This window comes from Arvicola amphibius, chromosome 6 (assembly GCF_903992535.2).
Source record: "Arvicola amphibius chromosome 6, mArvAmp1.2, whole genome shotgun sequence".
Classification (NCBI taxonomy): Eukaryota; Metazoa; Chordata; class Mammalia; order Rodentia; family Cricetidae; genus Arvicola; species Arvicola amphibius.
The window spans coordinates 140,361,028-140,433,116 of NC_052052.2; the positions used below are offsets into that span (position 1 = coordinate 140,361,028).

General features: G+C 41.8%; 1 protein-coding gene across 1 annotated transcript; it reads left to right on the top strand.

Annotated features, from left to right (window-relative positions):
* Nucleotides 1-21,949: 21,949 nt before the first annotated feature.
* LOC121677236 (phosphatase and actin regulator 1-like) lies at nt 21,950-48,083 on the top strand. The gene is made up of 3 exons (XM_042055332.1): nt 21,950-22,052; nt 47,567-47,713; nt 47,980-48,083. The coding sequence occupies exons 1-3, from the start codon at nt 21,950-21,952 to the stop codon at nt 48,081-48,083; spliced, it is 354 nt and encodes a 117-aa protein (XP_041911266.1).
* The last annotated feature ends 24,006 nt before the right edge of the window (nt 48,084-72,089 follow it).

Genomic DNA, 72,089 nt, shown 5'->3' on the forward strand with positions numbered 1-72,089 from the left:
TTTTGTCTTTGGTAAAAATAATTCCTAGAGAAATAGAGTATAGATTTCTCAGCATCCAATAGATTAAACTGGTGTCTACCTTTAAAAAAAGAAAAAAAAAGAAACTGAGTAGGAACTGAAGAAAAACACTCACGTAATAAAGTACTTGCTATTCAAGCATGAGAACGCAGGCATTCGTGTCAATGTCTGAGCATGGCAGATGTGCCTATAATTCCAGCACTGGGAAGGCAGGACAAGAAGATCTTTTGACTTCCTAGCCAGTCAATCTATCTGAAATGAGAGCTCCGGGTTCAATGAGAGACCCTGCCTCAAAGAATAAGGTAGAGAACAATTGAAAAAGACACCCAAGGGCTGGAGAGATGGCTCAGAGGTTAAGAGCATTGCCTGCTCTTCCAAAGGTCCTGAGTTCAATTCCCAGCAACCACATGGTGGCTCACAACCATCTCTAATGCGGTCTGGTGCTCTCTTCTGGCCTGCAGGCATACACATAGACAGAATATTGTATACATAATAAAGAAAGAAAGAAAGAAAAAGAAAGAAAGAAAGAAAGAAAGAAAGAAAGAAAGAAAGAAAGAAAGAAAGAAAGGAATGAATGAGAAAGACACCCAATACAGGACCTCTGACCTCCACAAGTACATGTACACACTTGCATGCATACCCACACACATACACTCACAGCATGCACACACGTGTAATAAACATTTTTATAGTAATAATTCTGTAAAACTTCCTATCTTTGGTGAATTCTGTACAGTCATGATTAGCAGGTCTTTTATGTACTTGGAATATACAAAATATGACCAAATAGATACTATTTCTCTCAACTTTTCAATGAAAACATTCCTCACGAAGTAATCCATTCAAGATCTAAGCAACAACATAACCATTAACTTATCCCTCAAGAATAAGAATGTACAGAAAATGCCAGAACACAATTATGGGGATACTGTCTGTTACATGTGAGGGGTGAGACCTCTCAGCATGCAGTCTTGTTTACCATGGAAAAAAACTTGAGAAGCAGATCCCACATTAATGACTGAGGGTGAAAGATTCAGGCAAATTAATGATGAATTCAACTTGATTGGTGTGATTCTGTCCTAGTATCACTGAGAAGGCCAGCGTTCAGGAGGGTCAACATGGGGTTCTAGTGACCACCACAGGTCTATTAAAATAAAGAGAGCAAAAATGGTCCAGTTGTGGGGACAGAAGGAATACAAGACATGCATGAGGAAGAAAAGTTGACTGGATTTAGCAATTTGCCGGATGACTCTGGGTAGAGATGATGCAGAGAATTCAAGATGACGCCTCTCTGAGTTAGGTCTCCTGGATGATGCGTCTTCCTAACACCAGAGAAAGAACAGCCTTAAACGACATGACAACAACAAAACCAGTCCTCGCTCATCACTCACTGCAGTAAACTGTCACCGTGTCCTAAGTGAGCCCAGTTCTGAACATGAAATGAGTTGGGGAGGTCCAAGACCATGCAGGTCAGCCTCCTCCCCATTGCCAGACATTAAGGAATATATGCGTCTGTCGTACAAAAGAGGCCAGCGGTTTTGTCTCAAACTTAAGGGTCATGAAGATAAAAGCTAATAGTAGGTGACTGTCACATGGTGTTAGGTACTGCTACCAAGGACTTCGTCCATTTAATTACCATACCAGCCATATGAGGTAGGAACTGCCATTAATTGTTTTTAATAAAAAAGAATTGACTTATGAAAGTCATGTAGCTTCTTAGTAGCTGTGCACGAATACAAAGACAATTGTTTTAATTCCTAAGCCTTTAGGTCAAAGACACAAAGGAAACCCAGGCCATACTCAAGTCCCATTGGGAGGCTCTGAAAGGACATTCAGTTACATCTCCACTAGTGCAGTGATGTTAGACCACCAAACAGCATGTCCTGCAGGGAACTGAGTCTAAAATTTAGTTTAAAAGTCCCTTTGCATGATTTTAAATATGAAATTTCAGCTTCGTGACTCTCAGGGTTTTTTTTCTTCCCATTGTCCATCCTTGTGTATAATACCACCTGAGAGGATTTCCTAAGAACGAAATAAAATGAGTTTTACTGGAGAGAATCACACACAGGGAGAACTTCCTGAAGTCTGTTGTGTGCCTTACTCCCACCAGCTGAAAATAACCTGTTCACTTCTAAAGTAGCCACAACCACAAGCCATCAAGAAACAGATGAGGCAAGGGTGGAAGTTGGACCTCTGTGTCTTTGTGAAAAAATGTGTTTGCACAAGAAAGTCAAGGAGACAGTGATTCGGATCCACCCCTTTGTAGGAGTGAGCATTTTATTTTGCCTGTATTCTACAGGGATTGGTGACATGTTCTCTCTCAGGCCAGTACGGTGTGATATTGTTGACATAATGTCTTTCAAAGGCTCTACCAGGAAGTAAACATCTGCAGCTATTTTGCATCCCCTTGACACTGGGCAAGTTATTGCTATCATTCACATTTTAAGACCTTGAGCTTTATAGTTTGCAGATTTTCTCCATTTTAAGTGCAATTGTATACAACTGAAAGGAAAACATCTCATCCCAAGAAACGCAGCTCTAGCTGCTTTTATTGAAGAGATGGTTTTATCCCTCAAGGACAGAGAGAGTGCTTTCCAGTTCTTCATGCCATCCAAGGGTAGCCAAGGCACTGAGGAGCGTTTTACAAGTAGCTGCTGAGTATAAACAAGGAGCTACTGAGTACCAGACGTCTATAAAATGTTTCACAAGAATCAGTCAGCTCGTGGAACAATCTGGATATCAGCACAATAGTCTGGCCTGGGCATTTATGGAAGGGGGGGTGGCTCTTATTGAGATTGATATGCTACAGCTTCAGAGATAATAAAGAAATCTCCAACTTTTGAGCTCTTGTTTTACATGGCGAGAGGAGCCTGAGAGCAAACCAGCCTGAGAAGATCTTCAGAATTATATAAATACGTGGCTCAACTCTTCTTGGTTAGAGAAATTGGACATGTGCCTGATTAAATTATAACTCAGTAGACGTCGTGCCGTAGGACCAGTCAATACTTTGTCTTCTTGACTTGATCTTCAAGACGAGGCATAAAATTCCCACTGCCTGCCCTGTAATTTAGGCATTAATCTTTGACTTGGCATTCCGGCTACACCTACACAGAGCCTTTCAGACTCACAAAATGCCACTGGTCCAGAGCTTAGCAAATTTAGGCACACAGATCTGTATGGCCAGAGTTAAAAACTGCGCCCGCTCTCGTCCCACTTCTTTCTATAGGGTGAGTCTTCACCCTGGTGCTCTCTGCTCTCTTTAAAATGACACTGTTGTGTGTATTCTAAGTTAATTGAGAGTCTTGCAGAAGTTTAATAGGAACCCCTTCTTTCCTGAAGGCTGCAGCAGCCTTTATGTCGACGATGCCTTCACACCAGCCTGCTGCACATCAACCGAGCCTTCTGTTATGAATACATTTCTCAGCATTATGTGCTCATTATATTAACAAAATCCCGATTATATCAGAATTCAGTTGAGACTTCTGCTTCCCCTTAGGATTTCTCAGCGCAATGAATCTTTCCGCAGCTATGCATTAGACTCACCTGGGGGATTTTTATATTACTAACGCTTAAGCTTCACCCCAGAACAAATGAGTCACAGTCTTCAGGGGTCGTGTCTGAGTTTAGCATAGTCTCAAAATTAAAGCGCTGTCAAGGTGCGGCTGGGGTTTAAGCCACTATTTAGTTATGCAGAATGTACTTACGTTTGCCAGGGTCTGCCTCGTTCTCTCCGGAGGGTGCCACATGACCAACACAACGGCAAGATTGCGGTCAGCTGCAGCCTACAAGTCAGGCTTTTCTGTTTTAACAGTTGTGAATCATTAAGATAGAGACGCTAATCTGCCATGGGTCTGGGAGTCTGCACTTCTAATATGCCTCCAGCTAATACCAGCACTGTTCTGTGGACCACTTGGAGCTGGAAGGATATCAAATATTATTGATTATTCTACGTGATCTTAACTCTATCTATAATCCGGAATCCTGAGAAATGTTGATACCTGGGCCTAACTCATGAGAAAATGAAGCTGGACTCTTTGGAAGGAATCAGATACTCAGGTAGATCCTCTCCACCTAGATTTTGAAAGAGCTCCTTAGGAAAGTCCCCTATGCTATAAGGAGGGGAGCAACACAGCGTCCTTGCCTGCCTTATGGCCAAAGCAATGGTGAGAACATGCTCAGCTACAGCACACAACGCAAGCCTTGAATGTTCACACCACCTTAAACTGGGCACTCTGGATCTGAATGTCTGGGGGTGACGTTCTTCACTTGTAACCCTCTTCCAGGTGAAACCTTGACGCTCCGTGGACCACCTGAAGACAAATCCTTCTTGTTTTCACTGATTTCATAGCAAAAAATATATTAGCTTTTAGTAATGTGAGTGCAGATGCCTAAGAAATCAAGAACAAATTGTCTGCTCTTCTGGAGATATGGGCAATTGGGAGATACATACATGGATGCTAGGGCCTGAACTTCAGTCCTCTACAAGAGCAGTAAACCACTGAACTACTGAGCCATTTCACCAACTCTCTCCATTTGCCTTTATAAGATTACAACTCGAGGCGTGGTGATGCAGCCTGTGGGAGGCAGGTCATCCTGGGCTACATGGCAACTTTGAGCCAGCTTGGGCTACAGGAGCCCACATCTCAAGAAAACAAAACCAAATTAAATAGAAGTTAAATGACAATTTATGGAGATGGGACACTGGCATTGTGGCTAGCTGGGGTAACACCCCTGGTATATTATTTCAGAGCAAATGATGGGAAAGATTTGAGGAAGAAAACATGGAAGAATGTTTCATTTCCTGCTGAAGACACATGAGGCATGTAAACCAAAATTATCAAACTAATATCTAACCAGGCAAGAAATTTTTATTTTCATGGAGAGAAGGCTGGTGGTTTTGTCTCTGGCTGTACTGATCATCTCTGAACTCTTGATCACTTCATCCAGGAGAGAATTCTTAATAGCAACATAGCTTCCTGCCTTCTTCCTTGATACCTTCCTTCCGTGGCTTCTATTTCATCTGAAGGCCTCCTCCATGGCTCTGAATCCATCCTCTCTTCTAAAGCTGTGCTTCCTCCCAAGGACTGTCTGCTCATTCTAATCCCTCTCCACACACTGAGTATATGGTGGACCAGTCTGACTCCATCTTAAGATTTGAAGCTGTCTTGCTACAAGGTCAAAATAAGTCCATTCCTGTTTTCTGTAAAACTTAACTTTGAGCATGTGTTGGTCCATTTTCTGGAATCTGACACCCTATGAAATTTGTCTCACTCCCTGCTCATATCCCAACATCCTCCCTGATAAGATGTCCTGCTCAATCATTTTAAGATGTTCAGCCAAGCTCCTATGGAACTGAAATTCCTCTGAAAATTCCCCCAAATCCTTGAAAATCCCCAAATTTTGCAGTTTGGAAGGCTATAAAAACCCTACTTCTCCTATGTTTGAGAGGACTGGCCTCTCAAATTCTGCATTTATAGAGAGGCAGTCACCAAACCAGCTATATTGTATACATGTAGTAAAGTTTGCTATAAATTCGGCCATTTGGGTAGTGGTCCCTAATCTCATTCAGTGGGATTAGCATATAGTCATTGCTTCAAGTTCCAGATAGGATGTTGGGGATCCACACCTATAAGTGTGGCCTCTCACTTGAAAAACACAAATCCTACTCACTGTTAAACATCTATGCTTGATATTTCCAAGACACTGGAATTCAAAATTATTCAAACTGAACCAATTGTCCTGTTTCCGTCTTGTATTTTGTCTGGACTTTTCCATTGCTTGTGAAGGTGATGTAAGCTCAGTGAAGAAAGCCAGCACGTGACCACCATTAGTGTGTCTATGTTCATCTGTTCTTTCAGCACCAACCTGTCCTTTACAGGAGCCCCTCCAAACTCCTGACCCTGCCTGAGGTCAGCTGGCCTCTTCCTCATTCTCACACCTCTTTCTGCTGCCTCCTCTGTCTGACTCTCATTCATTACCTTTGAGAAACTTCCCGCCAGCTCCTTCAAAACCCCACCTGCTGTTAAGACTTCTTAAATTCCAGCATGAATTGACCAAAACCCCTGCCTGGACCCATTGCCAAAGCACTTTAACTTTTACATTGGAATTCTGTGTGCTCTAATTGTCTATTTCAACAAACCTAGAACTGCTGTGCCTCTCTGTGCCTCCCCCTACTTCCTCCTACCTCCCGCTGCCTCCCTTTTCCCTAGAAGAACTCAGGGTTTTCAGCTGATACCTTATTTTAGCACAGTTCAATGAGATTTCAAATGGCCTGTACCGAATGGTCACTCACACGGCCTTCTTTGACTTGCCAAACAAATCCGGCCTTTATTTGCTTCATTCTCTTGTTCAATAAACATTTATTTGTTTAAGCTCAAATGCCTTGCTTCGCTTCCCTAGAGACTGACAGAGTTAAAAGATGTTGATTTAGCAAATAGAAAAAAAAAATAAGAAAGAAACCAAATACTTGTGTATTAGGTAGGATTCAAATGTACAAATGGATTTTTTTTGTAGCATGACACTGTAGCTTGTCCTACCGTATCCACAATTCAATCCCCAAACAAAAACCATAAGTGCATTTCATTATAAAATGCAAGATCGGTCTAAACAGGTGGGGTGGTTTCAAGGGTAACATTATTGACTCATGCTTCACAGGGCTCTGCAACCATTGATGTTTGAACAAAGCCAAAATTTCAAGCTAGGATGTTGAAGTGAAACCAGAAGCTATGGTTAAGAGAACACAAATAGAATTGACAATCCAAATGTGTCAACAGCCATGAAGACTGGCATCAACAGAGTTCGGGCGCTATTACTTTTTATTCCAAAGGCGAGTAGGTGTTTTAAATTTTTAAATGTTTAAATGCTTGGTTTTCACACACACACACACACACACACACACACACACACACACACACACACACACACACTTATTTTAACATGGAAAGAAATTCTTTACCAAGACTAATAACATTGTTGTTCTGGTAAATTTTAAATGGTGCTGATAGCTAAAAGACAGAAGTCTCCAGAAAGGCAGACTTATCTGCAAGAAAGATTGTGATTTGAGGATTATCACTATGTCTGTGGATCTGGTGGTGACAGTCTACAGAGCTGACTGGCATGGAGCTTGCCACAGCCATGCTATATAAGAACCATCTGGCAACTGTCTACTTGCTGATGTTGGAAGGACATCCAAGAGGATTGTGAAGAACATGGAAGAACAGATAAGTTTAGTCTCTGAGCAAAAAGTGCAGCTATTCCCAGACATGTTCATCCTCATCCATCACCCCATGTAAGGTTGTAGATGTTATTATCTTTGCGATGGATTTGTGAGCCCAGGACAGAATAGGCAGATTGATTTGTGGAATAGTTCACTTCTGCCAATGAAGAAAGAACAGGCCACAAAATTCCTGTTGGAGCAGTTTCTCCTTCCATTCTGGTGGCTGCTGCTGTAGAACACACATGATTTTCAGATTATTAGTCTGTGGGCATTTGAAGCTCATGAGTTCTTTCATTGCAGGAATTTTATTTTTAATCATTTTACAATGTTTAGAGCCTTGCCAGCGCCTGATGCTTTTTATAACCCAAGTCGTTCAATACTTAGACTTTTATATTATTTACCCTAGTAATGGTTCAGTATTTAGCAAATAAATTCTTTACCAAATACTTCATCCTTTTTCCCCCTTTGCCAGGGATGAACTGTCCAAGAGGAAAGTTAATGTTTATTTCATGACTTTCATGTTTTGTATCAATGAATTGTTGAGGCAGTTGATTGGTTAGTTACTGCCTTGATACTATAGGGATTTTCCCAGTATGTATCAACCACTCAATCCTTATACAGGCCAAATAATAATAACTCTATGCCTTCCAACAAGTCAATTGAAGTTTTTGAGATATTTTGAATATGAGAATGTTAGCTCTTAAGTTCAGACTAAAAGTCTAGACGACAATAGTCTTGGAGGACCCTGGTTAGTCTTTCTGAGGTTATTGCAAAAGAACAGGCCTGGCCCCTCCACTATGCTGTGACTTCCTGTTGAATGTATGCCACCAAGATGTCATCTGCTTTGTAATGCAACTAGGTAGTGCTTACATCTTAAATTAACCCGTTTCTCTTAATCTATGAATCACCACGAGACTGTGGCCTACCATCCAGCATCCTTCTCCTTCATCAGCTACATGGCGTTTCCCTGACTCCACCTACTCTATTTCCTGCCTAACTTTGCTCTGCTAAGCCATTGGCCAAAACAGCTTTATTCATTAATTAATAAAAGCAACACGCACACAGAAGGACATCCCATATCAACACTTTGTAGAAAAAGCATGGGGATCTTATATTACTTTCTGATCTGGAATTTTCTACACCAGTGCATCTCAACCTTCCTAATTCTGTGACCCTGTAATATAGTTCCTCATGTGGTAACCCCCAACCATAAAGTCATTTTTGTTGCTGCTTCCTAACTGTAACTTTGCTACTGTTGTGAATCATGATGCAAACATCTGTTTTCCCATGGTCTTAGGCAACTCCTGTGAAAGGGTCATTTGGCCTCCCAAACGGATCATGATCCACAGGTTGAGAACCACTGTTTTTCACCTTTGCAAGGAACCAGAGGCAAGTGACTAGTCCATATTTTCTCACTGTCTTAGAGTCTGAGAAAACATTTTCTACAAAGAAACTCGAGCTATCATTACCCTCTAAATGATTTTCTTACTTAGAATTTTAGATAACACTTGATCAGGATGTAAATAGTCAATCCCTCTGCTTTCTACCTCTGAATCTCGGACTTCATTTTCTCACTCCTTAAAATTAAAAAAAAAAAAAATGGAATGCTCCAAGAGATGCCAAAGCCACCACATCCTCTCTGAAGAGCAAGTAGTGCTGGTGACAGCCACAGGCACAGCTATGAGCCCGTCAGCTTGAGAGGGTGTCTCTCCTGCCATGACTACCCATTGCAGCTTCCCAGGAGTGTGTCAGAAGCACTCATGTGTCTCTGTTGAGGCCCAGTGGGTGCTTCTTGGCTGTGTCTTCCCACATATGTTATCTTCATGGTGGCTGCTCCCAGAAAGGATTGTAACTCAAGGGAATCTCTTTGCAGATTTGTGTCTGGCTTTAAAACAAGGAGCTCTCAAACGTGTCAAATCAGAAAAGCAGACGGTGGCTCTATTTTGGAGGTACATTTTCCCTCTGGGCTTGTGAAGGTGTCCCCTGAGAGGACTCCTCCTCCCGCATCCATCAGTTTGATGGCTTGCATATTGAAAAGCAACCTGGTATCCTTTGGAAAACAGAGACATAGTTTACTGAGGTTCAGGTTGAATCCAGAGGGAGGGAGTCAGCAGAAGGCAGGGGAGGTACTGTTAATGTACACAGCATGTAGCATTAGTTGAATACTTCTGTTGGTTGCCATAGGAATGAGAAGACTTTTGATTTGAAATCACAGTTCCTCTGAAGCTATGTTTAAATTGCTATGCTGAATTTTTGCTGTTTACCTCGACCAGCTTTGAAATCAAGGGCTCTTTAAAAAATACAGTTCAAATGTTTTCCCTATCAAAGGAGGTTGCACCAACCTCAAAAATGTCATTCCCAAGGCCTTAGCAGCTAAAGAACAGGGATGTCTCTCAAGTACTTTGCACCACCCGCTTCCCAAGCTAGTGAAGTACAATTCAGTTATGTTATTTGTCCTTCCAAGAAGAGTCTGTGAGAGACACAAAAAAAGTGTAGAAGGGACAGTTACCCAGGCAAGGCAATTGTCATTATTGTGATGTGGACACACATTTGAAAATCAAACAATTGGTTTGTAACAAATAACCTTTGACATCATTTTCAAGATCACTTGTTTAAAATATGGTGGCCTAAATGTGTATTTATCCAACAACCTTCTAATACTTTCTGTTTCAAATTCAAATTTCTGGTACAAGAGTGCCAGCCTGTAACATTAAACACACTACCATATTTCATAGTGTCTCTTCTTCCCTTCACCCATTGCCAAGTAGATGTATTTTAGACCTAACTTAAGAAGTATTAGAGATATTAAACACACCAAGGATCAGAAACTGTGCACAAAGCCTTCCAAACGACATCTGAACTGCCACCCCCTGTGTTGACTTGGATATGAAGTGCCCACAGAAAGCACCATTCGTGGAAGGCATAATCCCCAGTCAGTGAATCCGGTCACTGAAAGGAGACTGATTCATCCTGGACCTAATCCAGTGATGAAGTGATAATTTAATTCGATTAATGAGCAGTGGTGGAAAGTGGGTGGGACCTGGTTGAGGGAAGTTAGTCACCAGGGCCATGCCTTTGAATAGTACATCTTCTCCCTGGGTACCGCTTTCTCCCCCTTCCCATCCTTTCTTTCTCTTCTTTTCCTCCTCCTTTCTCTTCCTTTCATGTACCCCTTACACCTTCTCTTCTTCCACCATAAGCCCCTGCCACCATGAGGATTTGCCTCCCCACCAGCCCACAACCACAGAGCCAACCGATACCGAGTTGATACCTCTGAAAATGTGAGCCAAAGAAAACATTTTCTTGTTTATGCCAGGTGTCTTGACACAAGGACAGAGCAGCAACAAATACATCGCCTCTGCCTTTGCTAGCTGAGAGCCTGGGTGTGTATGATCATTTACAAATATAACCATTTTCAGTGTATGTCTTAAGAAGGGGTAAATTAAGAAAACCTGGCTTCAGCCAACTTTTAATCTCTCACGAAAAATAATTGATCCACATAATTGTTGTGTTGCCAGCAGCTAGTACAGGATGAGGCACATAAGAAGTGAAAATCATCTTTAATTAAATCATGATGAATAAGCAAGCAGTGGCTGTGTGACAGAATGTTTGTTTAGCTGGAAAATAAAGAGAATTTTCATTTGTTGGGCCATTTTCTATAAAGCACCCACTATGCATCAAACAGCTCCATGTATTATGCCATTTAAATTTGGCAAGGGATAAGGTGAAGTTTGTAAAATTAGGCTGTCGTTCATTACTTGCTATTGAAAATTTCTCTCTGGAAATTTGTGTAGTAAGAAGAATAGCAAATACTCTTTTGGTGAAAATATCTTTTTTCTTTTCTTTATTGATTTTTGTTGAGCTCTACATTTTTCTTTACTCCACGCCCTGCCTCTCCCCTCCCTTTCAACCCTCTCCCAAGGTCCCCATGCTCCCAATTTACTCAGGAGATCTTGTCCCTTTTTTTTTACTTTCCACGTAGATTAGATCTATGTATGTCTCTCTTAGGATCCTCATTGTTGTCTAGGTTCTCTGGGATTGTGATCTGTAGGCTGGTTTTCTTAGCTTTGTGTTTCTTAGCATGACTCTGGTGCTCCCTAATTTTGCATAAGCATCTAGGAAAAAAATGTGTTCTCTGTGAGGGAAATTACTTGCAGTGACTAAGGCTCGTCAGAGGTATACCACAAACCAGACACACATTAGAAGCTTAGCCTGTGTTAATTTGTTCAATATGTATATATACACAACTGACCTTAGCACAAGTTAGAGATGCAAACAATGTATGGAACAAATGGATTTCATTAGACTAGGAACCTGATTTGCAATTACAATGATGGAGATGATGTTTCATCTTGTGTGGTAGATGAATGGAGTTCGGGTGGATGAGATGGAGTTCCTACCTTCCATAAGTCTTTATAGCCATTTGCTGTCTAAAAGGTGTTCCCAAGCAATATTGAACCTCAGCACCGTCTATGTATCAGGCTCTGGGTTATCTACACATTATCAGGTGGGACTTTGATTTTTAATCCAATTAAGCATAGATTGAAGCTGTGACCCCCCCCCCACCTCAAGTTTGCTTGTTCTGCTGGTTATTTGTATTAGCTCCAGATTCCCAAGCCAATGTTTTTCACCATTTCATTGTATTGTCTCTTAAAAGACTGAATAAAACGTGTCTTTGGGGTTTTCTACGCAGCCATGAAGGTTTTGAGTCTATGAAAGACTTTTTTCCCCTTTCAGGTACTACTACTATTTATGAAAGATTAAATGCAATGAATATCAATAAAATTCCCGTTGTTTCAGAAGTAAGCCCCACCTCCCCGTGGCATTAACTACTGGATGAGAATAATAGAATAGTTAGTTCTGGAATGATGAATTGGGAACCTGATGTCTTCAAGGCCTTGGAGTGACAGATACTGAAGGTATTCAACTCTGAACAACAAGTCATTTTCAGGACTCTTTCATAGATAATAGTATTTGTTGCACAGTGATGAGAATCCTATAGGTGATGAGAATCCTATAGCCTTGCATGTATACACAGGGGAAGTCTTACATATTAATGGTTAGACATAGAAACCCTGTTGTAGAATTTGGCAGTTTGTTTAAATCCCAAAATGGGGGAAATAATCACCAAAGTTCCTTTGAAGTATTACTTTGATACCTTCATTCTCCCTGTCTCCCTGGAGTCTCTCACTGCTGGGATCAACATGCTTTTTCCTAAAGTGTATTGGAAGCTCAGGGCCCTGTAATCCCTGTGGGGTCTAGCGAAGTTGTGGCCCTTGGAGAGATCATTATTCTTTCTTCCTTCCATGTGTCTTTTGATGTTTTTAAGTTTTTATATTGAACTTTAAGAATAGGAAAATGCAATTTAACTTGTGATTTGTTTTTAATCCCCTCCAAGAGAACAGAAAGTAAACTTTAAATAGGCAGAGAATCCAGGACCCTGTGATTTCATTTTAGCAGAAACAAAGTCAAGTATTCTGTGTACCCTAAAACTCACGTTTCAAAGACTGTCACTGCTGACAGATCTGTCTCTTGATGTTCATTTCCATAACTTCAGAATTAGAGATTAGAGAGATGTGGTCAGTAGAGATGCTTGACAATCTCTCCTCTTCTCAACTCGGCTTTTTCCCATTTTCCGACTTTTAGACCAAGATCTAGAGACACTGAACTAGATATGATTTCTGGCTATTTTTTCTGCAAAGCAAAGAGATTTGCATATCACAAGCAAGAAGAACATAGCAGAATCTACTTGGCAGAGGGAAAGGTGGCATTTGAACTCATGTTCTTTATGCTTTAAACTGAGTCTTCAGAGGGAAAGGGTTATTTTTAGAAACAACAGCAAGAAGAGCCAATAGAACATACCCTACTGAGCCCTGGTCTCCTCCATAACTGCAAAGCCAATTTCTCTGGCATGGTACTTCACAGTGCAGCCCCAGGAAAGGACTGGCCAAGGAAGACTCTTCAAAATAAATGTCCTTGAGGAAGATTTAAGAGTCTCCCTCTGGATCTGGAGATGGCTCAGTGATTCACAATGGGTACTGCTCTTGCCGGGGACTATAGTTTGGTTTCTGGTACTCAGATTGGGAAGGTCACAATCACCCTTAACTCCAGCTCGAGGTGATCTGACACCCTCTTTTTGCCTCCACTCATGTGTACTCACAAATATGTACCCATGTGCTCCACACTTACACCCACATCCACCACATTTTAAGGAATAATAAAATCTGGGAGAAAAAAAAAAAGAATCTGCGTCTGGATCATCCAGATATCTTCTATCTGTGATCCTAATTGTGACGTTTACAGATTCAATGCTCTCTTCTGGCAGACAAATCCTAACACGTTATATAAGAGAAAGTCCCCCCAAATATGGTCATGGGCCTGTGTGAAATAAAATTAAGCTCCTCCTCAATATAAAAGTTCTTTTTTTTCTGTCTGTCTGAATTCCCTGCCTTTTTATTTTAGCTTCCAACTATTATCAAACCTTCCTCCAAAAACAGCAGTAGAAATTAATTTGCTCTTATGTAAAAATAACTGACGGTGGCTGAAAGTGTTTCTTATTCCAGGGAAATTTTCATATGAATAAAGCTTCAGATAAAATGTTTGTAGAACCATGCTATTTGATGACAGGCTGTTCTTTTTTATTGATTGAGAATTTCATGCATGTATACAATGTTTGATCAAGGCCTCCCCCCCACTGTCTCCCCTCCGGTTCTTCTTCTGTCCCCACCACCACTCTTCCCTCCCAACTCCATGTGTTCTTTTCTTTCTTTTAAACCCACAGAGTCCACTTGGTTCTCTAGCATGTGCGTGTGTATGTCTTACTGAGAAAATAAGAGAACGAATTCTCATGAGTCAAAGGTTAAAATTTAAGAGACTGCTCTGCCAAACAGAGATGAACCACTTTTCTTTTAGTCCCCCTTTCAAATGTGCATGCATATTCATATATGGATGGGTATATATCTTTGTGCATACATACTTATACATGGGCATGCATGTGTGTGGAGGCCAGGGGTTGGCATCCAGTATCTACCTGGACCATTCTCCACCTGACATATTGAGACAGGGTCTCTAACTTGAACCCAGAACTCACTTATCAGTTCATCTCCTTGGCCAGGTTGCTGCAGGAATCCCATCTCTGCCTCATGCACACAGGGATTACTGGTGGGCTATCATGCCCACCCAGAATCTATACGGGTACTGAGGATCCAGTCCTCATGGGTACTTTACTTGGTGAGTCATCTCCCTATCTCCAAACTACTGTACCTATTGGAGGTTAACTCAGTAAAAATGGATAAAGCTCTCTGTGTAGTCAGTCTTGTATATATGGGCCATGGATCAAAACATTCAGTGAAAAACGGCAACCATACTGAACATGTACAAATGTTCTTCCTGCCATTATTATGTAGGCAATAATTATATAGCATGTACACTGTATTAGGGGTTAAGGGTTATCTAGGGAATATTACAAGAATACAAGGGAATATGTGTAGGTTATGTGCAAATAGTACACCGCATGATGTAAAGGAATTGAGCACTTGAAGATCCTAGTATTTATGAGGGTCACGGAAACAATCACCCACATTTCCAGGGGGAGTCATGACTGAACTTATTTAGCAAACTAGCATTTTACCAAAGGCTTCAACCTCTGCCAAGACATCCGGGAATGTTATTTTACTTTAAGAGAGAGTCTAGTATTTCCAAGCTAAGTTTAGATGGTTTATTATCCAAAGAGAAATGTCCCCAAGATTTCATGCAGGCAGAAGGAAGAATTTTATGTAGTCTAAACAGAGTCTTCTAGAGAGTTCTACAATGTAGTGAGATGATTGGATAAGTAAGGTCATTGTGCAGTTACAAATGAGGAGAACCTCGGTGAGAAAATTAAACCTTGAACACAGGGAAGAGCAATCAGATGGTACAAGAAGAGCAAGGTACTTGTGGTCTTCTCTGTCTGAATAATTGGCCCTTATAGCATCAGTGACAGAGTCCATAGATGCCAAAGGTAAATTAACACAGCCAACACTTTCCCCTATCCCTGGATTCCATACCCTGAAGTATATCTCTATTTCAAATTGAGTCTATACTTCTTCACTTTTGATATGCATGGCAGACCTAATTCTTACTACTGAACTGGAGACCGAAAGGTAAGCCCAACCAAACCCAGATGGTTTTAGCCCTATATTGTTGTACTTTGATATGGTTTGATTTCTTTGGATTTTTTTAGAATAACTTTTACTTATAGGTCACATAGATATGGTGGCATTGTCTGACTTAGCTTGAACTTAAAGATGTTTTTCAATTAAACAGTTCAGTGTTTCATGAATGTTATTCCAGGACATCATCACTACTCTTATTTTCTTGTATGTCAGAACAATACTGTGACATACAATGGAATTAGAGATGCTTTTAACATGTAGAAGTTATAAAAACACAGCTGAGCTGAACAGGTCTTGACTTTGACATTTCTTTTTGAGAATTGCTGTTTTTCCACCATACCCCCACTCCCTCCCTCTCCAGGCCAAAGAGCCATCAGGGTTCTCTACACTATGTTGAGTCCAAGGTCCTCAACTCCCTCCAGGTCCAGGAAGGTGAGCAACCAAACTGACAAGGCTCACACAGAGCCTGTCTTTGTCATAGAGACCAAGCCCATCGCCAATGTCCTTGGCTTCTCGGTCAGCCTCCACCATCAGCCACTATCAGAGAGTCCAGTTTGGTCGGATGTTCCATCAGTCCCATTCCAACTGGACTTGGTGATCTCCCGTTAGTTCTGTCTCGCCATCTCAGTGGGTGAACGAATCCCTCATGGTTCTGACTTTCTTTCTCATGATCTCTCTCCTTCTGCTCCTCCTCAGGACCTTGGGAGCTCAGTCCGGTGCTCCAATGTGGGGCTCTGTCTCTATCTCCATCCATCACCAGGTGAAGGTTCTATGGTGATATGCAAGATATTCATCAGTATGGCTATAGGATCTGGCCTTTTCTGCCTCCCTCTCCTCAGCTGCCCAAGGAAGTAGCTGGGGGAATCTCCCTGGATACCTGGGAACCCATCTAGAGTAAAGTCTCTTGACAACCCTCAGATGGCTCCCTTAATTAAGATATCTGCTTCCCTGCTCCCATGTCCACCCTTCCTATATCCCAAGAATCCCCTTCCCCCAAGCTCTCCCCATCCTCCCCTTCATGCCCTTCTCCCCCCATCTCCCCTTGCCCCCATCCCACCCCACCCCCAAGTTTCCAATTTATGCCCGGCAATCTTATCTGCTTCCAACATCCAGGAGGATAACTGTATGTTTTTATTTGGGTTCATCTTCTTATTGTCTTCTCAAGGATCACAAATTATAGGCTCGATATCCTTTAATTATGGCTAGAAACCAATTATGAGTGAGTACATCCCATGTTCATCTTTTTGGGTCTGGGTTACCTCACTTAGAATAGTGTTTTCTATTTCCATCCATTTGCCTGCAAAATTCAAGATGTCATTGTTTTTTACCGCCGAGTAGTATTCTAATATGTATATATTCCACAGTTTCTTCATCCATTCTTCCACTGAAGGGCATCTAGGTTGTTTCCAGGTTCTGGCTATTACAAATAATGCTGCTATGAACATAGTTGAACAAATGCTTTTGTAGTATGATTGGGCATCTCTTGGGTAAATTCCCAAGAGTGGAATTGCTGGGTCCTGGGGTAGGTTGATCCCGAATTTCCTGAGAAACCGCCACACTGTTTTCCAAAGTGGTTGCACAAGTGTGCATTCCCACCAGCAATGGATGAGTGTGCCCCTTACCCCACAACCTCTCCAGCAAAGGCTATCATTGGTGTTTTTGATTTTAGCCAATCTGACAGGTGTAAGATGGTATCTCAAAGTTGTTTTGATTTGCATTTCCCTGATAGCTAAGGAGGTTGAGCATGACCTTAAGTGTCTTTTGGCTATTTGAACTTCTTCTGTTGAGAATTCTCTGTTCAGTTCAGAGCCCCATTTTTTAAATGGGTTAATTCGCATTTTAAAATCTAGTCTCTTGAGTTCCTTATATATTTTAGAGATCAGACCTTTGTCTGTTGCAGGGTTGGTGAAGATCTTTTCCCAGTCAGTTTTCCACTTTTACAAGTAATTTTCTACCTTGATGCAGTGGTGATGCCTATTATCCCCAAACTCTGGGGAACAAGACAGGAAAATCGTTGTGCAAAGTCAGACTAGGTTACATGGCACTCAAGGTCAACCTAGGCTACACAGGGTTTCAGGTTAACCTCAACTACACAACTCAACAAACCAAGATCTAGGGACACAGCTCAGTGGTAGAATGCCTGTCTAACATGAGCCAATCCTTGGTCTGACCCACAGCATCATGTGAACATCAATAATATTGTTAATTTCCTACATACACGTTATGTATGTAATTTATATCCACCTTCGCCTAGAGAATGAAACTAGCTTTTGAAAATCTATTTCAGAGCCAAGCATGATGGCACACACCTTTAATCCTAGCACTAGGGAGGCAGAGGCAGACAGACCTTTGCATTCTAGGATACCCTGATCTACAAAGCAAGTTCCAGGACAGTCAGGAATACACAGAAGCCCTGTCTCACAAAAGAAAAGAAGAAGGAACAGGAAGAAGGAAGAGAAGAAGGGGGAAGGAAGGGTGAAGAGGAGGAGGAAGAGGAGGAGGAGGAGGAGGAGAGAAGGAGGAGAAGGAGGAGAAGGAGAAGGAGAAGGAGAAGGAGAAGGAGAAGGAGAAGGAGAAGAAGAAGAAGAAGAAGAAGAAGAAGAAGAAGAAGAAGAAGAAGAAGAAGAAGAAGAAGAAGAAGAAGAAGAGGAAGAAAGAAGAGGGAAGAGGGAAGAGGGAAGGGGAAGAGGAAGGGGAAGGAAGGGGAAGAAACTGGTTGTGTTTTGAAAATGTAATAATTATTATTTATAAAGTCCCTCTTTGTGAGTTAACAATCATTTCCTCTCCAAACCATTGCTTTTTAAAAGTTAAAATTTCACCCAGCTTTTACAACCATAGCCCTGCCACATCACTTCCATCATTTGGGAGAGACAGACAGACAGAGACAGAACATGCACTCATGCACATGTGCCACAGCATGCATGTGGAGGGTAGGGGACAGTTCCAGGTGTCAGTTACCACAATCTCTCCTGTTTGTTGTTACTGTATAATGCCGGGCTAGTGGACTTATGAGTTCCCAGGGATCCTCATGTCTCCACTTTGGGAACACTGGGGTTACAGACATGAATCACCACATCTGGCTTTTTTTGGTAGGTTCTTTGGATTCAATCTCAAGTCCTAATGCATGAACAGCAAGTCCTTTTCCCACCGAGTCCTCTCCGCAGCCCCAGCACTTTATTTTATAAAGCACTTCAGGTTTCCATTCTTTGGTCAGTACTCAGGAACCCGATATATTTTTCAAAGGTCATCTTCAGCATCACATTTTCCATCACCGGATCATTTACACTTAGCACAGTATCTGATGTTTTTCAGCTTAATCTCTCTCTCTCTCTCTCTCTCTCTCTCTCTCTCTCTCTCTCTCTCTCTCTCTCTCTCTCTCTCTCTCCTTTCTCTCTGTTTCTCTCCTTTCCTGCTCCACTCCCCTCCCTATGTCTGTGTCTCTCTCACCTATGAGTCATTAGAATTTCAGTAGAAGCACAATAGAGGGTTAGAACCTGTCGCCCACACTCTACTGTAAGTGAAAGGAACCAGAAGACAGCTCCTCTTCTTGTAAATGTCAAGTGTTCACCTATCTCTATTGAGGGCTGAATAGAACTTCAACCTGAAAGGCCTAAGGGGTCTGAGCAAAGTTTTGCGCATCCGGAGACCAAGCTGACTCCCCACAAGGCCATCTGATTGGTCATTCTACTTTGTTCTTCCGTCGGGCTGATCTATCTCTAGTACTAACTTGGTACATGCTTGTTTGCTCAGATGTGGTGGGAGAACCCACCCCATAACTGACCCACAAAACAGTCAGCAAAGCATTTCCTGGTTTCTCTTCTGGGGGACAACCCCCTAACCCACCAAAGGCAAGGTGGAATAAAAGACACACAAATGGACAATTCTCAAAGTTAGCAGACACTCACCAGCACTTGTCGCTTGGCTGAGCAGTGTATATGGGGAAGGGGAGTCTGGTGACCTTTCTCCCAAGTCTTAGTAAACATTGCTTCCCTGTCTTAACCACCCATCACAATGCTACAAGCTACACTGTGCTAACCATCACTTGTGCTTGGTCCATAGTAGGTGAAAGAAGGTTGCAGAAAACACACCCTAGAATGTGACTTGGTTATTATCATAGCTTTTATGAGTACATCTCAAAGTCTTATTTCTGCAAGCCTTCCCTGGGAATGTGGTAGGGAATATATCAAACGAGGTTAACCTGAGGAATCCAACCAAAGCTGCTTTTTGCCATTGAGATGATTCTGTTGCATTCGGAAAAGAGGCGTGCATTTAGGCATTTTGAGGATGTGACCACGCAGAGCCAGAAAGAGGAAGTGTGAAACCCAACTGGCCCTCTGTATTTCCCTCCGGAAAATAGCTCACAGTTTTAATTGCCCACCATGTTTGGCAGCTCAGAAGGAAAGTGGCAGTGCACCAAACCCTACTGGAGCAGCCTTCAGGATTAGAAAGTGCTCCACACCTTGGAGAGCCTAGGAGACAGGAGAATCATTTTAAATGCAAATTAAATTGAGGGGGTAGCAGAAAAAGAACACATAAAAGACGGTAAAACAAAACCTTTCAATTTTCTTAAATTAGCAGGCTAATGTGTTCTAAAGAGCAGCCCCACTCAGATTCCATCTTGGGGGGTAGCATTTCATCACAATATAAAACCGGCGGATCCATCATTTCCCTCCACTCTGTGCTCTTGACTGGAGATTGAAGGGAAAATTAGAAGCTGTTCATTTGGGCTTTGCCGGCTCAGCAGCCCGGCTCAGTTTGCTTTCTGCTCTCCGGCAGCATCCTGTTGAAGGAGGACAAGGGCTGGTGAGTGACTATCTTCTAACTTTGACAATCTTCCCTGCATATGTCTCTCTGGCTAGCTTGCCTTGGGTGGGCTAGGGGCTTGTCTCTAAGAAGATCCGTGCTATAATGCGTCTTTCAAAAAGCTTGGAAATCTCAGGCAGCTTTTTAAGCTGTTTCTAGGGACCGATTCACAGAAGGGGTTATTTTCAGCGTCGGTGCTGGTGACTGTTTCTGTGTGTTAATTATAATGGGAATGTTGAACATGCTGTCAATTAAGCGGTCTTTCTTCATCATCCTGCTTCATTCAGCAATAAGGTAAGGACAGGTACCCCAACAGGGTCTAGACAACTTAGTCTTTTCCACTGTTTAATCATTTACTACATTATTCTGTTCTGACTGCAAAACAGACTGGAATTTGAGATTGGAAAATAGATTATTAAACCATAATTCTGATTTTTAAATAAGTATGAGATTCCTCTGCTGAAGAGGTGGGAGAGAGGGCTGTGAATGACCCTGGATGATGTAAAATCTACATGTGCGATTTTGATGGTTCCCTGCCAAAGTTTTACATGGGAAAGTGGTAATTTCCTTCATTTGCAGAGGAGGGAGTGGAGAGGCTGAAGCTGGCGTCACCTTCTGTTGCTAAGGTAACATGTTCTGGCCATTTTATCTGATAGAGCAAGTCCAGTGGACAGAATACATTATTCATCACTGATCTAATCAGATAATCAAAACTGTTTACTTTCGCTGGGAATATTTAGTGAGATCAAAGGCAGCTGGTTGAAACTGCTCATTTGGACTCTTGATAGCCCTTGGCTTTACAGCTTTATTTTTGCAGTAAGTATAATTCGCTGTTGGGGGTACCTTTGCCTATTTTTTAAAAAGTTTCCTCTTACCACACTTGGTTTCTTAGATGAGAGTGTGTGGTCTTAGAACGCTTGAGCCTCTTGATTTTAAGGACTTTTTGTCTTGCTCCTCCTTAAAGCGATAACAGTGCAGAAATAGAGGTAGTTCATCTGTGCCGGTATCGGGGGGAACCTCCACAGGCTCCATGAAAAGGGACGTGGTTGTTTTTTATGTGGGGCTAGTGCATGCTATGGGAAAAGTTGCAAGGCTGTGATGCTTGTCACTGCTGCCCGAGCCATAGTTCTGTACCAAAGCAGCCTGTACCGGGCATAGGCAGATGAGCCGGTAGCACAGTAGAGAATGCTGAAGGGATGGCTGAAGAATAAGGAACCTAAGGTATTTGTACAGCAAACAAGCCAGTATGTATTGCAAGGTATCTAGGGGAGGAGGCTCAGATTCTCATAGGGGATTCTCTCCCTAGAGGAGACACCAGAAGCCCCTGGGTGATAGAAGAGTAGCCCTGCAGGATGGATGACACTTTTTAATGCCATCTATCAGGCAGACTTTTAAAAATGGAAGTAGATTAATTTAAAAGTATATCTTCTGGCAGCTACTATACAGCAAGGAGAAAACCGTATCTTATTTCTCTTTAACCTGGATCATTGCTTGTTCTTTTTTTCCTAAGTGGAATATATTATTTTTAATCAGTGTTAACTAAAGGTTGCATATTCTCATACAATACAAAGACTCTGGCAATGAGGGCTTTGAAATTAGAAATGTCAGTCAAATGTTGGCATATGATAATAGAGTACTCTTATTTTTTAAAAAAAAATTAAAGAATAGACATACTTGACAGCCTGAAATACTGTTTTTTTTCTCTTTATAGATATCTACGTGATTAGCTTCCCTCAAAATCCTGCTTTGAACATCGAAGATGGATTATCCCAAAATGGATTATTTTCTGGACGTTGAGTCTGCTCATAGACTCTTGGATGTGGAGTCAGCACAAAGATTCTTCTACAGCCAAGGAGCTCAAGGTAACAAATGGAAAAAAGGGAAGCCCCCCCACCCTCAGGCTGCTTTGCGGCAAGCCGTGCAACGTCAGCTGCAACAGCTTAAGCTCCCTCTTAAAAGTTCACCCATTAATAGTTCCAGATTGATAGCATTTACCAAACTGCTGCTGGAATTTCAGAATAGACTAAATAAATCCTCTCATCTTGGGGGTGTTAACAAGTGTTGGCTGCAGACCTCCAAGAGCTGTGTTAGAAAAGGTTTCCCACCTCCTTGAGTCCGGAGCTTATGCCTGAGAGGACTGAGGAAATTTTTTGGCAGGCATCTATTGCACTGGCGGAGATCCTCGGGCACCCTGACCTAGCCGAGTGCCATCCGGCTGGATTGTGGACTTCTGAGATAAGTGTGCCACTTGTGTAACTACCTTATCTACACTCAGTGGTCAGGGTTGCTGCCTGGAGAATCCTCAGTGCACACTCAAGGCTCTCCACCCCCTTCTGTGAAGTGTGGCAGTCTGTGTGTTTTCAGTACCTAGTTCAAGGTAGTCAGTTAGGCTCTAGCGTGCTTGCTCTTCTCTCCCAGGTTCTATTTAGAATGTTTGCTGTCGTTAAAATAACAAAAGTATCCCAAGTGTTTTATCCTCTTGATGGATAGGAAACTTAAAAAAAAATTACAGTTTGTGTTTTTCATGACATTCTAAAGATGTTCAGTCAAGTGATGGCTGTGCCCCAGAGCACGGAGGTAACACACTAAAAAGGAGGACAGTGGTCCTGCTTAAATAGGAAACTAGTTGAATTCTTGGAAGTTGCAAAGCAGAGATGAAAAGGAGCTACGCTGTGCTGTAATCCTGGCATCTTTCACTGTTGCATGACAGGAAGCTCGCCTTGAGCGACAATAATAAACCATTTTCCCAAGTGTTCTTATGAATTGTTTTTGCTTTACTCGTGACTTGAGGTAACCTTGAGGGCTTGTGAGCATCCTGCTTCCATTTTCTGGGTGTGAGCCCATGTTCTTAAGGTCAAGAGGGGCTGGGTATTATCTGCAGGATTTGTTTGGGTCAGCAGGCTCAGCAGCATAGCTTGATTTGGCAAAAATAATACCATGGCGAATTCCCATCCTCTAAGAGGAGGGAGACAGCATTGCTGCTGCTTTCTGCCACTTTAAAGAAGTGTTGCTAGGAAGACGGGCGAGAGGCTAGTTAACATCTATAGCTTGTTATGGATCAACAAGTAGGTTGGTGGCTAGAAGTAGGTGCGGAGCTAAAAGAGAGATGAGAAGAGAGGGCCTTCCACCCTGTCATGGGACCTGACTCTCTACTCTTCCACATCTGCCCAGGTGCACGCCATTCTGAGCCTTGTTCCATAGCAGGCTCATCCACCTGAGCTGCAGGTGGAGAGAAGAAATAGTAGCTGACTATGAAGGGCAAAGCTGTCTGTTCACTTTATCTTGAAGATGATGGACTCTTGGCTTTTATGGAAGGAAAGCAGGCAGGGTGTGTGGGAGGCTTGAAGATTACAAGGCAGGCTGGTAGCTGCGGCAGATGGAGCTCTGGGGGTGGAGTGGTCAGAATTGTCACCAGCAGTGACGCTGGTTTAGGCTCCAGAGCTGGAATAACTGGGAAATACATGGGAAGCGGTGGCATAAGCTATGTCTTCTCCTTTGGATCGTGTGGATGAGGAGGATGCTATCCCAGTCTAGGAATCCTAGATGTGCAGGATTGAGAGTGATCTCCCCAAACATCAACTAGGTCAGGATCCCCCAAATTAGAAATCTAGGTGTTTCTGAGGTCTCAGAGTTGGCAGTTAAACAGGGGTGACAGGCAGCATTGGTGAGAAAGACAGAACCCCTCCCTTGGGACCTATATTTAAAAATCAATGCATAAAGCCTTTTGCAAATTGACAACAGTGAAAGATTTCTAAGTTGTTAAGCTCATTAATGAGGCAAAGTTTTAAAGTGCTTAAAACAACGTCTGCTACAAAAGACACTGTACATCAGTGAATCAATAAAATAGATATTCCATGTTAAAGGACCTCTCATTCTGATTGAGAGTCCACGAAATAGCTAAGACTTTGCAAATAAGAAATATAAGAAATGTTAACTTATAGTAATTCAATTTCCTGTTTCTAGCGAAAGTCATGCATATGCACGCACGCGCGCACACACACACACACACACACACACACACACACGAGGAATGTTTAGTAAACACAGTATCACTAAGATTTGTGTCTTGTCTCAGGAAAACCTACAACAGGACAAACTTCAGCAATAGTGGCAGTGTGCTCTGATACATCCCCCTACCTGCTCTTTCACTCTATATCAAAACATGGTCCCAGATCCCCCAACACCTAGGACCGTCACCATGGAGTCTCCTGCTTTCAGGAGCTCTGCCTCCACTGTGACTGAGAACTTCATTACAGTCCCCAGCTCCCCTGCAGCAGCCTGTGTGCACTGTGAATGGGTACTGAGTCTTTCCAAGACACCAAATAGCTAGGCCTTTGGAACATTCCAGGTGAACGGTGAGTGGATGAAGGATGAACAGCATGGCCTGCAACCCTCACTTCCCACAGTAAACAATCATGTTCCAATGGAAACCTATGTTGAATCCTTGTCAAGACTGAGGACTAAGGGAAGGAAAGGTATGTGAAAGGCATGGAGAGCAAAGAGAATTTAATCTCACTCCAGGTAGCTCTCTACTCAGCCAGATTAGGCCAGTATTGAGCGGTATGAGGAAGTCCTGAAAGCCTGGATGTGATACCCTCTTCTGAAATGCTAACTGGGGTTTCATACAGATGTCACAATCAAGAGCTTCGGTTACCGAAAACCTGATTGGCTAGGCTGTTGTATGTTTGTTGCCTTTGTCATTCATTCATGTGGCAATTTCTATAGATTGAACAAGTGTTCTCAGAGATATAAACCCTTTCAGGAGGAAAGAAAAAATCTGAGGGCTCCCCTTCTTCCTTCCCTGTGTTGTATATACTGTTCACAAAATTCTAGAAAACACCACCTTCAAAATCAATTATTGACAAAATGTCTATCTAAAGCAATAGATATAGAAGTATGTTTTTTGACTGGCTTATGGGTATTTTAATTTAATTGTTCTTGGAAAATGAAAATATCCTGTTCCAAAATAGAGGAGGGTGTTCTAGTTAGCTAATACAAGAAGAGTCTAGGGAAGGTTTTAGAAGGGAGGGTAAAAAAAAAGTCCACAACTTTTCAAAGTGCCTTCATGAGCCCCTGAGATTGTCAAGTCTGTGCCCTGTTCTGCTAATGAAACAGCTTGTTTTCTCCAATATCCATTTCTCTTTGGTGTGAGTGTAAGATGGGGAGAATTAGCTGACTTGGAATTCTGCTATCAAAAACAGGGTCTGTTGTGGAGAACAGGGTGGGGGCAGCGAAGCCCACAGGCCTCCTGGTTGTCCCCTGGAGACAGATGATGCTCTTCTGGTTAGCTGGAACTTCTTCACCCCCAGAAAATCCTGGCAACATGGAGGGAACTCTGTGAAGTCCACCTGTAACTCAAAAGGAAAGTTCTGGAAATTGGAGGTCTATACGACTTCAAAGAGCAGATGGGTCTCCATATGCCATAATTCAGTTTTACCCATCAGTAGATTCTGACAATGATACTCCCTCCCTCATACAGATGTCTGAGCTCTGCGATTTGACAATGCCCAACTGAACCAAGAAGGACATCATAGAATTTTCCTGGTTGAAATAAACATCAGGCAAGCCCTTCCCTAGACTAAGTGAAACAGAATCTGAGTGGCCAAGTCTCTAGAACACCAACTTCCAACAGGCTTCTGAGTTATTCAATGTTTTCTGCATAATTAGTGCTAAAGTTTAAAAAGAAAGTATTGTATAGATTAGAAACACCCCAGGAAATTTCACAAGGTCCTCCATGACTGAAGACCACTGCACCCCAATTGAATCATATTCTCTGCAGGGCAATGCCCCAAAGAGAATTTAATTACTTCCAATGAGCAATCAGGACTAAGATCTTATATATACATATATATATATGTATATATAAGATCTTATATATATATACATATATATATTATCTTGGTCTTATCACATCCTATAGATGTTTTTTATTTTTGTTTGGGGAGAGAGGTGAGTGCTGGGGATTGAAAATAAAGCAAGCAGGTACTCTACTACTTTACCAGTAAGATACATATATGTATTACATTCTGCTGTGCCTGTTTTTGCCTGAATATTTTTCTTAGCCACATATACATATATGTGTGTGTGTGTGTGTGTGTGTTTGTGTGTGTGTGTGTGTTATAAGCTACCATAAATTATATTTCTCATCAGTGATGGAGATAGATAGCATAGGTGAGCACTCTGTCACTGAGCCACACACTTAGCCCCCAAGTTCATCTCTTTTAAATGGGCTCAAACCATCAAGAGTGGCAAATAGACATCAAGAAATGAACACAAACCAGAGACTGCACTTGATATATTCATTGCATGTGCTTATCCTCTATGAAACATTGGGAGATTGGAACTGCATCATTATGTGCAGGTTGCAGATTAGAACATTTAAGATTGGGGGCTGGGGAGGAAACTCAGGAAAGTGCTTGCCACAAAAGCCTGAGGATACATGTGTGTGTGAGGACATGGGGTTTCTATGCTTGGAAAAGTAGAAATGGGAATCTTTGGCGCTTGCTGCACCGACAACCTCAACTGAATTCCAAGACCTAGTGAGAGACTGAGTCTTAGAAAATGCAGATGTAAATAGTACCTCAGAAACAGCAACCAAGGTTTACATCTGATATCCTCAGTCACATGCAACATACATGTGAGCTCACACACAGGTACAATTTAAGATTGACAGATTAAAGATTCTTGCAAAAGCCATCCATTTGGATATTAGCAAAGCTAGGATCTGATTGAAGTATGTCCAACTCCGAAGCCCAAGCTCTTTTAAATATCGCAGTGTTCCTTGCTGGAAAAAGATGCCTTTTCAGCTGGCCAGGTTGATAAAATCAACCAGGAAGGCAAATAAAGGTAATGTTGATGACCATATCTCACTTCCCAAATGGGGGAACTCAGGCTCTGAGTGAGTCCGTCACATGTCCCCAATCACATGGCTTCTCATGGGAGGCTGGAGTGAGCTGCATGATCTCTTACCTCACTCATGTTCTCTCCCCCATGCTAGAGCTTCTTCTCCTTTTGTTTTTGTTTTTTGTTTTGTTTTGGGTTTTTTTTTTTTTACTTGAAGACCATTGTTTTCCTGAACATTTCAATTACCTTCAGCATATTAAAAGTCAGCTGACTAAAGCCACAAGACTATCACATTTATGGCTCCCGATGACAAACCCCTCTTTTATCGTTTTACATAACTCATGGCATTTGAAGCCATTGGTACTTGTCATAAAGTGCCTTTTCCCTTGTCTGCATTGTCTTGTTCAACAAAGGGAAATGCCAATTTTGACAACTGATGAATGCCACCGTGAGCTTCTGAGATTCTCTTCAGGTTCTTTTAGGAATAGAGAGAAATTCACTGAGACCCCTCTGTCAACCCTTTTCCCTTAGCAGTCCCCCTCATCTCCACCTTTTGTCTGTGTCCCCCTCCCCCATAGAATCCATCAGAATCATTGGCTTTTGAATCTTTAGCTTTCAGTTGAATATACTCTATCTAACCTTTATACCTTGGGGATTTCTTAGCGTGGTCCCAAGAGACAAAGATATTTGGTATCACTCAATTAGCTGCAAGTCATTAGCAACAGTTAATTAACAATAGCATTCCTTTCTTCTCTGAGATTAAGGCAAGACCTAGCTTCAGCATCCCCTCACAGGGAGTTTTGCTTTATGTTTCCAGCCTCTGTTATAGTACAGGATTCCATTTTTATCCCTTACCTTACCTCTCCACTCGGTATAGCAACTTATAAAAATGACAGCCTCTCTAAGCCTGGGGTTCTTCATAGAAATGGTTAGCTAGCTCCAAATCCAAGGGAGATGGAAGGGTTAAGCAAGATCTGTATAGTGTTTGTGCGTGCGCACATGCGTGTGTTCCTGTCAGTTAGTCATTAATACAATCCTTTGTTATTTAAATGCATTCCATCTATGTGTGTGTGTGTGTGTGTGTGTGTGTGTGTGTGTGTGTGAGTGTGTGTGTGTGAGTTAGTCACTAATACTGCTGTTTGCTACTTAAACACCTTCCATCTGCCTCAAGTGCAGTATTCTCCTTCAATACCATTTTGTTGGTGGGCGGCATCATCCTTGGTATAAAGAGAGCATTACAATTTATAAAATGCCTCTGCTGACCTGGTGGAACAAGAATCCTTCAGTCTATACTTTCAAGGAGAAACTTCAGATGCAGAAAAAAGACTTAGGGCTTCCAGGTGTGGGAAAACGCTGCTCCCCCTCCCACCCCCAGTTTGTTTAAAGTCGTAAAGTCATGAGCTGAGGGTGGAAGGCACTTAAGACTGAAAGGAAGGGTGTAGAAAAAGAATGATGGGAAGAATTAAGGTGTGGAAAATGAAAGTCCTCGACTCAAGTGTATCTGTTCTAAAACCAAAGGAAATCTTTTAAAGACTCAAAAGAGAAAGGGAAATAGTACAAGAAAAGTGTGGATATATTATTGAACTTGTAAAGTTTTTGAAACTAGATCTCCAAATGCCATGAAGATTTTAACGCATAATTGTCTGTAACGACTGAGTTTTTCTTCTGTCTGGAAGTAGTTATGGAAGAGGTGAACCCTATGTGTCCCTGTGATGAACTAACCTGAGAGCAATTCAAAGGATGAGCTAAGTGTGTTCCAAAACCGAATTCTGTGCTTTTCCTAACTGGGATTCTTTTCCCTTCCTTTAACCTCTACTGCCCAGTCCAAGCCATACACATTTTGGCCAATTGATCCTCAGTGCAGCCACCATTCACACGCCCATTTCCAGTCAGAGACAATGGAGAAAGCTTTGGAGACCCATTAAAGTCACTTACTGGAAATATACTGTAAGAACAGCTCACAGGTTGCCAGCCATGTATTTAAGAGTCTTGCTCCTTCATCTAGTAGCAGGCTGTGCTTTTTCTCCATCCCTGTCCCCTGAGACCTTAGCTGTGGTTCATTCCTGAAAGGGGAGGTCTAGTTTTCTCTAGAAAGACAGAGGCACAAGCAATGACCACAAGTCAATCCGGTGCCTATTCCAGGCATGGCTGCCAAGTGGACTGTAACCCTTGACATCACACTAACACCTTCCTGTCTGTCCCTTGGAGTCTTGCTAGCTAGTGTGAGCACAGCAACATCAGCCACATCTCCTGTCTCCCCCACAAAGTGATGCCTTCCTGTGTTTTACTTGGTTTATTGTCCAGGTAACTTAAATGCCAACTTCTAGACCCCATCTCAGGGAAAGGTTTCATATGAAAACTTTAAAAAATTCCTTTTGTGGTGCTCAAATAATCGGCATCAAAAAAAATTCCCGTTGGGGTGTGGGGTGGGAATTTGTTCTTTGTAAGGCTAGCAAGAAAGTGGCGTGCTGTGCTTCACTCATGGATGACAAAGCCATGACCAAGCCTGACCTCCTGGCCTCCCACATGTTCCATTTTAGATCTCTAATTGCTCTCCCAACCTGTGTTTAATACAGAGACCATTGTGTGTGAAGGAGAGAATGAAAGCAGATAAAGAAGGAAAATATCTAGGCAGCCAGTCTTCTGATCCCACAGATTAGAGGCCCAGGCAGTCCAGCCCCAGCTTCTGAGCATGCCTGTCTTGCACACAGAGGAGCTTTTGTGGAAGTCCTCGGTATTTGGGGTACCTTGTCCTAATAGCCATCTGTCTTATTGGGGTTCAGATCTCCTGTGTAGAGCAGAGGGTGAGAAGAAGAGAGAACCCGTGATAATGAGGCCCAGAAAGGAAGAAAATGACATGAAAATACAAGGCAACACTTCCAGTCAATTAATAATTCCCACTATCGCATACGGCGTATAAACGAGTGGATGAAAACGCAGCCCACACTCAGTTAGCATCAGCCATGACCCAATTAGCATAAACAATTCACAGGTGCTGAGGGATGAATTCTCACTCCTCATTTGCCCAAACAAATCTGTTTTCTCAAAAAATATATTTTTTAAATAATAAAAGGAAGAAAACTTCCAGTGCCACTCTGTGTCTCTGCAACAGAGGGAAGGATGGGAGACTAGCAAACCAAAGCTAGCTCATAGTTGGTATCATTTTCAATATGTTTAATAATTTCCCAGTGGGTCATTAAACACACAGACTTGAGCACAGCTCCTGAACGGGTATTGGTATGTTGAGCTGGAATTTTGAAGTGCTATGTCTAAATATAGAAATGATCTTCAAGATCTAGTTGTTTCTCAGTCAGAAGAGCAAACCAGGATAATATCAAAGCCTGTGACAAAGGGGGAAGAAAGCATAGAGCTGATTAACTCCATGTTGACATCTATGTAACTATCCAGTTTTTATATTTACTTTCATTCCGCTTTGTATGCATTGGAATGTTACAGTTACAATGACAGCACATAATAATCTAGGATAAGAATCCAATGTCCCCCACCTTGACTACAGGCTGTCACTGTGTTTTAGAATTTCATCATTTTCTTCCCACAGTCCTGAGTTCAAGCAGTGCCTTCTACTTCCTACTTGTGTAGTTAGACCAAGAACTTTAGCCCTTTTTGCTTCCCTTCTGCATTTCCTGTGCAAATGACAACCAGGTCAAGAGTTTTCAACCCAAAGGGCATTTTGAGGATTAAATGAAACAAAGTAGCACTTCACAAACTGTGGTACAGCATATGATTTTTCAGAAAAACTCACGTACTCTCTTATAATGGTAGTATGTATTTGTTCTGTTGTACTTTAGGAAAATTTAAATAAAAAAATTCATTGAAACAGAAAAATATATAGCAGGCATCACATTTTTATGGGCTATGGCTGAGGACAACCAGCACATGGGAATAAGCGAAGCACTAGGAAATAAATTAAAGTCATTTACTGAAAAACATTGACCAGTAACACAAACAGCACCTCGCCCCCTCCAAAAGGCATGAAAATGCTATAGGATGACAAAGCTTCTAAGCAGCAAATAAATACATATAGAAAATTAAAGCAAAATATTAAGCAGCTAATAACCATATAATTAGTGATTACTCTTATGTTAATCCCCCTTTAATTATATCATACCTCAAAAGAAAGTGGCAAGGCTGCATCTCCCCAAGAGAGATCCCCACCCCATCCCATCTCTTCCTGAATGTTGTTTATTCCTAATTCAAATTTCTAAGCACTTTGGAAATGTGAGACAGTCTAAAAATATATTTTAAAAGAGGAGGGAGGGTACAGTAGTTAAGAGCACTCAGTGCAGTTACAGAGGACCTGAGTTCAGTTCCCAGAATCCATAGATGGAGAGGGCACAGGGCAGAGATGCAGACTCAAGGCAGAAGAGACTAGATCAGAAGGCTAAGAAAGACTAAGTGTTGTTTATGAACTAAGGAATTCCAAAGCAGATACTGAGTTCAATAAAGAACATAGCACAGTGGGACTCTGTGTGCAAACATGTTATTATGAAAGGCACAGACATGAGAAGACTGAAGCCAGGGGAAGCACGGGCTACTGCAGTGAAGTAAACGTAACTGGACAGCGAGCAAACTGGGTGAATTCAGAGGACCAAAGGATCCGGAACTGAGAAGATTTTCCCTACACGTGTGGCAGTGAGACAGCTAGATACTGAGCAAGCAGTATGTCAAGAGATCTCAGGTGCTACCTTTAAATATTAGAAGTTATTCACTGAGAGGAGGATTATAAGAAGAGAATCAAAATGAAGGAAATTAATTTAGAATGTACTTAGAGAGCGTGCTGGATCTAGCAATATATGTAACCATCAATATGAAATAACTTCTATGGATACAAATGTTGGTATGGAGAGCCCAGAAAGCTATCCAAAATACTCAGTATGGCACAATAATTCTTGGAAAATATTTACTGACATCTTTTGCATGTGTTTCTGAGTTATGTTTCTTCTGAATCTTAATCTTTCTTGCCGTATCTCCCGGTCTTTAGAGGACTGGGAGATTATCAGAAAACACTGCTCTGAACGACAACTCGGGCTATAAACACTCTTTCTCTTTCGCACTAATACTGGAAATTAATAGCCCATTTTAGAGACTTATATGAAGCAACTGTTTGCAATTGCCAAGATAATTTCAAATCCAGGACTGGGTTTTCCTCAGAAGCAATGAGCAATGTTCTTAGTTAGCACCAAGACGATCATCTAAGAAACAAATAAAAAAAGGAAAAGGCCTCAACCAAACTCATTCACCCTGTAGACCTATAGCTTGTCACAGGACATTGCAGAGGAGGAGAGGTTTTACTGCAGCTGCTTGAAAAAAGGAGCTTATTTTTCTTGCGAACCAATGTGGCAAGATCTTCGGCTTAGTTAATTAAGCAGTTTGGCGACTACATTGGTCAAAGAAGATAACAGTTGCCTTAGCTGGACCTTATCTTTGTCTTTGAATAGCCAGACCACACTGCAAACACTCTACAAGGCTGACTTCCATGCTGAATCCATAACCCAAGTTCACTCAAGAGCGTGGACATATACACTGAGGCTACAAAGGAAAACGAAGGGGAGAAAAGACCTCCCTGGGGACCAGGGCCATTATTGTCTCCTTTCATCCACAAAAGGGAAATTTGCAGACTATATTTTATTATCCCACTTATAGATATTCCCATGAGCAAGCAACTTTTCAAGGCCCTACAGCTCTGGAAAAAAAAAAATACTTAAACCCCTAAACCTTTTGATCCTTCCCACCACATCCTCTAGGTCAATGTTCAATGGTTGAGCAAATTTACTAGTGCGGATACTATGAGCAGACAAATAGGATTTAGAGTGTTCACATAGTATCTGTTCAAAGGCAAAATGCCTCAAGAACTTTAGCATAAGAATGTGGCATCACAGCCCTCTTCTGTAGCTTCCTGCAGAGAGAGCTCCTAAAGGGACATTTAATCTTTCTTTCTCAGGATACTGTCACAGAGGGAGGAGAGACCTCTGTACTTACTTTGAATTAGACAGTGTATGATTTGCCAACAAGGCAACCTTCCTAGGGCTCCATGGGAATTTCTTACAAAACTCCTAACATTTTGTCTTCTTACTACCAATGCAATGCATTATAGTTATAGAAAATAGAAACTATAAAGCCAAACAAAAATTAAGCATCACCTAAAATAGGTGCTGCTCCAGGCTAGAGCAGATGCTTGCAATCCCTTTCATGCACACAACACATGACTGTGTATACTTTTACTTTAAATGAAGGTCCACAGATTACCTTTAATCTTTCTACTTTAATTTTAAAATTAATAAAAACTTCATCTAAACTAAGGATTGTTGCTCACGATGGATTAATAATCAGACACAGTTTGAAGGAAGGAAGAGAGGTCCATTGTGCTTTGGTTTGGCCCCAAAGCTAACTTTGCCAGCTGGACTGTGTCCCTGAGTTAGTTCTTCTGTTATTTACTAGGCAGAGTGGCTGACTAATACCCTGTGATCTGATTACCATCAGCAGCCCATCTGTAGACACAACAGAAGGCAAACAAAATATCCACCTAATCTGCCCTGGGCGGGCCTTCCCTCCAACCCATCCATCGAGAGTCTGCAGTCCCCGACCTCCCAACAGTGTTCTTGTTCAAGTCACATCAGCTACCGGGTCTTTCTAATGTTTTACTCCACAGTGTACTCATGGCAATGGTAGCACATTAAAGCCTAAAGATGCTATGTATAACTGGCTCATTTTACAGATGAGAAAACTAAGCCTTGAGGAAGAAAGAAACACAGCATTGCTTATTAATACCTAACGTATACCAGAAGCTATGCATGCATGTTTCACCCAAAACTACAGGTTTGTCACAGGTTAGATATTATTGCCTCAACGCATATGAAATTAAAGCTTAGAAGAAAAAAAATACATCTAAAATCAACAACAATGCCAGGATTCAAACATAAGTCTTCCTAACTTTGTAGTTTCCTACATTTCTAGGGACTAGACGGTTAGGGGCAGAACACTGAATATTTCTTTAACCGGATAACATAACTGAATTGTGGCTGAAGAGTTAAACAAAACCCAGAATCCCGGTGCCTAGGCTGACAGTCCTCGTCAGGTTCCTGTCGCTGAGATAAACACTGTGACCAAAAGCAAGCCGGGAGGAGAGGATCTATTTGATCTTATATCCTGAGATGAAGTCAGGGTAGGAACTCAAGGCCGGAACCTGGAGGCCGGAACTAAAGCAGATCCCAAGGAAGAACCACGTTTACCAGCTTGCCCTTCGTGGCTAGCTCAGCTTGATTTTTAATACAACCCAAGGTCACCTGCCCAGGGATAAGACCATCTTGATGTGAACTCTCCCACATCAATCATTAATTTAAGAAACTGTACCCCCAGGCTTGCCAACAGGCCAATCTTGATGAAGGCATTTTTTTTTTCTCAAATGTGGTTCCCTCTTCCCAGACTGCCCTAACTTGTGTCAAGTTGACAAAAACCAACCAGTGCACTGCTGTCCCTATCTCTACATGCTATCATCTTCCTGCGAAGTGGCTCAGAGAGCTCAAGCTAACAGCCTTTACTTTGAGGTGACTTCCAAATACACAAGGCCAGCAGTTTGCTGCACGTATTTGTCACCTTTCTGCACGCTGAACATGAATCAGGGACATGGAAACCTTAAGACTTTAAATTATGTCTTTAGTTACCACCTAGATTTCAAACCAGCCCTGTAGAAAATGCAAAATTAAAATTACAAGGCTTGCCGTTACCTGTACTGCCGAATGGGACTTGGAAAGTGACTGCTAAACCTTAACCAGGTGTGATCAACATTGAAGTAATAGATGCTGCTTGAGTCTCTGACTGAGTCCATTCGACACGCGAAGCCTGAACCACATCTTTCCTTTCTGTATCTAGCGTGTTTTAGCAGCCAGCCCCCAGCCTCTTTGCACAGTGTCTACTTTAAGGAACCAGGAGGAAAGGAAGCGGTGAACATTTGCTGTCCGCCCACTTTTGTCAGGCTCCATGTTAGGTGTTTTACATTTATTACATAATGTTTTATCCTCTCAGGGCCCGGTGAAAGAGTTCATTTAATTTCTCATTTGCATATAAGGGAACCAAAGCTTGGAGGGGTAGTTTTTTAAATAAGTCTGATAAGTATTAAGCTTTGGGATTATGCCAAGGTTTAATTTCACAACGATAGCCTTGCTCTGGACTATCAAGTAATAATAGCATTCTATACTATTAGTCAAGGTTTATAAAGAATATACTTTGCCAGAGACTTAATAAGGATTATATGTTTGCATCCTCACTGAGACGGTGTGGGGGGGTGCTATGTTGGTCTCAGATTCACAGAGACACTAATTGGTATGAAATCATAAAACTCTAAGTTTGGGATTTAGATACAAATTCAGGAAGCCTGCCCTCACACCTGTGTTTTTAAGCAGTACTTCATGATTTCTGAGTGGAATATAATATTATCATCATCATCTTTTTCATATGTTCATGCAAAGCAAAAAGCATAAAGGGCCTCGAGGTTGGCAGAGGTAAATAAAGAGGGAAGAGCGAATTTTCCTAGTGGTACAAAGTGTGGGAGTGGGGATAAAAATATTTCAGCTACAGAAATCAGGCAGTTTAGACTTGCAAAGATGGGGAGAAAAGAGAAAGATTTTTCCACCAGAAAGAGAAGCGGGTTTTAGTGATATGTCTCATGTGAATAAGCAGTTTTCACTAACTTAGGTACAAATTTTCATAAATTGAATCAGACCCTCTAAGAAAGAATTGTCAGACTGATGTCAGAATAGTTAACTAACAGTCTTGTACCACCTATCTGCAGGCATCCATCCAAAAGAAGATAGGTATCCAAGCCTTAGGGAAGTCTTAGGGAAGACTCAGAGCAATCACTCCACCCATATAGCTGTAGAAAACAGGGTTAGCTCAGTGCCACGAAGTGGCCTTATCCTTTGGAAAACCTCCTCCTCCTACTGCATGGGGCAGCAAGAGTGTGGATTTCATAGTTGTCCAGCTCTGCTCAGATAGACTCTGAGCTGGACAGCACCCCCCTAAAATTATACAACAGAGAAGATTTAAATTGGGCCTGCTAGAAAGATCATGTATCTAGAACCTGGAAAGAAATGGTTAAAAAAAAAAATCCGCTATCCCTTCTCTGTTATGGACCCTCATAAATTTTGCAGAGAGAAAAGGGAACTGGTGTCAGAAGTGTGTGAAATAGACAACTCCTTTAGTGATGAGCCGGGAGTGAGGATTAAAAGGCACCAGTGACATTTCTGCATATTTTGAGTTTCTAGAAAAAGATGTTATGCAGAGAGAAGAAAAATGTTCCAGGATCTACATGCTAAATTTAGTGGTAACAAAACCCCAGCCTCGGTGTGTTTTTGTTAAACTAGCTTAAGATGTAGAAGTAACTTCAGTGGTCTGAATTGGTATTGCGGTCAATGACATCCATTGGCATCGCTCACATTTTGTGTTTTCTACAGCATAATTTGCCGTAGTGACATTGTACCAGGTTAAATTGTGAGGTCTAAAATTGCTTACGTTTCTAACTCTCCAGATATGCCAAGGGGTGAAGCATGTTTCGTTCATGCAGCCCAGACTCCTAATCTGCTTAAATACAATATACAAAATTCAATTTTAAACAAAATGTCAAGGGCCTCCAAGTAATCCAAAACAAAATACTCTTAATATTATTACTGTTTGTCCACAGACTCAGAACTTACCTAACTGATAATTTTTCATAATTTTTGAAAAGGTTGGGACCTCTTCTCTATCTCATCTCTGGGAATTCTTATAAAGAGAAAGGAATGAGTATGTTTGTAGTGAATTAATTCTCTTGCCTTTATTATTTCCATAATTAATATATCATCAATTTATCTCTCACCTACCCATCCACAATTGGTCTAGAGAGATGTAAATAGGTGTATAGATAATTATTTTATGACCACTGTGCATTTATCAGTCACAGTAACATTTTAATATAACCTGCTCTTTGCCTTTCAATGCTAATTGACTGGGACTTAAAGCACCCTTCCACTCCCGGACAAAGTTCAGGCCAAGGTCAGTTCAACCCAAAGGTGTGGTCTAGGATAGCCTAGTCTAACCCAGTCTAGAATCAGATCTCTTTTGCTTTTTTGACCCTAATGCATTTCTACACTCTTAAGTTACCCTTTATAACATTGTCATTTGTGAAACACATGATTCTTCTCTCCCTTTTTAACAGCCCACTTCTAACTTGCTCTTGTCTGGTATTTTATGATAAGTCTCAAGTTTGTTCTTTCTAGGCTAAAATAGTCCAAAGGTAACTTTACATTTCTCTCTGGGTGTCATATGTGGAGACACCCTGTACCCAATTGTCCTTTACCAGAGGTGGCCATTTTCATTGCCTCGGCAAGATGCTGTCCATCTTCCACCTGGGAACTAATGGGTGTGGGGAAAGAAACTTCAAAGCCATAAAATCATCCTGCTCCTCATCAAATTCTTCCTGGATTTAGCATCTCTGTTGCTTCTTGATCTGTTCCCCCCCCCCTTGCTTGACATTTATAGCAATGGTCATAAAATGATAGTTTTCACACCTATCTCCATATTGGTAAGTTAGCCCTCAGCAATCCATTGAGGAAGAAAGCAAACGTCCTTTCTTTTCCTGCATTTATTCATTCATGCATGCATGCACACATGGATGAATTCTTACCAGTTCTCTGTCAATGTCCACTAGGACTCGCAAATGTCTTCTTTCAATGTAACATCTTTCATTAGTGAATGTCTTAGATTTTGTCTCCAAATTATCTCAGGCTGAATGTAAGCTTCTTCACCCTGGCTTTTTATTCCTGTGATCGTCTCTTTTCATTTTAACCTTTATTAAAGCACAAGAACTGCTAGCAATTATTTTATTCCTTGCACATATTCCAATACAGTTACCTTATTATGTTGTCGGAGCAGGGTTCTTTAAAAAATTAAAGGCATCTAAAAAGCTATTTTCAATAAAAGAAAAATAGAAAAAAAAGCAAAAGCTAAACCCACACATAGAAAAACAGAGAATTCTTAAATAAATACATAAAAAATTTACAGACCTATACATGGTGCACAGACACATATTGATAAAACAGACATGTAAATTAAATATTATTTATTTTACTGCCCACCATACTGTTTGTCTTCACAACTTCATATCCTCCTTTTTTGTTGTTATTGCTAATTTGTAGAGTCCAATTTGTGCTGCTCATATGAGCACAGGTGTGGGACCATGCACGGAGGATTTTGCATTTCCCCCAAGAAGAACCTACTGAATTAAGAGAGTGAAGGATGTGATGGAGAAGCTAGATTTTAAAAACTGTTCCAATTATGTCGACTCTCATCACAAGGATTCAGTATTGCACTAGAGGTGTATTAGTCTACCAGCAAGCACATTCCCTCCAAAAGGAAAAGTCTTCCTCCATAAGCAGCTCCCAGCTGTCAATAGCCCCTCCAAAAAGAAATAGTTCTAGGAGTCTCTATCTATGCTGGAAATTTACTGACTTGATTTAACCAGGGAACCACAACGACTGTGAGTCAATCTATGCAACAGACATGTAACACTTAGAATTCTCCCTTCCATGTCTCTCCTCTCCACCTGGTAGCTCATATATTCTTTATGCCCCAGCTTCTACGATGTTTCCATCTTGAATGGGTGGAGCTTGATATAGATGATTATCTACAGTGGAGCAGTCACCATTCGATATTACAAATTAATTATAGTACAATTAGTTATTAGCATTTTGACTAGTTATGAGTCTCGACACTAACCACTACCCACTGCACAAAGAAGCTTTCCTGACCAAAGTTGAGGACAACACAAATCTACAAGTTTCAGCAAATATTTAGAAGGCAGGGTCACAGCAAGATCTTGTCGTAAAACTACAAGAGTAGATTTTTCCCTTGAGTATTTGGTCTTTTCAAGCATGGGCTATCAGAAATGAAATGAGTCGGCCTCGTAGCCTGTCAGAAAGCAGTTGGTTACTTATATAGTCAGTATATCACTATTGCACCAATAGGAATATCATGTCAGGCAGGTCAGTATTGTAGCATGCAGGTCCAGCACTACATAAGATAATAGATGTATTTTCTCCCCATCAGTCTGTGTCACCATCTGGCACTTTAGAAGTCCATCCCTTCCTTCCTATACTACAAAGATAATCTCATCCAAGTCACAGGCCTGTTCAAATATATGTCTGTTTTTAGGTCTTCTATTGATTATTCATCTTACGCTATTTTTGCATTCTGTAATGTCATAAATCTTAGTGTCTTATACTATAAATTCTACAAATTCTTTCTCCTTTGTCAAGTTCATACCAACTATTCTCCCTTTGCATTCCCTTGTGCATTTTTAGAATAGGTTGTCAAATTTTCTTTAAAAATACTTAGATTTGTTTGGAATAACATTGAATCTATAGGTCAATTTTAAAAGGTTGATGCCTTAACAATGATTTGCCTTTAAATTTATGAAAGTTATCATAGTATATTAATTCCATTACCCATTTTATTTAGTTCTTCTTAATTTATGTCCATGAAGCTATGTAGGTTTTATATACAATTATTATTGATCTTTGTTAAAATTTTTCATAGTTAGCTGGGTGGTGGTGGCGCACGCCTTTAATCCCAGCACTCGGGAGGCAGAGGCAGGCAGATCTCTGTGAGTTCAAGGCCAGCCTGGTCTACAAGAGCTAGTTCCAGGACAGGCTCTAAAAAAGCTGCAGAGAAACCCTGTCTCGAAAAACCAAAAAAAAAAAAAAAGAAAAAAAAATTTTCATAGTTATTCATCTATGTTAATGCCATTATGTATGGTACTTTAAAATTTTTATTCTCAGGCCATTGAGATGGGTCAGTGCATAAGGGTCTTACCACCAAACCTGACAACTTGTGTTCATTCCCTGGAACTCATCTGGTGGAAAAAAAGAAGCAACTCACGCCATTTTTCCTCTGACCTCCATAGTCACTGTGGTATACCTGTGCACCTTCTCGCAGGCATGCTCAACCCCATAATAAACAAGCAAACAAGCAAACAAATAATTAAAAACACAAACATCCCCAGTGATATTGTAAGATGAATTTCATACACAATTATAAAATATATGACCAGTAAAATAATTGTTCTTGCTTTCAATTTAATAACCTCTTACACTTATTTTGCTGGCCTTATTTATTTCTTGAGACCTCTAGTGTAATACTGAATCCATGTGATGAGAGTTGAAAGAGTTGGAACGGTTTTTAAGATAAAGTTACTCCGTCTCAGCCTTCATTCTCTAACCCAGTAGGTTCTTCTTGGGGACATGCAAAATCCACATGTAACGGTGGTACACACCTGAAAGGCCAGCACGTGAAGGCTGAAGCTGGGGGATTGTAGGATTGTGGGTGTGACAACTGCCTGGGAGACCAAGGAAAACTTTATTGCAAAACAAATAAAGACCCAAAAACCAAGTCTCACCTGATTATGGTGTAAGGGTGTTCTAGAAGTATATGCCAAACAGTATTTCTAAGGATAAGTCTTTTTTCCCTCAAGGACATTCACAGTAAGAATCTATTATGCTAACTTTCTTTGTCTTCATGTCTCCATCAGCTTTTGTAAGAATTATAGATGTATAAATATTACTTTGAGACTCTGGTATATTACTTCTGTTTCTGGCTCCAGCTCTGGAAATAACATGAATGAAGGCTCTGGAACTTTAATTTTTGACAGGGTGTAGAAAAAATAAGAAAACATTGTTCTTTCTGGGTCAGCAGACATATTTTAAAAAGAATCAACTGCCATTTTTAAAAAATTTCTAATTGGTAGTTGTTGAGGTCACAGCTGAATTTAGTTGTCTGTATGCACACTCTCATAGTCACATGGGTCCCCATACAATCATCTGGGTATTACTACGAGATGGAAACAATATGGAGGGTTGATTCTAAAGAATTTATCTATGAAATGCATGTGAATACTATAAATCAAGAGGGAGACTAACAGATATCATGTTATGTCCTAAATATAATTCCTAATAATTATATAACAAAGGCAAATGTCTCTTAAGACGGAGAGACCAAAGGTGCCAAGAATTTTTTTTTTTTTTTTTTTGGAAATGGCCAGAATAACTTTCCTAACCTGTTGTCTGTTGCTGTGATAAAGACCATAATCAAAAGCAGCTTGGACACGAGGTGTTTTGACTTATATATGCCGAATTATAGCCCATTGAGGGAAGCTAGGGAAGGAACTCAAGAAGGAATCTGAAGGCAGAACTGAAGGAGAGATCATGGAGGAGTGCTGCTTACTGGCTTGCTCCACCTGGTTTGCTCAGCCTGCTTTTTACAGAACAATCTGCCCAGGTGGTGGCACTGCCCTTAGTAGTCTTGGTCCTCCCCAAATCAGTCATTCATCAAGAAAATTTCTTGCAGATCTGCCTACAGGTCATTCTAACAGAGGCTTTTTCTCAATTGAAATTCCTTCCTCCCAAGTGACTCTGGCTTGTGTCAAGTTGACAAAAAATGTAGTCTAAGTGGGACAGTACCACAGTAGTTAACAAATAACTATAGAGTGTTGAGACTGGGCAGGGTCTTTTCATGTTGCTTGTGATCTGAACCTCATACTTTTACAGGTGATATGCCTGAGATCCATCCATTGCCAGTACTAGTTAATAAGATAATGCTAGTCCCTCCACCCTTGTTTCCTATCCCAGAGGTCTTCTGATGTCACTCAGTCAAACATCTCATGGAAAGAAGTTATACATATGAGACAGATAAAGAGTATGGAAACACTATAATGCTATCACAGTTCCTGTAAGATGAGGGGGATGGTTAGAGCTAAAGAAAAATGCAGGAAAAGAGGGAACGTGAAAAGAATTTTTAAAACATTTGAAATTCAAAACAAATGAAGCATATCAGGAAGGCAAGAAATGGAAGATAACAATCAGAATGAAATATAATAATAACTGAATTCAACAGTATGTAGCAAAGTATAGTATTTTAATGCAATTTTCTTTATAAAAGTATATCTATTTAAAAGTACTTAAGGAATATAGTAGTCTATAGTAAATTTATATGAAAATGTATGTATCCAGGTGTGGTAGCAACACCTGTAATCCCAGCATAAAGGCAGATGCAGGAGAACAACTGTAAGTTCGAGGCCAGCCTGATATACATACATAAGCAAGTTCCAGGCTAACGAGAACTGTAGAGCCAGACCCTGTCAACAACAACAGTAATAAATTCAATGTCTATCAATAACCTAAAACTATTAGCAGCATTTAGGGTTTTTTCCTATTTTATTCTTTCCTTTCTGTTGTTTTTTGTTTGTTTGTTTATTTATTTTTGTTTGTTCTGGCTTTTCAAGAAAGGCTTTCTCTGTAGCTTTAGAGCCTGTCCAGAAACTAGCTCTTGTAGATTAGGCTGGCCTCAAACTCACAGAGATCCACTTGCCTCTGCCTCCCGAATTCAGGGATTAAAGGCGTGTGCCACCACTGTCTGACAGCATCTAGTTCTTAATCAACATCTAAAGTATGAAATGATCATGAAATAGGAATTTCTCCCAGATATATTTTTCTGTATCAAGAATAGATATGTGTAACAGAAACCCTGGGAAATCTTTGACTAGCTCGTCCTTCGGACAGCATTGTCGTTCTTTCAAACATGGCTCATGAATAACGTAGGAGACGGGACCGCAGCATTTTCTTTTTTCTTTCTTTTATTGTTTTTATTGAGCTATATATTTTTCTCTGTTCCTCTCCCTTCCTGACCCTCCCCTTTGGCCCTCTCCTATGATCCCCATGCTCCCAATTTACTCAGGAGATCTTGTCTACCCGTGCAGATTAGATCATGTATGTTTCTCTTGATGTCCTCTTTGTTGTCTAGATTCTCTGGGATTGTGAATTGTAGGCTGGTTTTTCTTTGCTTTATGTCTAAAAGTCACTTATGAGTGAATACATTCTATACTTGTTTCTCTGGGTCTGGGTTACCTCACTTAATATGATGTTTTCTTTTTTTTATGGTATCTTTATTTTATCCCTCCTTGTTCCCAAATAAAATTTTATAGAATAGAATGCACATTTGCTACACAATAGGAACCTTGAGAGGGCCAACAGGGCTGGATGGTTACTCTGAGTGGTTACGTTTGGTTTTGCTTTTATTTAGTGTGGCTTATATTTAATATTGCCAATGTTAAGATACATGTGCCAAGCGTTGTTTTCTACATCTATCCGTTTGCCCGCAAATTTCAAGATGTCATTATTTTTCTTCTGTGTAGTACTCCATTGTGTAAATGTGTAAATGTACATCTTTTACATCCATTCTTTGGTCAAGGAGCATTCATGTTGTTTCCAGATTTTGGCTATGAAAAATAATACTGCTATAAACATAGTTGAGTACATGTCCTTGTGGTACAAATGAGCATCCTTTGGGTATATACCCAAAAGTGGTATTGCTGGGTCTTAAGGTAGGTTGTTTCCTAATTTTCTGAGAAATTGCCATATTGATTTCCAAAGTGGCTATACCAGTTTGCACTCCCACCAGCAATGCAGGAATGTTCCCTTTACCCCACAACCTCTCCAGCATAAGCTGTCATCAGTGTTTTTGATCTTGGTCATTCTTACAGGTGTAAGATGAAATCTCAGAGTTGTTTTTATTTGAGTTTCTCTGATAGCTAAGGATGTTGAGCATTTCTTTGAGTGTCTTTCAGCTGTTTTATGTTCATCTGTTGAGAGTTCTCTGTTTAGGCCTGTACCCCAATCCCCAATTTTTTATTAGATTATTTGTTCTTTTGATTACCAATTTCTTTTTTATTGCTTTATAAATAATATCATACAAAATTTCTACTTCCTCCCATTTCCCTCCTGCTCCCCCACTCACCCTTCCCCTTTCCCCTCCAATCCTAAGAGAGGACAGGATACCCTACCCTGTGGGAAGTCCAAGGCCCTCCCCCCTCTCCATCCAGGCCTAGGAAGGTGTGCATCCAAATAGACTAGGATCCTAAAAAGCCAGTACATGCAGTAGAGACAAATCCCAGTGCCATTATCATTGGCTTCTCAGTCAGCCCCTATTGTCAGCCACATTCAGAGAGCTGATGACCAATTTCTTAAATTCTTTGTATATTTTGGAGATCAGACCTCTGTTTGATGTGGGGATGATGAAGATATTTTTCCATCCTGTAGGCTGCTGTTTTGTCTTGTTGACCATGTCCTTTGCTTTACAGAAGCTTCTCAGTTTCAGGAGGTCCATGTATTAATTGTTGCTCTCAGTGTCTGTGTATGTCACTTACCAAAATTAAATCAAGGCCAGATAAGCAAATTAAACAGACCTATAACTGCTAAAGAAATAGAAACAGTCATCAAAAGTCTCCCAACCAAAAAAAGCTCAGGACCAGATGGTTTTAGCGCAGAATTCTACAAAATTTTAAAAGAAGAACTAATACCAATTCTCCTCAAATTGTTTCACACAACAGAAACAGAAGGAACATTGCCAAGCTCTTTTTACGAGGCTACAATTACCCTGATATCCAAATCACACAAAGACATTATAAGAAAGAGAATTACAGACCAATCTTACTCATGAACATTGATGCAAAAAAATACTCAATAAAATACTGAAAAACAGAATCCAAGAATATTTCAGAAAAATCATCCACCATGATCAAGTAGGCTTCATCACAGAGATACAAAGATGGTTCAAAATTTGAAAATCTGTCAATATAGTCTACCATATAAACAAACTAAAAAAAAACACATTAGATACTGAAAAAGACTTTGACAAAATACAACATTTCTTTGTGATAAAGATCTTGGAGAAGCCGGGCGGTGGTGGCGCACGCCTTTAATCCCAGCACTCGGGAGGCAGAGGCAGGTGGATCTCTGTGAGTTCGAGACCAGCCTGGTCTACAAGAGCTAGTTCCAGGACAGGCTTCAAAGCCACAGAGAAACCCTGTCTCAAAAAACCAAAAAAAAAAAAAAAAAAAAAAAAAAAAGATCTTGGAGAAAGCAGGGATACAAGGAATATACCCAAACATAATAAAGGCAACATACAACAAGCCAACAGCCAACATCAAACTAAATGGAGAGAAACTCAAAGCAATCCCACTGAAATCAAGAACAAGACAAGGTTGCCCACCCTCTCCATATCTATTCAATATAGTACTTGATGTTCTAGCTAGAGCAATAAGACAACAAAAGGAGATCAAGGGGATACAAATTGGAAATGAAGTCAAACTCTCATTATTTGCTGATGGTATGATAGTTTACATAAGTGACCCCAAAAAAATTCTATCAAGGAAGTTCTACAACCGCTATTGAGGAATTGACTCCATTAGATGGGACTTTGGAGCATCTTCTTGAATGCTAACTGATGGAGATGGGCTTAAGGTACTGTGGGTGGTACCACCCCTCGCCATGCAGTCTTGCGTTATATAAAGTAACTGAATGTGAGCTTCAAAGCAAGCCAGTGAACAATGTCCCTCCATGGTCCCTGCTTCAGTTCCCGCCTCCAGCTTCCTGCCTTGGTTTCCCTTGATGATGGAATGACAGACTGTAACCTATAAGCCAAATAAACCTTGTCTTCTTCCAAGTTACTTTTGATCAGTATCTTATGCAGCATTGGGAAGCAAACTAGGGCAGTAGGTGCAGAACCGAAATGCGTTCTTAGGGGAACATGGAAAGTTTGAAGAGATGTGTAGAGTAGCATCAACACAAGTGCAGGTCCATCCAAAGTGAGTCAGATGTGGATAATCTGAGTAGATTCCAAGAAAACACTGGATGAGAACAGTATAAGGAGAGGTTGAAGTTGGGCTTGGGGGTTAGGGTGGAGAGCATGTGATGAGTTTTGGGTTGAGCAACTTCAGACTAACTTGTGGGAACTGGCTGACAATGAGAAATCCAGTGGTGAGGGAAGTGGCTCAGAGGTGAAAGAGCCAAAGGAGAGATAATATCAAGAAAAATAGATCATGAAATATTCCAAGGAGACCAAAAAGAAGAAAGGATCTGTTAGAAAGACATTGGCAGCCTTTCAAAATGACCTTGATAGAGACAGTAAGTTAGGAAGCAGTAGATGGGATGAAAACAAGGGAAGGGATGGAAGACCTGAGGTGCTGGGAGTGCCATAGGAAGTTCAAGCAGAATCACAGAGGCCATGATAGAGGTCAAGGAAGCAGCAAAGCCAAGGATAACAATGCATGTGTGAAGGCAGGAGCCCAGAGGAGAGAGCCGGGAAAGTCCAGAGGGGGCTGAATATAAAATGAGAGGCAACTGGCAACTGCAGTGCAGAGGAGAGCCTTGTAGAGCCTGAGCTGAGAGACCAAAGGGCTGGAAGCCATACTGAGCTCTCCTTTGTACTAAAGAGGTCAGGTTATCCACCTGCCGGAGGTGGGCACTTATTAGACTGAAGAATAATGACATCGGGGCAGAAAAAACGACCCTGTGTCATAAGATCCAAAAAGGCAAGCATAAAGGAGTTTAGCCCATCAATAGTTACGGTGGTGGCATCAAACGGGTTCTGATCAGGCCCCCAGAAAACCCTCTGGTTCTTTTGCTGTGTTTTGTGGAGTGTTGCAGTCAGGCACTGCAAATGTTCAAACGATCCCAAGCCCCTTTGATCGTTACCTCTCCTTCAGGAACAATGGTGCAGAGCTGCTGAGAGGACTCCAGTACAAACAGCATTATTTGTATTAGAAGTGAGGGAAAGCAAAAGTTGAAGGCTCACATAGTAGGCATTTATGTCGAGATAAGCACATCCTAGTGAATGGAGAAGATGGCCATCACTTCTATGAATAAGTCTGGTCTCCACTGAAAATATCAATTATAAAACCCATCCTCCCAAAGTTGACCACACTCTCCCTCCATGTCCCACCCTAAATTGTAAAGGGCAGGTGAGAGAACTTCTAAAGATGCCCTTATCTGTTTCAAACTTTATTTGGGCGTCTGGTTGGGAGGGGTAGAAGACAGAGGATGTCCTGGAATAAGTAGGTGCCCTTCCCCAAGGCAAAAGGGGCAAGAGTGATAGGAGTGGCAGCGGGGAACAGATAAGCTGGCCTCCGTGCTCCTTCAGCAGTTTCAGGCTAGAGAGGGCCCTGGGTTGTGGAGACTGTAGCCGCCTGCTCTTGAAAGGAGAGGAAGTGTATTTGGCGGGAGAGGGCACAGTGCTGCTGACTGGGCATCTTGGCTTTGGAGTCTTCCTATTCGCGTTAGCCTGTCTTGTGCCAGCGGCTGAAAAAGGGCTGCGGCAGGAGGCGGGGTGTTGGCCAAGAGCGCTGACCCTTTGGCCCAGCGCTGGGAGAGGAGTTAGGGGGAGCCCTGGGTACAGACCAGGGCTAACCTGATCTTGCTCCAGTCCACCAATCCTTAACGGATTTTCTTTCTCTCCCTTCACCCTTTTCTCTGCTCTCTTTCTCTCATTCTTTCTCTACCTCTTTTTACCCTTTTCCCTCTCTTCCCCACCCTCCCTATCCCTTTCCCTCCCCCTCCCCTCCCCCTTTCTATGTGTGTGAGCCTCCTCCTTTCCCCTCCTCCCCCTTTCCGCCTCTCTCCCTCCCCCTCTCTCCATCTCCTTCTCCTCTCAGCTCGCCGGGCGACCCTGCTTCTGCCTCCCACATTAATGGCGGCTTCTTCGGAGGATGACATAGACCGGCGGCCCATCAGAAGAGTGCGCTCCAAGAGCGACACGCCATATCTCGCAGAGGCCAGGATCTCCTTTAACCTGGGGGCAGGTAAGGACGCCCCTCGCCTTCGTCTGGGTGTCTGGCACCTGCTTCCTTCCCTCCCTTCCTCCTGGGCCGGATCAGCCCCCGCCCCTCCCTGGTGCCCCCTCCCTGCGCCCTCCTGCCCCGAGGGCGCCCCGCTCTCACACTCGCTCCCTTTGTGTCGCCCGCGTGGAGAAGGCGTATGTGTATGTGTGTATTGCAGAGGTGGGGGAGGGTAGCGCGTAGAGCCTTACACCCAGCCAGTGACACCCACGCGGGCTTTCCCCTTCCAGGAAGAAAAGAAAGTGTCAGTGGTAACAATGACCCCAAGAATCACCAGCGGGGTGGGGATGCCGTGCGGCTGTGGGCGGAGGGGATGGCAGGACTTCCTGGGTGAGGCTGTTGCTGGCGGGGTTACTACAGGGTGGAACTTGTTGGTGACATTCAGAGGCGGCTGATTTTGTCTGGAGGGTGTCACCGCACTGATGGGGGGGGGGAGGGGGCGGGGCTGACCGGGAACAGAGTCTGGAAAGCCAAGTTGGTGGTAAAGATGAGAACGTGGTCCACAACTAGCGGTTGGGTGATTTCATGCGGTCCAAGTGGCCCAGGTTAGAGTTAAGTGAAAAGAATGAATGGGAGAGGAGAAAGGAGAGGACCCAGGGAAGATGAGGAAGGAAGAGAAGAGGGGAAAGGGAAAGAAGGGGGAGGGGAAGGGGAAAGAGTAAATGAAGGGGACAGAAAGATTCAGTTACTATGCTTCAGGTGTGTGACTCAGGCACCCAGGGTCACCGAATAAGAAAATCAGTCTGTCCTTTTCCTGCTGCTGCTCCAAACTCAGAGGAGTTGCTCTCTCTGAAGTTTTCACCACGAACTTTACAGAACACTTCTTCTGAATGGCTCCTAACCATGATGCCTTAAAGGGTGAGGGTGTTTCCCTTAAGGTTCAATCAATTTCACAATAAGTTTTAAAAAGCAGACAACACATTTTTTTAAAAAAAAATTAAGAACTGAATTGGGGTGTGTGTGTGTGTGTGGTGTGTGTGTGTCCGCGCGCGTGCACACAGGCATGCAATGACCTGCAAAGAAGAGATTAGACACAAGACTGTTGCTTGGAGAAAAAGATTGACTCGCTGAGTAAGAAACTTTTTAATGGCAAAAGTGGAGGGGGGGTAGGAGGGAACTGATTGGGCCAGAGTAACCAAGTATGTTTTCTTCTTAATGATTTGGCTCTTTAAACAATGTATGTGTGGTCTCTTCCTAAATGGTTGCCTCTGCATTGAATTGGAGGGGAGAGACCTTCAGTGTGGAATTTTGGTCACTGTGGCATGCTGTAGTAGTTTGTGGGGCTCTTGTGGGAAGCCCTGCCTGCATCTTCCAAGTCTGGCACATGTTTCTAAGAGGCCTTCCAAAGAACCAGGAAGTGGTCCTTTTAGGATTAACCTTGTTCTCTCAGGCTAAAGATATTAGGAAGTTTTGGTGTTTTCAACTTAGTAGAAAAGAAAATGAACAAAAGTACAGTTAGTAAATATTGTGTGCCTTCCTAGTAGTGCTATAACAAAGTACTAAAATAAATCAGTAAAGAAGGGTATCGAGTTTCGCTACTATTCAATTACACTGAACCACAAGTTCAAACCAATGACTTCATCTTTTATTCTGGTTAAATTGCTCTGTAGTCCAACTGAAAGATTGGTTCAGACAGATCATGCCTTCCATCTCATTTGAAAATTAGCAAGCCAAACATGGACCCAGTCCCTTCTGGGTCTCCCTACATGCACCACTAATGGTACAGTGACAGGACCAACACCATTTAGAGAAAATGCTGAAGGACAAGAAGACAGGCAGCCACAGCTCTGTAAGGAGGGCTGAGGAGCTGTCCTTATGTCCTGGTGCTGAAGTGACGGATGGGGAGGCAGAGACCTGAGTGCATGAGGGACAGCAAGCTGTGTGGGGGGTGTTCCTGGGATTTCTCTGATGGAATCCTGGGAAAATATATTTTCCAAAGACATTTCTATTCCTGACAGCCCCCCCACACTCCTGCCTGTTTGCTGTGTCTTGTGTCTGATGCTCCATGCTCAAATAGGACTGTTTTCCCCTCCCTCTCGCTAATGTTACACCGCCTGCTCACTCCTGGGGCTTTCTTATTTTCCAGCTGGTTTCTGGTTGCTTTCTTAACAAAGTAGATGCACTCACAGATGTGCCTTTCTACCACATTTAAAAGTAATTGTAACCCCTGATTTAAAGGAAGAGACAAAGCAAACAGCCTTGTTTATCTCCTTAAGCAGAAAGCTGTAATTAAGCTATTAGTGTCGTTATCAGGGCTGCTGAACAGGGGAGCCTGCACATTCCCAATAAATTGTATAATCTTGCATAGCAAGAATTTCGTTTGCCTCTTAGCAGCAGTTTATAAACGAGTTAGGCAAGCACATCTCCGCTGCTTCCCCCTTTCCCCCAAACTTTCCCCCAAACACAAAGTTTTTCTTTGTTATTTCTGAATAAATTCTCATTCTTTTAAAGTACTTCTGTCAAATATTTGCCTCTCCAAACCCACTAACTGTGTAAAACTCCATCCTTACACATTTTGCAATGCTTGAAGAAAATGCGTACACATGTATTTATTTTTCTTGATGATCATGAAATCATTTTGGGTACAAATTCCTTCCACTGACCCATATAGCTACTGAATAAAAGGGACTGGATATTTTGAAAACTAATCAAATACTTTAGCATTCCTTCAACTATACCCTGTCCCTAACAGAACTTAAGAACATCATTTGGAAACTAGTCCAAGGTTGTGTAGTCTATACTTCTAAACCTATACCTTCCCAACTATCAGATAGCATGACTCCTTCACAGCTATGTGGAAATGTCAACCTCCATTGCATCTAGACAGAGAGAACAGAAATTTTCTGAGCCATGGACTTTATTTAACTCAAATAACCCCTTCCTTGGGTTTAGGTTACATTTCAAAGCTACAAATATGGATGGATACTTGGTGAAGATAATGTCAATACTAAAGAAATTGAAGACAATGTGTTTATTGTAAGGTATCTAGACACCAGGTCTCATGTAGGACAGTGGGAGTGGGTTGCTTATTTTCCGCAAAAAATTCAAATGTGTTGAAAGGGTATTCTGTAACAGGAGAGTAGATTCATACTGCCAGCAGCAGTAATGAACATCACTAACATTTACCTTGAGAGGATTTATCTTCTTGCCTTATTAAATCATTCATTCACTGAATTAAAGAGACAGGTATCTTCCTTACGCTCTCCACTTATCTGTATATTACATGATATAGAGTATTCAGTCATTCAGTATATAAGTGACACTTCCACTGAAGTTCTATGTAATTATGCATCAAAGTGAATGAAGGCGGGATGGGATGGAAAAGAATTAAAGCATGTATAAAATATTTAAAAGAGATGTCAAGAACAAAATTCTAACTTCTTCTGGTTAATTTCAGACCATGTAACCTGCTCGCCCACATAAGAAGATACATTGTGTGTGTGTGTGTGTGTGTGTGTGTGTGTGTGTGTTACACACATGCATATATATGTGTGGGTGCATGTGAAGAGGCCAGAGGACATTGCATGATGTCGTCATCACAATCTTAGTCCTTTAAGATGGGATTAGTGGATCTAAGCTTGTAGCCACCCAGCCCCAAAATCATCTAGCCACTCCGCACCCCACAGCTTTGGTCTTTCAGGTGTATGTGAACCATGCTTCGTATCTGGGTGCTCATATGAACTCAGGCCTTTGTGCTTGTGCAGAGTGATCTCTTTTTCTCCAGTCTCAGGAGGCAAGCTCTTCTTTGACACTTCAGAATTGCTTTATATCTCTGGATATTTTAGATGAATAGCATGCTCGACCTCAGCGTGCTTATATTCTTCACAAGACCAGGCTCTGCTTTTGTTGCCAATCATACTGAAGGATAGACATTTCTGACTTCCATCAGTCTCTTCTACTTCTTCAGGCCCACAGGATAAAAAGAATCATAACTGGCTTAGTTTGGGATACCTTAAGAGTGCACCCAAGATTTTTAACCTCTTCTTCATAATTAAAGTTAAATACTATGCAAAATGTATGTTTTCCTTTTATCTTTCTAGATGACTTGTGCAGATAAATCTAGGTGCAAACAAGCCACATGGCAGGCACACCTTGAATATAAATTTTTGAAATCCACACGGAGTGATACTTCTAGGCATTTTCTTGGCCACAGACTACAAGGCATCATTCTTTTCCCCTCTGACACATGGTTGGTCAGAAACAAATGAGCTGCCGGTTATAATACAGCAGCTGTATATCAGGGCTTTTTTTTTTCTACAGATACCCTTTATTACTAAAGCAAACCATTTTTTCCGATTGGCTTGTAGAGTTACTCTTTGCTCTATACAACTTCATTTTGTGCACTGTTTAGTGTTCATATGAAGTAGTTAAAATTTAGCATGCTTAATTTTTAAGTGGAATCTAAAGATAATTTATAAGGCTAACATTTTCTTTCCTCAACTTAATGAAGTAAAAGGGAAACATACAGTAGAGCCCAGTGTGTCATGCGAGCAAAGTCAGGCCTGAGGAAAACGACTGGTGCCAGGGGCCATTTAGTGTAGGAGACAAAGGAGACTCCGGCGTCATCATAGTTTGTGTCATCACATGCCCAGCCACTTTGGAGAGTGGCTGTGACTTCTAGAGGGGAACAGTATTATGTTGACATATAGAATTCTTTGCTAGTGCGTAAGTTTTTAACGTAACGAAAGCTAGTTAAGGAAATATATCAGTTCTATACTCTTATCCAATAATAGTGGACTTGTACAACTTACTACATGAGTTTCCAAAGCCAAAAGGAAGGATCTCACAATAGTACCTCTTTAATGTATCTGAATGAATGTGCTGTGTAAAGCTTGTAAGATTCCTATTGAACTTCTCCTGCCCATTTATATACCCCAAACTACTAATCAGCAGCAGAATCTCTGATGGTAAAATAGCTGGGTTGTGCTATAGACATGGGGAGTGTGTGTGTGTGTGTGTGTGTGCGTGTGTGTGTGTGCACTATTCTGAACAAAGCCCCAATATCTCTGCATTTCAAACAACCAAATTACAAGTTGGTTTAATATTAAAATTATGGTTTAATCAAGGGTGCAGGAAGAGCTTTATTACTATCTATTACTCATACATTTCTCCCATATGCCCTTGGGCCCTTTATTCATACTGACTTAGTGATATTCATTCCATTAAGAATATTAACTGAGCAGTTAACCGTGGATCAGAGCCTTTTCAGACACTGCTAAACCTCAGTAATGAAAGAAAGAAATAGTATCTTACTCTCTTGAATTTTATGTTTTAACAGTGGATTCTGGACAGTAACATGCAGTGAAATGCCTTTCACCCAGTGATTGGAGTCACAAGTGTTTCAGATTTCAGACACTTGCAGATTCTGGACATATGTATAATTTTATCAGTTGGATAACTCTACAAGCCTGGAAATCAAAAATTCACCCCTGCCTCCAAATCAATCATTTTCAAAAAGTATTTGGACTGGTGGCGCCTACCTTTAATCCCAGCACTTGGGAGGCAGAAGCAGGTGGACCTCTGTGAGTTCCAGGCCAGCCTGGTCTATAAGAGCTAGTTCCAGGGCAATTAGGGCTGTTACACAGAGAAACCCTATCTTGAAAAACAAAACAAACAAAAAATGTATTTGGGCTCTGAAGCATTTGGATTGAGGATTTTTTTCTAGATTAACAACATTGGGTGTATAATCTCTGAGGACACAGCACAGTATTTCATAAATTAATGCATGTAAAGGAAAAAAACAGAGAAAAAGAATAGAAAATAAAGCAGGCTGAGAGTTGACTCACATGGACGAAGGGTAGACGGTAAGATTGACAGTGGGGAGAAGAAGGGACTTGATTCAAGTTCTTTAATTCAGGTAGAAGAATAAATAGTGTGTAGTGGGGAGAGAGCTGAGGAAAGGCCTCGAGCTAGGACAGGCCAGATTTATAAAGTTGTTTAATGTGGCTAGAGAGGAGCAAGAGAGGAGATTCCAGAAGAAATGGGAATCTGGTCATACATAGAAATAGAAAAGCCAGTTTTAAGGCTTATTGTAGAACAGAGAAACAGGTGAGTTGCCAGCATGGTTCAGTCAACACCTTGGACTCTGCTTACAGCTGCATATCTGGTCAATGGGCTTCTTTGATGGATTAACGTGCAGTGTGAGGAGAGAAGGACCTGAGGTATTTCAGAGGCTTGACCTGAGTAGTGAGGAAGGAAGGGCCTGATGGGGTTAGCAGAATGGCAGAGTTCCAAGAAAGAACTGCCAAATTGTGAGATGTTTGCTAAACATCTAAGTGGGAAAAAAATCAAACAAGCAACTATACAAGTGTCTAATTCAAATGAGGTTATTCACAGAAATTAACTTTTATAACCATATACAGAGCAGATACTAGAGAGACAGCATTTGATAACTTTGCTGTATTGAGGACGTTATAGGCATTTGCCCATTCATATCTCACAATGACTCTAGGAGACTGGCATTACTCCTTTGTGTATATGTGAACTAAGTCAAGGATAAGTTATAATGTAGTGAAGGCACTACAGCCAAGAAGAAGAGCTGCAATTTAGATCCTGCGATACATCTTCCAAATATGTGCTCAGAAAGGTCATGGTTAACCCCAAAGCATAAGCTAACATCACCAACTATTTTCAGAGGTCACATTCAAAGCTGAAGGAAGGAAATAAAGAAATGCGGATAGGAACATATCCTAAGTCAGTACTGCAGGACAAAGCTGTAGCTAAGACTCACCGTAAGAAACGCACGTTATCTCACCCTACTGGACTCACACATAAGCTTATGACTGATAAGTGTACCCTGATGCTTTCTGGGCGGGTCTATCATATCCCTCCTGCCCCGTGCCATTCTAATAAATTTTAATTATAAAACAACTAGTTACAATCCACCCAAATGGCTTTACAACTCACAATTAGATAAACGTTACTTTTAACTGTTGGCTTTTCTGAATTTAGAATATTTACAAAGAAATATTAGTTGATTCTTATGAATGGTTGAGAGGGAGGCAAATTTTCTTCTCTTACCCAGACTGAGTCAAGGGAATAGAGGAAAGGACTAAGAAGTTGGGACTGGTGTGTCCCTCAGGTACCACAGGCACAGGGGGTGCAGGGCTGGTATAGTCCTCGGGTACCACAGGCGCAGCTGGGGGTGGGGACACAGATATTTTTAAAAGCCCACAGAGACATTGTAATTTCTTTTAAAGTTGAAAGCAACAATGAACAAAAAAGCCCATAAAATGTATTTGTCTTCTGAGCCCCAGCAAGAGTGGAAATAAGGACTATGAGGGGGGCTTCTTCCTCATCCGTGGTGGGATGGTGCAGTGGTTAAAAAGAATCTGGAGACCTCCTGGACTCTGCTTCCCACTCTGCAACCAGCTGTGTGATTTTTTTGTGAGACCTCTTGCTTTCCCCTCCTTCAGTCCTCTGGGTTCTCTGTGAAATGGAATTAATGGTGGTGGCCATCTTAAAAGTTTGTTTTGAAGATCTAATGATTTAATGAACTGAGACACAGAAATAATGCTGGACAGACCATGAGTGCTCCTTAGTACAAATGAAGACTGAGCACTCTCCTGCTTCTCTCTTCTACTGCATCTTCAGTCCATCTCTCTAAGTTATTCCTGCCTCCCAACCATCACTTCCACCACCATCAGCACCACCAGTACCACCACAACCATCATGACTGCCCCACGACCACCACCATTCACCTGTAATCCTAGCACTTCTCCAGCCACGTGGAAAGCAGAGACGGGGGGGGGGGAAATAAGTTGTGGGCAAATAGAGGGACCCTGCCTCAACCAAGGTGGAAGGCAAGGACTGACACCCAATGTTATCCTCTGACCTCTACACACACATACATGTATGCACACACATACGCATGCACACACGAGAAAGAGAGAGAGAGAGAGAGAGAGAGAGAGAGAGAGAGAGAGAGAGAGAGAGAGAGAGAGAGAGAGAGAGAGAGAGAGAGAAACATCTTACCTTTGGGTAGTTAAGGGGACTCTCCTCCCTTTGTGAACACGAACTTCTGTGATGAATTGCAGAGCTGCTGTTTCCCAAAGCTCATCCCCACATCTGATCTGTATCACATTCTGAATAAGCGGACAATAGTCTCTCAGTCTTTCTCCCAAGATTGAGAGTGTTTTCCCGAAGTAACGTGCTAAATGAAGGGCATTAGCATGTGTGGTTTGGGTGACCAGGACTACCTTTCAGTGTCTACCTTTGGCAAACCAAGACACAGGAATAAAAACTAAAAGGTAAACTAATCCCTCTAAAGCCAAATCCTAAATTCAACCTTTAGTTGTCTCCAAGGCTGAACACAACATTTACCATTGTATCAACTGAGGTCGTGTTAACACCTCTGCTGTCAATTCTTCCTGTGCAGAGTGCGGTCTCCACAGAATCGCCTTCTCACTACAAGACAAAGCTTTACAAGTGCTTTGGATTTCAGAATTCTTTTGACTTTTCATTGCTGTTCTGACCTCGCTCCAGCTTCCCATGTGAGAGTGATGTTCAAGATGGAACCTGTTGTTCTGACCCAAAGCACCTGTATCCCACCCTATAACCCTGTGGAACACCACAAGGGGCATTGACCTAACTGGGTACAAGACAGACAGATACCCTGTTAACTCTCCTCTTTCATGACATCCTCTCCTCTTCCCTTCACCCTCTCTCCCCACCCCACCAACTTGATGCCCTAATTATTTGCTTTAGCCTCACAAAAGCACAAGCAGCAGAAGTTTCAACGAAAAAAAAACCTTTATTTCTGAGAGGGAGAGACTTAAATGTCCCCTGCGGATGCGCGGAAGTCTAGGGCTGTTCATTACTTCCCACTCACACCACGGAATTACAGTTTGCACAGCTGTGGAGCCAGCTGCCCTGCGTTTACTCCAGACCTCACTTGCGCTCCCTTGCAGCAGGAGCCTTGTTATACGCTTGAGCACAAAGCTGGTTGTTTCCAGCGAAGCTACTTCTTCAGGAGGGAAGTGACTTCTGTCAGCCGCTGTGGTTAGAACTGAGGCACTCTGTGCATAAAGCAGCAGTTCTAGGAAGAGTTTCTCATTGTTAAAGCTGCTCAATTGAAGCAGGGCAGGCAGAGAGGAAAACGTGAGTGACTGGGTCTTGTTTATTTATTTGTGGCCATGCACTTCCAAGGCTTTCCCCCAATTTATGGATTTCATTCATAGAACAAGTAAACATTTTCAACAAATTGTCTAGGGATAAAGCTCTGGTAAATAATACAGACCACCCCAAAATCTGGTTTATCACTTATTCCCTACTACACACAGCTAATCGTGTCACGTGATTTTATACGTGCATTTTACTTTATTTGATATTGAAAACATTTAGTTAACTGTTTGGAGGAAATTAGGTGTTTGGTACATTCTACAAATTATGCAAGACTTCTCAATGACTGCATCTTTTTTTTTCAAGTGCTGAAATGCCCAAGGTAGTTTTTCTTCACCCTCTCATGAAAGGAGCTTACTGTCCATATGCAATAATAAATCATTAATGTGGTTTCTGAAGTTTAGCCAAAGGTGGCCCCTGTACTCCACACTCCACTCAGTTCTCACCACAAAACCCGCTGTGCAAACAGGCTTGCCAGCAGTAGCTACAAAGAATGCTTGCTTGGCCCTTTTGTAGGTCTGAAGATTCTTTGTGCTTTAAATATGACTCCTGTATTTGCAATTGAAAGTCAAACAGTATGCTTTTCAGGTACCTTGAAGACACTACAGTTTCTAGAAATGAAAGATTTTCTCATGTTGTTCTTGTCCATCAAAATCTGAATCCGAACATTCCACTTGGTGGACAGAACAGCAGCTAAAGAAATGGAGTGTGCGTTAAATCTATCACCAGCTAGAACCTCTATAAAAATAATACCAGGTCAGGTCAAAGGATGTTCAAGCCATCCTTTAACTCTGTCTACTAGCTTCTGGGTTATAACTCACATGATGTGATCTGTCCGGACAAATTATTTTCTAAAACCTTCTCATAAAGAAGCATTGCTCCTGCAGAGTCCTGTCATAGCCTAATTATAAGAACAACCAAGCAGAGTTACAGCCACCAAAATCTGTGTCCTGGAGCCTCCCTGAGCCTGCTTACTAAACCAGTGAAGTGGAAATCCAGAGACAGAGATGAATGAAGACTGAAGTTAGCCAGTCCTGACATGTCTGACATAACCATTCCATCGGGTGCAATATTCGTTCTCCCTTGCGCCTAACCTCATTGATAAGAGGCAGCAGGCCCAAACACGACCATAAACAAGATGGACACAAACAGGAAGGAATCTGTTGGCAATGTCCCACTGAATTTTGGTACACATTTGTCCCTGGTTAATTGAAAGATAGTAGTTGGTGATTTAATTTAAATCCAGCCATCACCGTACTTGATTAGGAGCTTTGGTGTCAGGTTGCAGAAAGGAAACTAGGAGTAGCAATTAAAACACATCGTTCATTAATATTACTAAACAACATACTGGGGGCGGGGAGAGTCCAATCGTGAAAGATGTAATTCCTTTTCACATGATACCAAGACTTCAGCCTGAAGGCATTATTACTTTATTGCGAAGTGTGATCTCCACATAGAGTTGAAGTGGGGGTACTGGTTCTGAAAAGAAACCACATGGGAGATACATACACACACATACGTGTGTGTGTGTGTGTGTGTGTGTGTGTGTGTGAGACAAAGCACAGAACAGAGAGTAGTGTTCACATGGAAGTTTTCTTCACCCGGAACTGGGGGAAATGAAAGCAGGAATGAGTGCTAGGATACTGATTCGTGCAACTGAGCAAATGCATTCTGTGGCACCAAGCTGATTCAAGGCTCCTGCCATATTCTTCCTGGTTCTTAGAGCACTCTCTTCCAGCAGTCTCTGCAAAGATCAGATACAGTCCAGCAGTCACGGCGAGCCTTCGGTGCACTGTAGCGTCTTTCCTACATTCTAGCTATTCTCATTTCTCTCAGATTTGCTCTGTGGTGCATTACAGGGAAACAATCACGCGAGTCATGTTGGTCCATGAAAGTGTTCCTCTTCACCCTAAATCTGGTTTATGCAAATCTGTTGGTGGGGCTCAGTTCATTTTCTCTCCAGGAGCAGAGCACTATGCAGGGCTTAGGTTGTGGTAACCTCCCTTCATCCTACCCCTGGCCTTGCCTCATTCTAGAATAAGATTCCTTGCTGTGGTAAAAGTCTAGAGGTGGTGTGACCAGGACCAGATGCATACAGCTGGGTAGTGAATACAAGACCAGACGTCATTTCTTCATACAAAAGGAAGGTCTAGGAACTCTTGGCTCATTCAAGAGCTGCTGTAAGCAGGCAATGGTGAACAAAGGTCTGATCACCTGATGACCGAGGAAAGTGTCACAGGACAGAAAAAAGATCACGGAGGATTTGCATCACAGATATGTACTTGAATTCTGACACTACTGGGAAATTTGGGGGCAAAATTATTATCTTTTAATTTCAGCCTGTTGCCTATTATATATACTATGCAGAACATACAATATATAGCTTATAGGTAATTATATTATATATAATATATACATTGTATGTTATGTGTAATGTATAATATTATTATATATTAATATATATGAGTTGTTAGAATTGCCTAAAAGGTAGCTTTAAATTGAGGAACTGGCACAACAGGTGCTCAGAAGCACCTTTCCTATGAATCTAAGAGGAAACAGACTTGATTTATCATAGTGACATAAAACCTTGCTGTTGTGTCTTAGTGACAGATACTTGTCTATCAAGAGTCTCTATAAAATCTTGGATGACTTTTAGAAAAAGAAAAGTTAACATGTCTTTATTCTGACATTTTATTTAACAATCATGTTATCTATTTAATAGTGCTTCACACCTCCATCAACAAGGGGATCCATAAGTAGATTTGCCATCCAGAAAAAGAGGCATCTTTCCCCCCCCCCCCAAGAGAAGGGGCCATATCTGTCTTTATTCTGCCTTAACTGCTCGTGGCTGGCAGGAGGCTCTTACTGTAATAGGTGCTCAGAAGTATTTGTCAGGTGAAGGACTGCATGAGAACACAACCAAGTGATAAGTACTCCATCCTTGAGACTGTTGGATTTCCCTTCATCTAGCAACATCTTCAGGCAACTCCATAGCTCCAGTCCTAACTCCTCCTCCTCTGACAGTATCTTCTGTGGAAGCTGTAGAGCAAGGAGACAAACCTATTCGAGCTACCCACAGTGAGTCAGGCCTCTATGGGATGATCTATCCAATTCTTCCCATTCTTCTCTTTCTTCAGGAAATGTTCATAATGCTGATAGTCTCTACATCATTTGTATTTCAGTACCAAAAGTTGTGGGAAAATAATACTGATCAGTCCTTTTATCTTACAGTTGCCACATACCTGTGCAATTATGCCATTAATTTGCCTCTGCCCAAGATCGTAGACTGTAAGGACAATTGTAGTTCCCATCCCTTCCCCCACCCTGCATTCTAGACAAGTGCTCTACCATGAGCTCCGTGCCTAACCCTCTTTTTAATTTGTATTTGGAGATGGGGTCTGGGACTAAGTTGTTCAAGCTGCCTTGAACTTATGCCATGGCCTTGAACATTGCCTTAGCCTTCTAATTAGCTGGACTAACAGTGCTGTGCAACCAAACCTGACTGTAATGCATTGTGTGTGTGTGTGTGTGTGTGTGTGTGTGTGAGAGAGAGAGAGAGAGAGAGAGAGAGAGAGAGAGAGAGAGAGAGAGAGGTTTTTTTGAGACAGAGTTTCTCTGTGTAGATCTGGCTATTCTATGACTCACTTTGTAGCCAGGCTGGCCTTGAACTCAGGGATCCTCCTGCCTCTGCCTCCAGAGTGCTGGGATTAAAGGGGTATGCCACCACGCCCATCTCTGTAAGGCAATGTTTTGCAAAATACATGAGACATTACATCTTCTGTGCTTTAGAGATAAGACTATCTTTTATTCTGCCCATTTTGAAACGTCACAAAGTTTGAAGCAGATATTACAAAATGCGAAGTGGCCAGAGTGTGCTTTTGCTTGTCTTGGAATTTTCTTTTTCATTCGTACTTTAGTTAATATAATATCATTTGATATGCTTTGAAAGACATACTTAAATTTTATAAAATTAGTCATACTGAATCTGAATCACGCTCTATGTTTGAGGCTGTCCTTAGTCTTCAACATACTAGCGATAATCACAAACCAAGAGGAAGTTTTGTTTGATTCTGCTCTCAGACACAGGCTCCCTTCATACTGAGTAAGAAAACAATTTAAATATTGAAAGGATTGAACTGGAAGAAAGCTTAAAGATTAATCATTCAAACAACACATCTTGTAAGTGAGAAATTGGGGTTTTGGGAGCTCTGTGGTCCCTAGAGAAGAATCAAAGACAGTGACAAAGGGATTTCATAGAGTCCCCACTTTAGTGCGCCTCGGTTCTGATGGGCAGTCTCAGATAAGTCCCATGAGCTGCCCATGCACATCTCATCCCAACCCCACGATCAGTGTCAGCATAGTGGTAGCTTGAACTTGCTCTTGTAGACTGTATACCATGTTAATCAGCACACAGTCTGCAAATGAGAGGGCTGGATGCTAAACATTACTTAGTACAGCTCTCTTCAGTTCATAGAGTTGACAGTGACATTCAGTAGGTACAAAGTAGACACTGTTGACCTACCCCTCTGCTTGTGGTCCAGATATTATCACTTGTTTTCTTGTGTTGCTAAAAATATTGAAGGATCCGGTTTTTGCTCAACTAATTTAATTTGGCAACTTGCCCTTCCAAGGCTTAATTACTCTGAATGACCCGAAAGCATGCTGACAGGTAATTTTGTTATCGCTTTTCTTTCATTTTAAATGGAAATTCAGTGTGGCTAGGGTAATGACTTGTAAGCATATCTACTGAAAATTTGTTGCCACCTTTATAAAAGGTATCATGTGTCTGCCATAGGCAGTTTGGAGCTGTTTTCATAGAAATGTTTATAATCGTACATTGCATTTTGGATACTCACCAAGAAAGATGTGGATTGCTTTTGCAGTCTCTTTTCGGTAGTAAGATTAAGGTGATCAACATTCCAGTGTGTTTCGCAATGTTGCCACATTCACTGGCCAATGCCACGGTAAAACATTAACTCTGTCTGAAATCCGCTTTCACTTGTGTGCGTGTCGAATCATTTGCCGTGTTTCCATACCAGCCTTGCGAGCTGAAAAGTCCCATCCTGAAGAGATACATCAAGAGCTCTTTAGAATTCATCTAGCCCATCTTCCCTCTGCTCAGTTGCATTAAAATTTATGAAAAGTCATCACAGTGGGTCTCCGTAAAGGATTCTCTCTAAATTATGTTTCAATTTCGAAAGGGTCTGTGAGTCTTTAAGCAAGGCAGAGAAATATTTGGCTTATTTTCTTGGTTTGTGAATAGCTGCTAACTCATAGTAAACGCAGCTGCGGATGAGACGGGGGCCTCAGTTGAGTGTTTGATTTGGCGCAGATTAGAACAACTTCCTTTGTGTTCTTCTCTTTTTTTCAAAGCACGATTTAGTGAGGAACATAGAGGACTGCACGTGTGAATGCTCACCATCAGACTCGGACTGGGAGTTATAAGCAGGGGCTCGATGCGCTGTCCTAGACAGCAATGTTTGCTTTTCTTGCCTGTGTTAAAAATTACCCTGATATAGCCGGGCTGTGGTGATGCATGCCTTTAATCTCAGGACTCAAGAGGCAGAGGTAGGCTGATCTCTGAGTCTGAGGTCAGTCTGATCTACAGAGCGAGTTTTAGGACTGTCAGGGTTACACAGAAAAGCACCGTCTGGAAAAAAAATGCAGTCATTCCCAGGCATTTAGGTATATGGGGGAAAGAACAGCAATGGGTTGAGAATGAGAGATTGTGCGTAGAGAAAATGGTGTACGGATGAGGAATTTCATGAAAAATAGCAAGACAAGACTAGCTGATGTCAGCGGAACCTATTTGTATTACTTAAGCCTAACCTAGCTAAATTAATGAACAAAACAGAAAGCTTTAGTTGCATTGACCCTAAATGTTATCCCGTAGCTGGCTTGGTATTGTTCTTTGATACAGCAAATGAGATCTTGTGGTACAGAGAGATTGACTAGGGGTTTTCCTTGCACGCATGAGGACTTGGGTTTACTTTCCAACACCAGGGAGACAGCAAAAGGAGACCTGGCAGCTGGTGCTGTTTGAGAACTGGAATTGCTTGATTTGGGCCAGCTTTGTTCTGACTAGTTGTATGATGCTATCTTTTGGGGACTATAAGTTAGAATAACAGCAAGCCCTTTTCAGGGAAAGACATTCAGGGAAGAAGAGTTACTACCATCAAAGTCCCATGGGGAAGTAGACCTTGGGAAGAGTCCATTGTGATAAAGATCAGATTTTATCTAATTAAGATGTGTTAGAATGGGGGAATTTTCTTCTCCTTTCTTTCTTTGTTTTGGTTAGGTGGGGGTCTTATCTAGACCACGAGCTATGGATTCAAGCCCACCTGCAGCCTATTCTAACACGGGACTTACAGTTAGCAGATGAAGCCTTCTATGCCTTACTTCTCATGGGTAGACTTGGTGGTAAGGGGGTTATACTGCCTGTGTTTGTTTTAAGGATAAGAGAGGAGAGTCTGCTTAATGATCTTGGAATGATTTGGGATACACAGCACTCTGGAGATGATTATCAGTGTGATTAGAAGGGACGGAAGCCCAGTGGGCCCAGGATACTCAGAAGCTGCCGACACTAAGCACCCGCTGAGCAAAGAGCTGCAGACAGACTTGGGTGAGCAGAGCCAGCTGGCTCAGCAGCAAGCTCCCTCCAGGAGTCACTGTTTTCGCCTTGGACCTCCCTTCTGTGCAGATCTGCTTGGAGGCTCTGAGAAAAACCTCTTTAGCCCCCCAGGCCGAGCCTTGGCTGGAACAATTTGTCCTTCACCACAGCTCAGGCTGTGACTAGTTAGATCCAGGTCTCCCCCAGGCAACTCAATTTATAGGGAAAAGTATTTAGCTCAGTAGGCAGGTCAAAGATGTGACAGAGTCACTGTGTTTAGTCACTTATGGTTCTAATTGCTTGGGGGTGGTTATGCAATCTGAAATGTCACAAAATGTGGGAGGCAGGGTATGAGTCAGGGGAAAACTCTAGGTCTTCTTGCCCTTTCATTTGGAAAGCTACCTTGCTGTGTCCCTTCTATTGTGGCAACTCTGAAACTGTTTAAAAATTACCCAAAAGAGGTAACAATAGGACCAGAGCTCCAGGAATGAATAAATCTATTTTTACAGTGTATATTATTTAACATCTGCTATAAGTAGGTAAATATGTCCCCTTGTTCTTTGGAGCCTGGTTCTGGGTGGGGGGATTATACACAGATGGGGACACAGTCAAGGATCACAGAAAGCCTCACCGGCCACAGAAAATGAAGGCATCAGGCTTGTTGGGAGTGTCAGGACCCTTTCTTTAGAAAAGAAGCACTCAGACTGATTCCTCAAAGAATCCGAAGGAATGAAACCATCTGTGGAGGGAACATGGCAGAAAGGTTACGTTCTCCTGTGCATGTCTTCAAAAGTATTCATAAATGACCTGCAAAGTGTCAGAGGCCCATGGAACCACAGTTAGTTCTAGCTGGGGGTACACAGAGGCAAAGGGGAGCAGCTGGCAGATGGGAGGTGTGGATCACCAAAGCATCAGTCTCCAGACCCACCAGGATGACAGACAACCCAGAATCATCACGCAGTAGAAGCATGGATTTGCCTGCGGCTTCTCAGTGAAAACAGGACTTCAGAAGGAAGGGAGAGCCCCCAGTAAAGCAGAGCAAAGACTACGTCTATGAAGGCTGTTTCCATGCACGTGGTCCAAAGAAAAAGACACTCGGTAAGGACGAATCACGTTGTGTAAGAACAAAACTGCAGATGAGAAGGAAAGTGGACAACTCAGGGTCCCATAGAGGTTGGGTCCCCAAAGCCCCTGAATACAGGAAGGTGGACCATTGCTTCTCTGGAAAGACAGGCATTTTAGAAGGTAGGCAAATGTTAAGGCCTCATAAGCATTTGACTCTGAAGGGTGAGTGGGAAGAATGGGTGCTATCTAGGTCTTTCTGCTTTGGCCAACTGGGTAGACGGAGGGTTCTCCTCTAACGACCTGGGGGTGAATTAGCTATTCCGAGTGGATGAGTGAGCTCGCTGCTAGAGGGTAGATTTGTGGTGACATCCTACTGAAGGATCCAGCAAGTAGTGAGAACACGAGTGAGGAGCAATGGCAAAGTCTTATAGTCAAATATTCTTGCTCGGTGTATTGGATTTTGCTAGAAGCTATGGGTTAATTAACTCCAGGATGATTCAAAAGAATTCTCTGTAGTTGGCAGGAAATCCCCCACTACCACCACACACAGCAGGTATGGTCAGGCATATCATTTTCCCCTGCGGTTCACTTTTTTATTCTTGGAAGTTCATGCAGTGTATTTTCATATTATCCGCTCATCCCCAAGCCCTCCGTGGTCCATCCCTCTCTTTCTTTAACCCCATTGAGTCCAGTTTATGCTTCCAGTTTAAGGCTGTGTGGTCTTCCCCTGGAGCAAAGTTGACTTAACCAGGAACTACACTCTTAAAGAGAACTGACTCTCCCTCTGCCAGAAACGACCAGTTGCCATTGGCTCCTCAGCTAGGAGTGGGAGTTCGTGTCTAGCTGCTCTCTCTACGCTAGGGTTTGGTCTAGCTTGAGCTTCCTGGGTCTCATGCATGTTGTCATAATAGCTGCAAGTGCACATGCACAGCCCCCTCCCTGCCTGTGCCTCGAAGAGTTTCCCTTTAGCTATCTACCCTTCCTCATTCTTGCACTCTTTCCTCCCCCTCCTCCAGAACAGTTCCTGCACCTTAGAGGAGGGGTTATGATATATAAATATCATGTGTATACATATGTATATATACACAACTATATGTGTCTGTGTGTGTGTGTGTGTGCGCGCATGTGTGTGTGTCCTATTGAGGGCTGAGGATTCAGCATTCTCTTATTCTCAGCATCTTGTTTAGTTGTGGGTAGCTGTGTTAATCGCCACATACTGCAAATAGAAATGTGTTTAGCATCCAGCTTAGTTGTGGATCGCTGATGAAGATTTATAAATATGTAAACGTTTCCACAGTTGTAGACTTCCATGGGACTTTTACAAAGGTCTTTAGTGGTTGTTATCCCTCCCTGAGTTCTCTCCCCCACCACGCTCTCCCACATTCATCCTAATTTAACCTTTCCTGTGTAATTATTCCCTCTTAACCTTTCGTACCTCTCTGTTCTCTATCCCGTCCCTTGATAGCAATCTACTGTGGCTCCTCGCTAACGTCCTGACTTCTGTGGGTATTACCAAACACACATATCTGAAGATTCAAAGCTAATGCCTATAAATTAGAGAAAATATGCAGTTTGCCTTTCTGGGTCTGGGTACCTCATAACCATTGGCTGGTCATTCTTTATGTCTCAGGCTGCCAGTGGTTCTGTCAGCTCATTTTAATAATTGATTCTGCAACCTAAATTCTCTTAAAATGGGTGTCAGCAAAAGTACAGTTTGAATAGCTCGATGAAGATATAAACAATAAGCATAAAATTCAGCCACTTATAGTACCCAGTTCTGTGGCTCTTGTTATATTTACTGCATTTGTATCAATCACAGATTCGAGTAGTTTGGGGTTTTTAAATATATTCTTATTAATTCTTTAAGAATTTTATATATTTACTTTGATCACATTTACCCCGATTCTCTCCCTTGACTCATACCAGATCCACTCCCAAATTTGTGTTGCCTCTCTTTTGAAAAATTTAATAACCCATGGATTTCCAATTTGTGCTATTCATATACTTCAGTGTGGCGGCCATCCATAGGAGCATTGCCAGTCTACCAGGAGTCACACCCTTAAAACAAATCGACCGTTCCTCTGCAGACATCATCAGTTATCCATAGCTGTCAGTTAGGCTCATGAACCTACCTCACGCCATTTGAGGATGCTGAGGGACTTGATCTTGTACCACTCCCGTGCAGGCAACCACAGCTGCTGGGAGCTCCTGAGGTCCTGCTGTGTCTCCTTCTTAAATTTAAACTTATGGCAAAGCCAGTCAGACAGTCAGACCTACGTGTAAATTTTTAGCAATGATGTGTGATAGCAATAACACCTTTAAAATATGAGAAAGAATGATGACAGTTCTAGTGAATTCTGAAGGTGCAGCAGATGCCTTTACTACAAGTCAGGACATAGTCATCTGTGGGCAAGGGTTACCGTTTGCATTTTTCTGAACTTTAAATGGATGCCTACTTACTAGCATCTGTTTAGGGATGGGGGTGTGCACTCCACCTCCAGAACCACACACACAAAAAGCAAACAGTCTTTTAGTCTCCATCTAAAAAGTCCGGTTATTGTTATTTTAACCGAAGTCCATTTCACACCTTTTTTCTTAATCGGCAAGCGACAATTAAAATGTCGCCATTTGGTTGGGGCTGCAGAAGATGCACGTGTTCTGCATGGGTCTTAGCATGCAGTTGCTGTGATTTGTACCAGGTCACATCACCTGGTTCACTGGCTTATTTATCGGCCACCTTTCCTAAAGGCATAGAAACTACTGTTTTTACTTATCTGGCTCCTTTGTTTTTAGTAGGATTCTTTTTTTTTAGTGCTGCATCTCAAAGAAGCCTGCAGAGGCATGATGATAGAACCAGAAGGCTGTCAGCTAGAGCGCCATCTTGGATTTAATATAAACCCTTACATTTCACAGATCCCATAATATCTGAGCTGAGAATATTTGCTCCAGGCATCAACTTGGCATTTTCAAAAAAAAAAAAAATCCTTTAAAACCACATGGACATTTCACTTTGCCAGAATATCTGTTTCTCATATAATCCTTAAAAATACCAAGCTTCAACAAAAATACATCCCATCTTAAACCAGAAATAGAAGCCCCTGCTTGTTTCACGAGTCCATCCCTGCTTCCTCCTCCCAGCCCATTCTTAGGCTAGTGCATACCTCTTGTGTACTTTGTGCTGATTACTTAGTTGATAAGGCAATCAAATGCCCTGCTGAGAAATGTATTGCAGCCACATACAAAACAGTTACATGGGAAGTAGAAAAAGACAAGATCTCCTAAGTAAATTGGGAGCATGGGGACCTTGGGAGAGAGTTTAAGGGGAGGGAAGAGGCGAGGGGGAGCAGAGAAAAGTGTAGAGCTCAATAAAAATAAAAAAAATACAAAACCAACAACAGTTGCCTCTGAGAATTTGTGCCGAGCTTATGTTGAATCTAAATAGTCTGGGTTGAGGTGAAAGACAAAGAGAAATCATAGCATCCAAAGAAGGCTGATCAGTGGGACACTGAAAAAGTTAATACACTTTAAAAACCTGGAGATGTTGTTGCTTTCAGCTGTGAAAGGTTTTCATAGTATGTGTTCTAAGGTTTATTTCTACATATATGTTCATTTGTGCATAATATTTATTTGAACATGATGTTTACGTGCGCTCAATATTTGCGATGATTACCTAGGTAGCCCGTGTAATTCACAAAGTAGTTTCAGAATTTCTCTTTTCAACTCTTTTGGACTCCTTGAGACCCAGATGCATGTGCTGCACCTCCCTAAGCTTCGCAGTAAATACAGTGGAACCAATAAATGCACATTCAAGTCAATCCCTTTTTGTCCCTTTACATATCTGCGAGAGGTATGAGGCAATATCATACTCAGGCACACAGACCTTTCACGTCAATGTTTTTATTTTTTGAGAATTTTGTACATGAGTACTGTATCGTTTCATTTCTACCCTCTGTCTCCTCGTAAATCCCATTTCCCTCACGTCTTTCAAATTTATGACCTCTCTAGTCATTCTTGTATTACATATTATACACACACGGACATAATGCACACACAACCTACTGAGTCCATTTGGTGTCGCTCACATGCACGTGTTTAGAGCTGACCACTTAAGATTAGATAATTTATCAGGGTTGGAACTATGTAAGCTTCCAAAGAAGGAAAGCAGTCGACAGTACTACCCCTAGGAACTAGAGCAGTGACCAACCTGGAAAGATCCCCAGTAGTAGGCATAGTAATGGCATTTATACATCTTGGGGATAACCGACAGCTGTTTAATTGAACATCCATGGATTTTGACTGGAGGCTTTGAACACAAAGCACATGCTTTTGGGTCAGACCCAGTTTAAATACCCAAAGAAAAATCCGTTTTTAAAATTAAAAACAAGCGCCACATAGCATTTTGCCTAGCAACAGCCCACATATTTGATGGTGTTCCCATAAGAATGTAATGGAACGAAAATATTTCTTTGTGGCACAATAACCATCATGGCATCGTAACGTAACATTCAACTCATATTCCAGGTAACTTAACACACCCGTTGTGCTATCTGTCTACCCAAGTACCACACATACATCTGTGGACAGTGTATAACATTTGATGACCGTGGAGGTGGTGGTGGTGGTGGTGGTGGTGGAGGTGGTGGTGGTGGAGGTGGTGGTGGTGGAGGTGGTGGTGGTGGTGGTGGTGGAGGTGGTGGTGGTGGTGGTGGTGGAGGTGGTGGTGGTAGTGGTGGTGGTGGTGGAGGTGGTGGTGGTGGTAGTGGTGGTGGTGGTGGTGGAGGTGGTGGTGGTGGAGGTGGTGGTGGTGGTGGTGGAGGTGGTGGTGGTGGAGGTGGTGGTGGTGGTGGTGGTGGTGGTGGTGGTGGTAGTGGTGGTGGTGGAGGTGGTGGTTGTAGTGATGAGCTGTGGGCTGCATTCCCGCCGCCCTGCTTTCGGCCTCCTGACTAGCTTATGCCCCAAAATAATTACACAGAAACTGTATTCTTTTAAACACTGCCTGGCCCTTAGTTTCAGCCTCTTACTCACATCTTGACTAACCCATATCTAATAATCTGTGTAGCACCACAAAGTGGTGCCTTACCAGGTAGATTCTAGTGTACGTCCATCTTGGGCTGGAGCTTCATCGCGTCTGGCTTCTCTCTCCGGAGAGGCACAGCGGTCTGCCTAACTTAAGAGAGGCTTGGCATCTGACTGAGCCATCTACCTCACTTCCTTCTTCCTGTTCTGCCTACTCCACCCACCTATGTTCTAACCTATTAGGCCAAGCAGTTTTCTTTATTAATTAACCAATGAAATCAACAGATTGATAGAAGACCCGCCTCCATCATTTCCCCTTTTTCTGTTTAAACAAAAAAGAAAGGCTTTCACTTTAACATAGTAAAACTACATATAACAAAACAGTTATAAAGCAAGAATTACAGTTACAATATTTATATCTATTTTATCTTTTATCATAACAATGAAAAACTATAACTACCTATCCATTCTTCAACTCCATCAAAGACTCCAGAAAGATATAATACTACCTAAGTAAACAAGAAATAATCAACTTCCAAACTCTAGAAATCACAGAGACATCTTGCTACCTGGACAGTCACCCAAAGTTCTTTTGTACCGTTGGGGCATCCGTCTTCGGCCTACAGGCCCATAAGTATCCAGCAGACATTTCTATGCAGCAGGAAATTTTGAAGGCAATTCAGTCACTATCTGCTGTGTCCTTCAGAATGTCTCACAGACTCTTTCTTGAATCAGGAACCCCGAAAGATCATCTCACATTTAGACAAGTTCAGCAGTCTTCTCTCTAAGGGTTCTCTGTGTCCAGTTTATGCAATAGTCCAGGCAAGAGCAGTTTCTTGCCCAAATGGCTGTCAAACTCCATAAGGATCCTTTTTGATGCCCATCATCTTCTTGAAGTAGATTGGTGCTGCCAGGAGCAGACATGTCTCATTGTCATGAAAAGCCCTAAGTTATTAAAACATCTAAAATGCGATATTCTGTAGTCTTTGAAAGATATGAAGAATGCCTATGTAACTTAAATATATCTCTATATAGCTAGAAAATCTAACTAACATAACTACAAGTTTTACTATTATTTATAACTATCCATTAACAACCTATATACATTACATTTTTAAATGAACTACACAATCACAATACATTAATCAGTATCAGAAATACATATACATATAACAAAATTGACCTTAAATTTAAATCACTAAAGCAAAATCCATATCAATGCAAATTACTCATCTCCATATTATATACCCCTTTAAATGTAAAAGAACATTTATAAACAATATTTGGGAATATGGGCGCAGTTATCTCTCTCCAAACTGCTTCCTGCTGAATGGGGACGCTGTTAATCAGATCTTTCATGGTGTAACCTGTGTTCCAGGTTCATCTCGGTCATCAGTTGGGTGAAGTAATTTTCTGAAAGTGTTCACAGCAACCTTTCAGGAGGTCGTGGTCTATCATACCATATTGGGATGATAGCAATCCAATGGGTCTCATTTTCTGTAAAAATAAAAGAAAAATCTCTTTTCCAAAGTATCATATCCTTAGATCCAAATTCTGAAGTCAAAGTATTTTCAAAATATCTTTCTTGGATTAGTTCAGCAGCATTTATAGACAAATATCTTTTAGCAGCTGTTGCTTCTTCCTCAGCATTCAAACAATTCAAAGAGAGCATAATAGCATACAGTATAAAGATTTTCTGTATATTTTCCATCTTTGTGCAGCTTTATTTTAACCTCTATTTCGTTTATTTTTACTTTTATATTTTTGAGACAGGTTCTCTTTATATCTTTGTCCTGGAATAACTCTTTAGACCAGGCTGTCCTTGAACTCACAGAGATCCACTGTCTCTGCTTCCCAAGTGCTGGGATTAAAGGTGTATGCTACCACACCGTGAACTCAGAGATCTGTCTGTCTCTGCCTCCCAGGCATTCGGATTAAAGGCGTGTGCTACCACACCTTGAAGTCACAGAGGTCAATCTACCTCGTCTCCTAAGTGTTGGGATTAAAGGTGTGTACCACCACAACAAACTACTTCCTTTTTCTTTTTTACTTTTAAGAACTTTAACCTTTAGTCTGCATATATTTTTAACACAGTGTAAACCACTTTGACATTTTCTTCGACTTTGAATTTTTCTTTTACTGTTTATCTCTCTTTCTGACTACATGAGTCTTTACTTTACCAAACAATATCAGTAGGACTAAAGCCGTGACTTTGGCGGCTAGATCCAGCCCATTCCTTAGCTTTTCAGCCTCTGGCAGAGGTACTGGCTGTAGCCATGTTTATCACCACAACTCTGTGGCCGTTCAAGGTCCCTGCTAGCAAGCAAGCTGCAACAATGTCAAACAATAATCAAAAGCTCCATAGTCACGACTTGAAAGAGTCAGAGTTTGCCCTGGCAGGACGGCCCAGAAAGCTGGCATTTTAAAACAGCACAACTTTTTTCCTGCTACAGCTGAAAACAAACATGCAGTCAGCTTTTATCAACAGCATTTAAGTTTCATGGCAGGACCTCTTAAAAGAGCTGCAAT

Coding starts and splice junctions, on each gene's coding strand:
- LOC121677236 (XM_042055332.1), top strand. CDS start 21,950: ATGGATTATCCCAAAATGGATTATTTTCTGGACGTTGAGTCTGCTCAT. Junction 22,053..47,566: donor CTACAGCCAAGGAGCTCAAG/GTAACAAATGGA, acceptor TTCTCCTCTCAG/CTCGCCGGGCGACCCTGCTT. Junction 47,714..47,979: donor CTCCTTTAACCTGGGGGCAG/GTAAGGACGCCC, acceptor TTCCCCTTCCAG/GAAGAAAAGAAAGTGTCAGT.